Below are 72,089 nucleotides of genomic sequence, written 5' to 3' on the forward strand. Positions count from 1 at the left end.
TATTGGGTATCTATTATTCATGTTTACAAGTACTTTCATTTAGTTGTTCGGAGATTTTAATTTGCACTATAATTTATCATTACATCATTCATTGATTAATACAACTATAAATTTATATACATTTAAATTCAAAAGAAATCTTTTAATCATTATACTCATATATTCACAATTTTTGGTAGATGTCAAACTCTTTAAACTAAATCTACTTTGAGAGATCCAATAATAAACAATGAATCTTGGCAGAAGACCTAGCGTGGCCCGCAGTCTTTATCAGGGAAGGTTTACCGTGGGATGGCTGGTAAGGAAGCAGCTTTTTAAATCTATTAAAACAGTGAAAAGACAGCCATGAATAATTTTGAGTGAATCTCTTGATCATCTATTTTATATACTAAAGTCAGGGTTATGTGACAACATGTATACAGGTTACCTAGACACAAGTCAGCCTTATTTCATTTTTTTGTTATCTATGGGACAAAATGCTCTGACTCGCTGTTGTTTTCATTTGTATACAAGTAAATCTGCTTTGGTTTTTGCTTTATCAGATAATGTCAAGGAAGAGAATCGTTTCTCATTTTTCCCCCGAACAAAAGTTGACCTTGAAAAGAAATAGCATGTATCCTGTATTAGTCATGATAACAATCAGCTTCTGGGTTTGGATTACATAAAATTATTAGGAACTGGATGCCTAATGATGAAAATCCTTTCTGAGCCACTGTGACTCATTTAGTACAATTTGGTATGTTTTCTCCTGCCCCCGGTTAGTCTACAGGGTCCTTTCCTTCTCTCATGCTCAATATACTTTGGAAATTTGACGCTTCCTTGGAAACTTGTCAGAGTGACATTCGTGTGCCTTCTTGAATAAAGGGCAGGTTCACATCGTGATCAAGCCATTGGGTGTTTGTCGAAGGTACCCCGTCACACTGATGAGAGCGTCTGCTTTGGGGTTCCCTGTCTCGTCTGCATTCCCATAACCTCGTCCTAGAAACCTTTCACTTTTCCAAATGCTTTTCATTTTGTCCGAGTAAAAAGTCTTTCTCTCAGTCCCTGAAACTCAGTGTTTGTAGTCTAATCAGGTGCTACAGTGTTTCTAGTCAAATTCAAATCACATCTCAATACCCTGACTAAATTTAAAATTCTCCGTGGCAGATACCAAGACTTTCATACATTTGTGTGTCCCCCAGTGTTTTACGGACAATGAGTGCCCAATCCATATTTTGTTGTGTGGATGAGTAAACAAAGTTTTACTTTTCTCCCTAAAACTTTCTTCGACAAACACCAGTCTCTTCAGTATCGGGCACTGTGCTGGCGCCTAGGGAATTACGTGAAATACAGAACCCTAACTTGGGTGAACACATTCTAATGGTGGATTTAGGCATATAAAGACAGTTACCATAGCAGATCTATGAGGCCACTATCTCTACCTATGCTAGAGATAAACAGCATGTCATGGGAGCATGGAGGGTGAGCAACTAAACCAACTGATGAGAAGGGCAGAGGAGTCTCAGGGAGAACTTTCTGGAGAAAACACTTGAAGTGAGTTTTGAGGTATAAGGAATTGCATAGGTGAAAGAAGGGGAGAAGCAGTCAAAGGTATCGAGGTGAAGGCAGTACAAGCACAGTGTGCTCAAAGAACTGTCAGTGACTATAATGAGGGGGGAGTCATGTAGCCTGTGCTGGAAAGGCGAGTATGTAATACAGGATAGAGAGATGGGGTGATGTGGCACAGGCTGGAGAAAGGATGACATACGGTTCAGATGAGAGAGAGGGGACTGTGTAACTAAGGATAGAAAGAGGGCATCGAGCCAAGGGTGACATGTAGCCCTGGCTGGAGGTGGAAGCAGAGGAGAGACCTTGGAAGGCTTCCTACGTCATGACAGGACCTTTGCATTTATCTTGTTGCCGATTAGAGGCAGTAAACTATTTAACAAAAATTTTAGAAAACCACATTGGCAAAAGGGAGTAGAATAGTTTGGAGGGCGAAAAGGACTGGAAGCAGGGAAATCAGTTTGGAGGCTATTGCAATCATCCAGATGAGATTGGAAGAAGGCATAAATTAAGAAAGATGGGTAAGGAGAGGGAGGGACTGCATTAGAAAGGACAGGGTTTGGAGGAACAGGGGCATGGTGTTGTGATCCCCTGTACTCCTTTGCTATGGCTGCTGTAACAAATTGCCACAAACTTGGTAGCTAAAAACAACAAACATTTAGTATCTTACAGGTCTGGAAGCTGAAAGTCTAAAATCAGTTTCATTGGGCTAAAATCATGGTGTTGGCAGGGCTTGCGTTCCTTCTGGAGACTCTAGGAGAGAATCTATTTCCTTGCCTTTTTCAGCTTTTAGAGGCTGTCTGAATTCCTGGGCTCCCGGCTCCTTCTTTATTTTCAAAGCCAGCCATGTAGCATCTTCTCTCCTCCCTGACCTATGCTCCATGTCACATTTCCTTTTCCTCACAGTCTGACTCTTCTTATAAGGCCGTTGTGATTCCATTGGCCTCTCCCCGCAAATAATCCAGGACACTCTCCCCATTCTGGGATGTTTTAGTCTGCTAGGGCTGCCATAATGAAAACCACAGACTGGGTGGCTTAAACAACAACAGTTTATTTTCTCACAGTTCTGGAGGCTGTACGTCTGAGATCAAAGTGTCCACAGGTTTGGTTTCTTTGGAGGTGTCTCTCCTTAGCTTGTAGGTAGGTGGCTGTCTTCTCTCCCGTCTTCCTATGGCCCTCTCTGTGTGTGTGCCCATGTCCAGGGTCTGGTCTCTCTCTTCAGTGTCCTGATCTCTTACTGTAAGGATTAGCATCCACCTTAAGTTAATTTAACTTAATTTAAAGACACCCATCTTCAAATACAGTCATAGTCTAAGGTTCTAAAAATAGGAGGGCTTCCATTCTGAGCAGACTCCAATGAGTCCATCACCGAATCCTTCACTTAATCACATCTGCAAAGTCTCCTTTGCCAGGTAGGGTAACATAGTAGCAGGTGGAGGAGAATAGGGGGTGGACATATTTGGGGAAGGGCCATTATTCAACCTACCACGCCCCCCACAACATCAAGTATGGGAGGAAAACCAAGTTGAAGGGTTAGGGGAAGTTGGACCACACTGTACCTGCTGAAGCGGGGCTGTCAGTGAGGCGATCCAATGAAGACTCTTCCAGGTGGGGGCATTGCCTTGTCTCCTGGGGAAGGCGTTCTCCACTCCACAGGACAAATCGCCCCAGCAAGTCTCATTCTCTTCATTTGTAAAAGAAGCAATACTAAGGGTCCTTACTTTGTGACATGGTTTTGAGGATTAAGTGACATAGTGTAGTAAAGTGCTTGGTCACTTTGACAGTGTTCGATAAAGGATAGTTCTTGCTACTATTATGATGAATGGGGCAGGAGTGACAGCTTAGGATATCGACCTTCCCCTCCAGCAGAGGAAACAAGGACCCTCCCTTCAGGGTGACTGTATCTCTGAGTTCGCCAGCACTTTCTTCTCAAGTGTATACTTTCACTTCAATAAACTCTGCGTTTGCCTACCTTTGTCTCGCTCTTGAATTTTCTTGTGCAAAGACAAGAACCTGGTTTGGGCTCAGGCTGAGTCTGCTTTGGGACATCCCTGAGAGCTGCCGGCATCATGCACATTACTCATCTCACCTCCACAGTGCTTGGTGCAGTGCCAGGCATGGGTAGGTGCTCCCCGTGTACCAGGAAAGATTAAAGACAAGTATCCGTAAGTGCACGGTGGCAAGGTTGCGAACTGAATTGTCTGACCTCCCGTCTATCATAACTCTTTCATGAAGAGTTTTATGAATTGTCTCAGAGAAAAGAATTTGCCCTGGGTAGTAAAAAAAAAAAACTAAGATGACTATACATCTATTCAATCAGAATGTTGTTGGGTGCTTGATTTCAGTCAAGGAATTCATCGTTAAGATAACAGAAGAATTTATTCTCCCAAATGACCTAGTATATGACTGTATTTAACAGGACACTTCTTCCCTCCCATTATCAAAGTTTCTTGCATGGAAGACACAACAGAAAGAGAAAGTTGCCTGGCTGAGGTAACACATATAATGGATTACACAGGGCAGATTACTTCCTTTTTATATATGTTTTTAAAATTTCCATTCCTTCTCATGTTACCAGTTTTAGGAGATAATGAACAAGAACATGCACCTTTGTGAATGTTCATTCAGTCTTGGATACAGATCAAATCTTTGATCTTAGGGCCACCGATGATGTATCCGGCAAAGCACAAAGCAGAAGTGCCATTGACTTAGATACATACAGGAGAGGAACTCTCTTTATGGCATGATGCAGAATAGTCTGGGACTTACCTACAAACCTGAAGAGTCTGGATCCCTGAGTTCAAATCCTGCTGTGTGAATTTAGACATAGCCACCAAGTCCTTCCATTCATCAGTTTCTTCATGTGTAATATAATGGGGATAATATTAGTACCCTCTCATAGAGTTGTCTCAGAACAATGCTCAATAAATGGTAGTTATTATTAGATTAGCCCTTCCTTCATATTTAGGCTTTAACAACTTAGCAAGTGTTTATTAAGCGCCTACCATTTGCTGAGCACATTTCTGTAAACATCTTAATATTCACATCAGTCAAGTGAGATGATATTACACTTTTCTTTTTCTAAAACAGGAGAATGAATACAGAGAACTGAAATAGATGACTGAGGTCCTTTAAGTGGTGAATAGGGCGCCATCCGAAGTCTAGTGCTCTTTTCACCACAATACAGGAGTTGGATATAATCAATGAATTTTTCAAATAACCCTAAGTCTGAATTTCCTTGCTAGCATAACACTTGGATTCGTATCCATTTTCAGTGTTTGGGTTTATGCCTTTCAGGTCTTTTATTTATAGACAGATCCTATCAATAGGTGAGAATCAGAGAAAACTTATAAATACATTCAAGCAGAAATAATATGTGAGTAAAAACAGTTATTTATCACAGCATGCTTCATATTAAAATATCTGATAGACAGCTCATCATTTTCTCGGCAAACTGCTAATACTCCAGAAAAGGATTAGAAAGTCCCTTTTCACAATGCCATTTGTCTGAAATATTAATTGTCAGCATGTTCAGAAACCTCATGTGCTTGCCAGAGATTTTCTTCTTTTTTTTCCTTCTTTTAAATTTTTATAATCAGAAAAAAATATTGTAATGTGCAAGTCTGAATGCAAATTACTGCGTATTTAATTACATTACGGGTGTAAATTACACCCAATGCCAAATATTTCTGCCCCAGATACCAGAACTCTGTTGCAATTACATCTCCCGGTGCGTCTTGAAATTTTACAGTAGCGACAAATGTATAATAGCAATAATTATGAAAGCTACTTGTAATGTGCAGCTTAATTTAAAATGTAGTTTCATGATTCTATATTTGAAATGTAATATTCAACCCTGTCAAACTTTCAACAACACCTAGATCTAAGCAGCTCTTCTGTTCACAACCTCAGGAATAAGAAGTGACAAAGTTGTCACATGCAAAGACTAAGGCTCTGGGATTCAGTGACAGGATAACATTGACAGGTCAGGTGACTTTGAATTTCCCTTGGCTTCAGTTTGCTCATCTGTCAAATGGGGATACTTGAAAGAGACTACTTTTTCAAGGGCAAATTAGACCTTGTATAAGTTAGGTGAAAAGTCTAAGCTGATGTACCAAGAGATCCAATGTGAGAGTGACTAAAGGAATGAAGAAGCTTATTCCTCTTTTCTATACCAATCCTGGAGAGCAGGTAGCCTGCTCTGCTTCACATAGGCATGTTAGAGAGTTCTAGGTTCCTTGTAACTTGTTTCTTTGTTGCTTGCTAAGACAGTGTTCTCATCTGCATGGTCAGAGTTGGGTTTCAGGCAAATTCATATTCTAACTCACAGGAAGAGGAAAAAGTGACTGGTGTTTTCAAGCCCAGGCCTAGAAGAGACACACATCACTTCTGCTTATATGCCAGTGGCAGGAACAAAGTCACAAAGGACAAGGATTGCCAGGTATGCTGGCAAGTGCAGATCTCTGTCTAGGCAGCCACAGGCCCAGTTACAAACCTATTACCATAGAAGAATGAGAGGATAGATTTTGGTGGATAAATAACAATCTCTCCTACAGATATGACTGTGAATGTGCTCCTAAGTTGAAAGTAAACTAATGTTATTTGAACTTCTTCCATGAGCAAGCTCCGTACACACCTTATTTTAGCTCAATAGACATACAAGGTAGATATCATTATCCCACATAAGAAAACAGAGCTTCAAAGATGTTTTGACATTTAGCCAAGCTCAAGGGGTTCATAATGGCAGAGCTGGGATTGGAAATACTGAGCTGATGCCAAAGCAAGGTGTTCTCCCCATACCCGGGTTCCAAAAGTGAGATTTTAATGAATGGGGGGGGCAGAGGGCACTATGCTTAGACTCTTCATATGAAGGCATTGTATTCTTCCCGAGTGCTTCATTCCTGACTCAGCTCCTATCCAAATTCTGTCCACTGGACCACAGCTCAATGTCTACCTCATCATGAAGAATTTGCTTCCTTTTCTCTCCTCGTTTATAAGTCCCTCCAGCACAACAGTGGGTACCACAGGATTTGGTGATTATCTTGGCTCCTAGTGTTTTATATCACACATGTGAACAAACCTAGTTCCTGCAGTGGAACCTAGTTTCTGACTCATGAAAGGGAAAGACCTCTCCTTAACTCTGTTTTGTCCTCCGCACTCCCTCCCTCACCCTTGCCAGTGCAGAGAACGATCGCAAGTAACAGTAAGCGCTGATAAATAGACATGCCGAATTACACAAAATCGTAGGGAGTGATTTCACAGGGAGTGTCAAGAGTGAGGATTTCACAGACTCAGAAAAAACAGGATTTTGACCTTTGTCTTCTCTTTGTCTTTTGATGGGCAACTTGGTTAGATTTGCTTGAATTTAGATTTTGGCTGCGTAATCTTTCAACCATTCCCTTGGGAACCCACTCCTAACGACAATTGTACCGGTCAAACAAAGTCAAAACCAAGTTGGCAAAACCCAGGAGTGTGGGCCGTTTCAGGCATCTGCTTCGCACTAATGAAAACTGGCGGCCATGGAGCTCCTGGCTTCTCCTCGTATTTGTTCCCATCTCCCGTATTTATGAAGATGTTATACAGCCACTCCCCTTTATAAAGTAAACTGGAACAATGAGAGGGATGATTATGCATTTCAGCATTTTATATGCATAATCTATGGATAATTAATGTTTGGTGATCAGGTGGTAAACTGGAAAGAGAGGGGAGAAAAAAATGAGATCCTCCCCCCCCCCCATTGATCTCTTCTAATCAATATGTAGAAAACAGTTGATTTTGACCTTTTAGATCCCAAAGGAACATCTTTACCTTGAGGTGCTATATATACCACATGCTGGGTACCACAGGCATCATCAATTTCATCGATTGCCCCTTTGATTTTTGCTTCTGCTGAGCTTCCATCAAAGTCATGCATTGTGTTAGGTTGGTGCAAAAGTAATTGCAACTTGAAAAGTTCAAACCAATTGCAAAAACCGCAATGACTTTTGCACCAACCTAATATCTACTTTAACCAGATTTGCACAGAAGGGGAGAAAAGCCCTTTGGTAACTGTTGATGATGCTTGTTGGGGGTGGTTGCTGGGAGCAGGAACCTCTGTTTTCAGAGGAGGTCTACGAGGGGAGGGCTTACAAACTAATGTTTTGTGTTGTTTTTTCCAAGGAATCTGCTCCATTTCCGGGTGGCAAGGACAATTGTGATGGCTCCTAATATGCATGGCCTTTGAAATCAAAGTGCAGCATTTAGTATCTTGGCGTGGATTCCCTCTTGGCTTCTAACTCAGTTATTTTTAAAAAATTGTGTGTGGGTTCTTGTAGTAAAAATAGCAACTGTGTCACATGTCATTCTTTTAAACATTTATATCACTTTTTATATTTCCAAAGTGATTTGGGAGCACTCAGATTTCTTGTCAGCGACAATGCTTTTGTGAGCCTTGCTTGTGAAAGTATTTAACTCTATCTTGGGAGAGTGAGGTAGGGACTGATTAAACAGGATTTCAAAGTGTTGGGGGCAGGGGTTGGAATCTATGCCTGGGCCCTCTCTTTTGTTAGCCCCTGATTTGGAGGGATTGATCCCCGTGATGGAACAAAATGGTAAAGACTGAACTCGAATGGCTCTTTGATTGATTCATTGAATCTGGGCACAACGGCAACAAAATAGTTTTAGGCAGATGGAAGTTAGCTTGCTCTAAAAAACCTGAACAAGAGGACAGTCCACATTGGAGCAAAAATGAAGTATTTTCTTAAGTGCGTGAATAAAAGGCTACCAAAAATGCAGGAGTTTCTCTTGGGGTTATGCTAAATACCTCATTAAAAATTGCAATGTAGACACGTCATGCCCAGAAATACTGATATCTTTGTCTTTGGAATCTAATGAAAGGTCCAGAAACACTTGTGAGTTATTTTTTATTTATCCCATTCTTTCCCACCCAGTTTATAATAACAATTCTCTTATAAGAGCAGCATTTCCTTTAGTGTACTGTTCGTCCTCTCATTCCACTTTTGATAATTGTCCGCCATATTCTGAGATAACCTGTAGTTTTCACAATTAAAAATTTTCTCACTTCTTCCGGTACTCCAGACTCTTACTTTACCTGGTACTGATGAGGTCACAAAAATAAAGAAAAATTATTTCTTTAATCCATGGTTATTGGTAGTTTGAGCCCCATTATTGCTCAAATCGTTTCTTAAATGATTGGTTAAAAATCAATTTCATCTTCATAAACTGCCTCACAGAGATGTGTTTGTTCATTCATTCATTCATTCCACTAGTCAGTTATCATTCATTGGGGGTCCTATAATGATTAGACTATTGGGCCAGGAGCTGTGAGTTTTTCTGATAAGCCTCAGGGCGTAGAGCTAGACATGTGTCCAGCGTAGTTCTGAATATTGTCTGACAGGCTTCTGATGATAAATGAAGGCTTACCTCAGAGTGTAAAAGTGACTAAGTTTGGAGCACTCCTACAGTTTAAAGCAACTGATATGCCAGAAACTGTGGTTTTCCTTGGAATCTCAGTAACAAATAAGGCCAGGTCTGTTTTGTGGAGAAACCACAGTGGAGATGGACATTGGGATAATGGCAGGTGGAGTGCTCTATAGCTGGCAGCAACCATACAGGCAGGTCGATTATATTATGTACATTATGTAAATTAGCTTTCATCCTCCAAATGACACTATAAAGTTAGTACTGTTCCCATTATATAGATTAGAAAACTGAGGTTCCAAGAAGTACGTCGCAGCTAGTAAACCAAAAAGCTGGAATTGGAACATGTGTTCTTTCCAGAACACACTGTTGTTCATGCTGATTCCTCAGCTCACACCATTCTAGATGGTACTATAGAATTAGTACCACAGAAATAAAAGCAAGGTGGTTTTATCCGGGCACATTCCTGTATGGCTGGAGCCTCAGCCCCCTTTCCCTCTAAGTCCTTCTATCTGGATCAAATGACATCATCAGATGTGGGGGTGTGTGTGATTGGGGAAGGGTGGGTGTGAGGGTGGGCTGGGAAGAAGTGTGTGGGGATTTCACTTGGTTTATGAACAGTGACCTTCACTTGCTCATTTTACAGAGAATGTCCTTTCCTTTTTTGATAAGGTAATTTTCCCTTTTCACTTCTATCATTTCTCTGCTGAGGTAGGTGGGTAAAAGTACCCTACGCCCGCTAGGGTGAGAAGCTCAAGTGTGATTTGGCCACAAACCCACGTTGCTTTGTACCCTCAGTTTTGTTCTGAAAATCTGGTGGTGCAATCTTTAATTTGCTACTTGTCTTGTTCTAGGATTATGCCGTTAGCCTAACGGTCATCAGGCTGGAAGGTCATCTGAGAATTCCCAAAGCATGATAAGTCTGACAATCATTTGATTTGATGAATGCCCAGTACTACAAGACTTGTGAACCCCAACTTTTCCTTTTCTAGGTGATCCTTTTCTAGGGGTTAAGGAGGTGAGGAGGAGAATGAGTGAACCAAAGTAGGAAAAAAGTGTGGTTATACCTCGATATTTATACGTGGATTTATAGAGGACACATAGCTTGGTTTACATACTGGAACCTCCTTTTGTTAGTTTAAAAGCTACTTTTATTGGCTTAAGACTGTGAGTACAAACTACTAAATTTACTACAGTTACTAAATGAGTTTTTACAGTTTTATAGATACATAAAAAGACCCTCAATACTTAACCTTGACCTTCAACTGCATAAGACCCCTCCAGGATGATTGGCTGGCCTGTAACACTTAAATATCTGGAGCCAAATACTCCTTTATTTGTTAATGTCACCATCATTTCCCCAATCACATCGCTTAAAATCAGAGTGTCGTATTTGATGCTTCACTTCCTATTTTCCCTAATATTAAGTCTGTAGTCTAATCCTGTCTTAATATAGACAAAATTTCTTCCTGGCCCTTGCTAGAGGCACATCTGTCAGGTACTAAAAACTTCCTCAGCATCAGAGCAGATTCGGGACCAGCACACTGTGTACAAGACAGTCCAACCAGCAGCACCTATGGCAACAAGGACAGAGAGTGACATGCCACCTTCTAGTCTCCTCACACAAAACAGAGCCTGAGTAATTGACTTCTTGACTTTTTTTTTTACATTTGCCCAGCTTGTGTATTGGAAAAACAAAAACAAAAACCCCAAACTCTTCTTAGTGTGAGCATGGCTTCTTCCATTTATGTCATTGAAATTTTATTTTTATTTTTCAATTACAGTTGACATACCACATTATATTAGTTTCAGGTGTGCAGGAGAGTAGTTAGACATTTATATAACTTATGAAGTGATCATCCCAATACGACTAGTACCCATCAGACACTATACACTGTTATTACAGTACTATTGCCAGTTATAAAAATAGTCACGGGGATGTAAAGTATAGCCTTTATGTTTTGATCTTCACAGAATGCTAGCTGCTAAATGTAAAACTGTTGAACAAAAAGAAAGTTGTGGATAACTTTACGTTGCCTGTTTCCAAAATCATAGGTTCTTGGCACTAGGAAAACAAAAGATTCAAGGTCATGTGATCTGAGTTTATCCACGAGAAAACGGAAAAGTTAAATGACTTGCTGAAGGTTACTTGTTTAGAAAACAGTTGATTTAGGCATCCGAATATCTGTCTTTTAATTCCAGAGATGAGACTTTGTTTCTTTCACACACCACTTCTGTCTCTCTTGTAAGTGGCAGTGTGGGGAGCACACAGTGTGACTACAGAGGGCTTACCTGAATGCGGTGGGGTAAAAGACAGAAAGAAGACACTAAGTGGATGGAATTACACTCACCTACTGTTCATTTATGGAACATGTAAGTACAGCCTCCAATATTCAATTTGCTCAATTGTGAAAAAAAGGGGAGTCAGGCTTTCTCAGTTTTCTTTTATCCATAAATACCAGATACATAGTAACCCCTTCAACCATCAAATATGTCTTGGATCAGCTCAGCGCCAGGCACTATGGTAAGAGCTGGAGACTCAAACTTGAGTGAAACTGAGTCTCAGCCAGGGAGTTCAAAGTCTATTCCACATTCTCCTAAGTCAGACTCATTAAGGAAAGACAAATCTGAATTTGTACAAAGCCTGATTTATTGAACAGAATAATGAAAACTGAGAGCTGGAAGAGGTTTTCATATATACTATTTAGACCAACCATGTAAATCTAGAGATAAGGAAATGGGGAATAGCAAAGTTCTGCCTTTTCAAAAGTCACTTTGCCTCTTAGTATTTGAGCCCATATGGAACCCAGATCTGCTACGTCTCAGCCACTATGACTATGCTTCCACTGCATTCCGTTTGCCTTAAAGTTGCTGAGAAAGTGGCTGAAGAGTTGTTCTCAGAAACTGAGAATCACATGGGAAACTTAAAAATGTACCTATGCCTGGGCCCTGTAGGCAGAGTTGGGTGTAGGCACAGCTGCAGTTTTTATCTTATTTAAAAACAATTCGAATGCGTAGCCTATATGAAGAACAATTATCCTCGGAGCTATAAAGGATATAAGGATGAATAAGACATCTCCTGACTTCTAGTGGCTCCGTTCTCATTGGAAGAGGAAGACGCCCTTGACACAGACGATTGCCTACACATGGCTCTAAATAAAACGTGTCTTAATGTAAAAGACGGCCACTTGCATTTTAATCTTGCCAGTTTATTCAGTGGAGTTGATATTTTTCATTTTATTGCCCATTGTGTCTTGAAATTGAGTTGATTCTTATTTATATGCCTATTATGTCTCAATGTTAATAGTAGACTCTCAGTTAGCTTTCAAGGATAGTTTATTCTGTTTTCCAAATGGATTTACTTTTTTCAATTTATTTATAACGTTGAAAATTTGGATGGCTCTGGTTGAATATATTCTTCCAACTAAGCAAGCAAGCAAGCAAGCCAACAAACAAACAAAAACCAGTACGTCTAAACTACAAGGAGACCAAACCCTAAACATAATTGATAACAAACACCTGTCAACCTTATATGCTTGGCCCATCTCAACATCGATCACTCTTTAACCATTCATTGATTCTTTCTTCCTTATAGATAGAGCATGAGGTGGGGTTTTAGGGGTTGAGATGAGGGCTACTTCCTCCATTGTAGAACTATGTCAAACGTGTAAGAACTGGCCTCCTCTCGACCATCATCAACAACTTAACTCATTCCATTCACACTAACCTTTTCCTTTACTTCCCATATTTCAGACTATAACCTGCTGCCTTCTGTCTTTTCATTGCGCGATGGGGTTGACATAATTTTGTGATTCCTGCCACTAAGGAAAGCCAGGGTCCAAAAGTTGCAATTTAGAAATAAAAACCTGCATGACATATATAAGCATTTGCAGTGCTGGGTTCTTAATTTCTAGATTAATTGTACCTCTTAACATGAAATCTAGATAACTTGTTTAAGACAAAGCCAGCCTGTGGGCTCAGTGGTAAGTCTGTGCTATTCAGAGTTCTGTAAGCTGGCCATTCTGCGTGTGGTTTGCTATCCCCAAAGGGTGTGGTTTGTGAAGTCAAGAGCAGCTATCCTTACTCAGAAACAGCTCTCTGACTGGCTCGTCAGTGTTGTCTGAAATTGTACCAGAAAAGATTCTTTACTTTGAGTCTTTAAAAGCCTGTTATTAGAACCAAGAGCTTCAGTTAGCTTTAACACCTTATTAATAGAAAATATTAAAGGGAGATAAGTTCATGCTGATGCAAAATAACTGAATGAAACGGTGGTGAGAGGTACTCTGTTTTCTCAGTGATACAATAGGGGCTGCTGTAATGGAGTTGTGGGTAAGAAAGAGATTAGAGAAGACTTTGAGAGCCTGGCAATAGGTTTGGAGCACTTAAAAATAGAAATATTTTGACAGATGCCATGACAAATATTGAGTCAATTTCAAGACTAAACTAATTTTAAAAATTACTTTAACATTATTTAAAAATATTTATCTGGTCAGTCCCCACAATAGTGCTTTCCAACTGCTTATGATTTACAATTTACAAATAATTGTTCTCTCATTCATTTGGTCCTTTTGCCATTTCTGTGATGTAAGTATTTCTGATTCATAGATAAGGATTCTGAGCCTCGGAGTCCTTCAGTGACCTATCAAATGATCAATCTAGAACCACTCTCTCCGAGACGGGAGCCAGGCTTTTCTCACTGGTCTGCACTCTGGGCCACTTCAGGTGTAGTGATTATACACTAATCTCTTTGTACTCCACGTTAGGTTGGAAAGTACCATGGACAGGGGCTATGTTGACACTTCAGTGTGGCTTCTTCAAATGTCTATAGCAGCAGATCTCAGTCTTGGCTACCATGAGATCTCTGACACCCAAGTCTCATTCTGAGAGATGCTCATTTAATTTGTCTGAAGTTTGACCTGGGCATCAAATTAATTAAAAAAAAAAAAATCTCCCTGGGTGATTTTGATGTGCTTCCAAGAGGATGGGGTAGGGTGTGTGCTAGTGAACGTGTGGTTGTGTGTGTGTGTGTGTGTGTGTGTGTGTGTGTGTGTGTGTGTGTGTGTGTACCCATGCCTAGCAGAATCACCTGCAGAACTTTTAAATATTCTAAACAAGCCTCACTTCCCTGTGTGTATTGGAGAGATCTTTTGTTTGTTAGGATGTGGGGTGGGGGGAGACGGAGAAGAGTGTGGGATAGAGACGTGTATTAAAAAAACACATTTCTAGATGGTTTTGTTAAATGTGTGTCTTCTCTATTATATACATAACTTCTCAGGTTATAGGAACATGATGTGACTTCAATGGCTGATCAATAAGCTGACTTTGTTCACACGGCCCTACCACTCAGAGCAGGCAGAGGTGTCCAACATAAAACCTGAGGAAATGAGACTGCAGAGTGAAAAGTTACCCTTTTGTCAGGCTCAGTGGGGGCAGTAGAGTGAATCCTGTGGGAAGACGTGGCTTCAGGGACAAACCGTTAGGAACTAAAGAAGTCAAGTCATTCTGGTGACCAAAGCCTTTCGGGAAGATTGTCTGGGTCAACCAGACAATATTTATTACAGAGTAATATTTATTACATGTCCAGTATGTGCCAGGCACCTAACTAGACACTGAGGATGAAAGAGCAAGCAAAATAGATGAATGTTATTCCAGAAAGCTCGAGTGTCTGATGGCGAGAATGCTGCAGAGGGCACTTGAGTGCTTGCAGATGGCTTACAGAGCACCTCAGCGGCTAGTTAATGACTAGCTAAGAAAACATTTCTATGGCTAGCTTGGTCAATTTGCTTTAGCTCAGCACCAAGGAGAGGAAGGCTTAAACATGCAGAGGGTTCCCTCTACTGGGCAGATTCCATTATTGCATACTAAGAGCCTGGAGCAACCTTCCCAGGAGGAAAGGGGGAAAACATTATTCTCTTAACATTTAGTGCAGTCTGCACATACGTGGTGCTAAATGAATGTGCTGATAGAAATTTATGGACAAAGATGTTTACTGCAGCATTTTTAGAATGTCTTTAGAAATGCAAATGGCAAACATGTTCAAACACAGAGGAATAGGTAAGTAAATAATGTTACCTCCATGCTACAGCCAATTAGATAGTCCAAAAAAAAAAAAAAAATGCTTTCAAGGATTTTCAAATTCACTGTGAAATATTTATCATATTATGGTAAATTTAAGAAAGGAAGCTGTTTAAACTTTAATTTAATCTGTGCAAAATAGGCACAGGAAAGTGTATTGGAAGGAAATACTGAAATGTTAACAGAGGATACGTAATTTCCTGTAGGTCTAATTCTTTCTTTATGATGAGAATATATTACTTCTACAGTCAGAAAAATAGCTAACTAAATTCCATGGTATAATCATTCCATTTCCATTTTTTCAAGGCCTTTAGAATTCCCTGTTGCATATAGAATGAACAATACATTGCTTTGTTTTGCAAATTAGTCCAAGCTAAGCTTCATTCTTCTTTCGTCTTCTCTTTTCCCACACCCCACATTCCAGCCACATTAAGTGTCTGAATACAGCTTGTCTTTAAAATTTTTTAAATTAAAAAAACACACACTCAATTGTAGAAAATTTGAAAAACTCTGCAAAACATAAACAACAAAAGTGGCTGTCAGATAGCCACTCTCAATAATTGCTCATTTCTTTGCTACTTATATATATGAAAATGAACTTGTTTGTTTATTTACAGTCACACATATTTTATATACAACATAATTGGCCACATAGAGTATATACCATTGTGAATATTTTTTCTTTCACTCAACAAGTATGGTTTCTGATGGCACTAAAAGTTGTTGAAAAAATATTATGCTGATATCGAATTATTATACTCTCTCCTTAACAATCTTGTTGACTCCTTTGAATTTAATTACTTATTTCTAACCCAGTCTTCTCTTCTCTGCTTAATACCTCAATATCAAGTGTCAATTGGACGTCTGTACTCATTGGTTTTCCATACGTAACATGCCGTAACATGCCCCACAATGGATCCAAACCTGCTTCTCTTTCATTCTTCCCAGTTTAGTTAGCTGAATACCTCCATTGACGAAATTTCTCTTGATAGAAACTTGGAAGTTATACTTGACAGTTTCACTTCCTAGAGTGGGTTGCACTGTGTCCCCCAAAAGATAGGTTCAGGTCTTGACCTCGACTACTGGTGAATGTGACGTTTTTTGCTGAGGTAACCACGTTAAGATGTCATAACGGGTTAGGGCGGCCCCAAAGACAACCACTAGTGAATTTTATAAGGAAAAAGAGAGAGAGACTCAGACACAGAGACATAGAGGAAGTACATAGGAAAGAAGGCCACGTGAGGATGGAGACAGAGAACGGAGTGTGCATCCACAGATCACGGCACGCCTAGGATTGCAGGAGCCATCCCATCAGCAGCGCAGGAGAAGAAAGATCCTGCTCTAGAATTTGTGGAGGGAGCATAGCCTTACTGATATCTCGATCTTGCCCTTTTAGCCTCCAGAACTGTGAAATTCTACATTTCTGCTGCTGTAAGCCACCACGTTTGTGGTGATTTGTTACGGCAGTCCAAGGAAACTAAACTGCTTCCTTCCTTCATGGGACCAAATAAAGTAAGTTTAGATGGCTCCATTTCCACACATCCCCAAGTCCAAACTGCCATCTCGTAGGTCTCTTTTACACCACGGCAATAGCCTCTTAACAACCCTTGGCTTTTGTCCCACAACTTATAACAACAGCCCCTGCGAGCTTTGAACCATATACACAGTAACAATGGCTTTTCGGCACCAGGACTTTTCAATGTCTTCCAATGTCACCAGGGAGGTTAACAAGAATCCCCTTAGACTCCAAATGATCCTCCTGCTGCTTTCTCCCCAGTCACACGGAGTGCCTCTTTCCTCCCCGCTTGCTCATGATGTCAGCTCCGTGGACCTTCTTTCAAGTTCTTGAAATGCCTCAACCCCCTGTCCTCCTCAGGGCCTTTGCACATGCCGTTCCCTTCCTCCTACCCTTCCTAGTTAACTCCTAACTCCTGCTCACCGTTCAGTTCTTGGAGAGGCCTCTCTGGCCCCCTCCTATCAATCGTACTCCTGTTAACAGTCCCTCACCGCAGTCAATGCTTGTCCTCCATAGCCTTACCCCAGTATGCGTTATACCTTTATTTTTGTGACCATTGTTTTATTGTGCATCTCCCCACTGCCTTAGTGTTCTTGTTATTTCCATTGCACATGCCACAGCACAGTTCCTGACACAGAGCAGATGCTTTATAATTAAATACTGAATGAAGTATGTTCCCTCTGTCTGTGTCTCAAGTTTACGGAGAGGGCTCACTGACAGACAAGGCTTCAACTCACCCACAGGTCTCAAGGATCCGAAGAACGCCTGTAGTTGGATGAACTTGACTGTGGGCAAAAAGTCAAGTAGGACCCCTCAGGAGGTCAGTGACTTAGAGTGAGGGTTTGGAAACATTGTGTTTGGATTTGAATCCCAGCTCTGCTGTGCCTAAGTGCACGGCCAAGGGCAAATTATACCCCTCACCACTACACTGTAAGTATTTTCGTAGCACTTCCCTCCAAGAGTTGTAAGGAGTAAATGAGGGAACAAGTGCTCGATAGAATGTGCTGCTTTTACTCTCTTCATCTTTGTCATCAATACCTCCATGAACAGGATGGTGCTTTCACCTCTGAAAATTTGCGAAGGTCCCGGAGAATCCAATGGGTACGGGTGGGCTGTGCCAGTCTCAGCTGCTTCTGATTATGCCACACCTTTGGACACAGTACGTTGTCCTATCCACCTGTCCCATGCAGACAGTCTCTGTAGGTGAGGTTTTCCCCACTCTTCTGGCCTCACCTGCCAGTCTCACCCTGATAGCTTTCATGCTTTAGCTTACACATCTGAGAACAGAAACCTTAGGGAGAAACTGGTGACAGGGAAAAAGTGGGCTTACGGGAAGAGGTGGAAAGCAGAGGGTGGGGGTGGCACCCAGACAAAAAGGAATTAAATCCAGTATTTGACTTTACAAAAATTTCCTGCAGGAGGAGGAGCCATTCAAAGAAAGGTTCCCAGAATGACACCTGGGCTAATTGCCTGGAGAAATAAACTCTAGGCAATGAATAAAAGCCAGCTCCCAGGCAGGCAGGAGTCTGCGTATCACATCCTTCCTTTTCACATTTCATCTTTGTATTTAAAGCTCCCATTCCAAAGACCCATAAAACAGCAGTCCCCACCAGTAATGATTTCCTGCACGTCCCCTGGAAAGCATTAGAACAATGTTTCCCTGTAATAGGCTATTCGGGGAAGGCAAGATCAATAATTTCTAGGCAGACATTTTGCAGATGTGAATTTATATTGTCCACGTACTCTTGGTTACTACCCCATCTCCTTTTAAAAAATGGCCACATGGTACGGTCGCCTTTTGTAAAGGCAGATAGTGGGTTGCACTTCTCAATGTGCATACAATGAAAGAAAGAAATGCTTATGGTAATAGATATCTTGCAAAAGCTTTTGATATGGTGTCAGTTCCATCTAGCTGCCTTTGGCTATTACAAGTAAATTCGATCATGTGATTTACAAATGGAATAGCTAATTGAATTATTTTCTTTTTAAGACCGTGACCAATTAAACCAGTACTGAGTATGACTAGCTCTAGATCTAATTGAGGTTTGACTAATGGGTCTGCAATAAAGATACACTATATTTCAAGGACCTGAAGATTGAGATATAATTAGAAGACAGGTTTTCTAAGAATGCTGCTCTTCCATCAAGTTATGATTTGCTTTGAATAATTAAATTCATTAGTAACCAGCCATTGTTTCACAACCTGCAGACATGGGTTCCTCTTTTCTCCATCTTTGAATGTATTACTCTAATGATGCTCCATCTGCTCTTTCTCCTGAGACATGGATTGAACTTCAGAGGATGCAAATTAGAGATGAACGTAAAGCAAAGGTGCCTCTCATTTTGTAACACCCGTCTCCCCATCCACATTTCTCCCTTAATCCTGACCATACTGTGCATCATAAGCCGTCTTTTCCCTCAGCTTGGAGGAGACGTTACATGTTAATAAGTGGAAATGTTTACTGTAGGCTGAGGAATGGGCATTCTGCTGAAGCAATCGGGGCAAGTGAAAAGAGCATTGCATTGCGAATGAAGCGTTCTGACATTTCATCCTTACTTTGTTGCTATCTGTGGGTAACAGTGGGCAAGTCACTTATCCTCCACAGGCCCCTTGTATTTGTTATCTATGGCTGCATGACAAATTGTCACAAACTTAGAGGCTTAAAACACAAACGTTTATCATCTCGCATCATTTCTGAGGGTCAGGGATCTAGAAGCAGTTTTGCTGGCTGATCTTGGCTCAGGCCCTCTCACTGCTTTTTCTACCAGCCTGCTGACAATTCAAGTCACTAGCCATTATTTTTAAGGAAGGCACTGAAGGCCACTGGGAAGTGAAAATACCTTTGGAAGAGGTATTTAGAAAAGGAAGAGATAACACAATCTGCCATTGTCAGTTACTTGCACTCCCTTCCAGACCAACTTAACATGAATTGACGTCTCCTGTGTGGCAAACACTTTGTAAATGGGAAGTGCCTGGGATTTAGAGTCACACAGTTTGCTTTTAAAATTCTGACTCCTCCACTTACCTTGAGAGCTCGACCAAGTTACCTAACTTCTCTGAGCCTCAGTTCCTTACCCATTAAATGGGAGAAATGCCATTTACTTCACGGGGTTGTGAGAATTAAATGAGATAATTCTTGTGAAGTCCATGGTGTTCTATCTTCTCTAGTAGATGCTTGGTCTTTGTTAGCCTTCTTCTCTCCCTCTCTTGGAAACAGAGTCCAGAGGAAATTTACTAATAATTGGGAAATCAAAGAAGTATGCTAGCCACTGAGATGCTATGAACGATGGCACTAAATGCCCTGTTTGTGTGATTTTGTATGTTGTGGCATCATCAAATCTTCACACATCAGAGCGGGGAGGCAACTTACCTAGCCCATTTTACAGATGTTAGACTGGTACCCCAAATGCCCTCTTAGGGTGGGTCAACATCCTCTTCCTTTTCTCCAAGGACACAGAATGAATACCGTAGACCTTGTCATGGAGAAGAAACCTCTCCTAGCTTTCCCATAACATCTCAGGTGCTCGGCACCTTCAACCAGGTTTTCTCAGTACTAAGAGTCAGTGTGTTGTTAGGACGAGCACTCGGTTTGGGATCAGAAGGTCTACGTGAGTATCTTGTCCCTGCCACAGAGTTGATGCATGTTTTGGTTAAGTCACTGTACCTCTCTGAACAGTGTTTTATCCTCTGTAAAATAAGTGTGCTAAGAACATTGCCTGAATACTTACCTCCAAGGAGAAGATATCAGCTTTTACCAAATAGGGTCTGGGATGGTGGGATGTTAGGCATTTTATCGTCCACTTGGTGTGATCTAGGGCTGATGGGGTTCTTGGCACCTTTTCACATTGATATTACTGATATAATCACATCATGTAGGCAGTTATTTGCTCAATTAGAAGGGTGACATTATATTCAGAACACTGTTCGCTCTGTTACTAATTCAAGCATGTCAGTGATTATAGCTACCACTTATTGGGCCTCTGTAATGAGAGAGACATGGCGCCCAGCACTTGACACATTATTTCATAGCCAGGGCTGTTTTGTGAACAATTCCAGGTCCATGTGAGTTGTGTCCTCTGGATTTGTGCAGTGCACAAACTGCTTAGCTGCCCATGGAAGCCCTGGCCACAAAATCTCTATGAGGTTTATTTGCATGGACTTTTTGAGTAATCTCAGTTATCCTAATTTATGGATGAAAACAGTGTGAGATTTGGAGAAATGGAGTGATACTTTCAAGGTAGCAAAACTAACGAGGAGTAAAGTCAAAATTGTAAAATTTATGCTTTTATCACTATACTATGTCTTATTTCAGGAGTTTAATGGAATTGGTAATGTCCTCCAGCACTTTTGCTAAATGCATACTTGTAGTTGAACAATTTGGGATGTTTGCTATTTTGTGGCTTGGATAATATTCATGTATTGTCTGGATTCTGGCATGACTGCGGAGTGGTCTTGTTTGTATCTTGACCCTTCATGTTCCCGGAATGGTCTTGTGATGCTTGATGGTCTGAGAGATTGTTGGTGTCCAACAGGAGAACATCGAGGCCTCTTTGTGAGTGCCAGGCCAGCTCCCAGTGATTTTTTTCTTCCTTGGGGAAAAGGTTTGGAGAGTGCTGGTGTCTATACCATTTAGTAAGTGCTTTATGCCTTCACTGTGTAGCTCAAAATCAAAGTTGAACATTTTATGATGAAAGAAGTGGAAGAAAATAGCATAATGAGAGGCCAGACAGCCATCACATTTTTAACCTTACTAAGTGAACGATTGCTGTTTCTGTGTATTTTAAAAATAGCTTTGCATAGTTTACTATAACCAATATGTTTTTTCAAAGTATGATTGCCTAGTCCAGATGGCAATTCCTATAAGATGCTATTTCAATTCTCTTGAATGATTCAAGGAGGCTTGGTGGGAAAAGCTAGCATGATACGGAGGGAAAAGCATGTATGCTGGTTAGGCAGACATAGGGTTGAGGGTCGCTCATGGCCTAAGGGGATTTGGCTGGATCAAGGGAATATGTGGGAGTGCTGCAACCAACTTGATTTTAGAAAGTTAAGCGTCTATGACACATCCTTACAGAGAGATCGACAAAACAAGAACTTTTGAACAGAGAAGCACATTCTAGTGATATAGAAGAGTAGGCACAATGGTTTCTAATGTATGATCATCATGAAAGATAAAATGTACTCATATTCGAAAGAAATGTGAGCCATCTGAGTAAGGGTATGTATGCCCAGTTGTGTTAGAGGTCGTAGAAGAGACAGTGAGAAATTTTTAAAGATGAGGTGGCTGATAAACTTTGGGCTTATTTTATTTGTGGTTTCAAAATAGTTTGTCTTAGGGAAATGAAAGCAGACAAAATTCAAGCATAAAATAAATTGAATTAAGCAAAGTCCCAAAATGTTTCTAAAATGTGGCAGTCAGACAGCAATATATTTAGCCAGGACCACACTCTAAGGTCGTTCTAATCTGTCCACTGTGGAAACCAAATCCTTACCATAATTGTCAGGATTCACCTTGCTGTATAATATAATTATGATTTTTTTCGTTGTTTTTTTTAAATTCAGAACTTTTGAAAGATGACTGGTGACACCACAGAAGAAGTTAACAGGCAGGTGCCACACTTGGAGAAAATGGTCACAATGTTTAATACTGACAAGGTGTTAATATCAAGAATATAAAGGAACTCTAGACAAATCAGTAAGAAAAAGACAGAAATTCCTAAAAAAAAAAAAGGGTGGTTCAAAGAAGACCAGGCAATTCAAGGAAGAACAAATATGAGTTGGTTAACAAGCATAGGAAGAAAAGATCAGCTTCATTAATATTCAGGTCACTGCAAACTGAAATGATGAGATACTCCCCAACATACATAAGTTAGGCAAAAAAAATGGAGAAATTGCTCAATACAAAGAGTTGATAAGAATGCAGGGAAAAAAGAAGCACTTCTAGTGGGAGAGCAAAGTGATACACCCATTTAGAATGTGCTCTGGTAGAATTCACTGACATCAGGTAGGCGTATACCAGAAGATTCAAAGTCCCACTCCTGGGTATTTGCTCCAAAACATCTCACAGGTTCATAGGACACCTGTATGAGAATGTTTGTGGAAGTAGGGCAATCTAATTGTCCATCACTAGAGGGATGGATAAGTGGAAAGAGAATGCCTTCTGTGGAATACTATGCAGCACTCAGAGGCAGTGAAACAATGATATATACAACTACACAGAAAAATCTTAAAAACACAGTGCTGAGTAAAAAACAAAACAAAACAAAACGGAAACAGTAAGTAGCAGAACAAGATGTGAAGTGTAATGCCATTTCCAAATTAAACATACATACAGACAGAACTACATTTTTGTAATATGTACATATTTAAGAAGATATATCAAATTCTTTAGAGTGGGTACTTATGGGAGGGAAGGAGGAAGGACCATGAGAGCAGTGGTGTGAAAGAAAGAGAAAAATGAAATACAATAAGACAGTATGGACCAGTGGTTACGTCAACTGTCTGTACTTGAGGTCCCTCACTCCCCAATTAAAGATGGCAGAAATTGTTCATTGAGAATGCATACTTACTTGCATAGTAAGAAAAATTGCCTAATTACCATATCCTATTCTGCTATCACCTTTAGTGTAAGTACATATACAATAGCCATCATAAATGGGTATATAAGAAGCAAAAGAATTTATCTTTAAGTAATTAGTCAATACACTTAGGGCTTCATTGGACAACATTTCTTCTCCTTCATTGTCTATGTTCTATTGATTCCTTGTCTGTGTTCCCATTTCTCTTGTGTAACTTTTGTCCTGGGCTTAGAATGGTTACAGAGAATACTGAGTGTCTGGTCTGAAATTGCTGAGTTCAATATTTATATAATGTTTGCACCTACCTCATTTTAAAAGAGGCTTAGTTCTCAGACAGAAAAAGTCGAGAACCATATGACTTCATTGATTTGTGGGATATAAAACTGAAAGCAACAAAGGAACAAGACAAACAAATAAGGAAACAAAAACTCAGAGACACAGACAATAGCTTAGTGGTTACCAGAGGTAGTGGGGGGGGGAGGGAGATAATAGAAAAGGGTAAAGGGGATCAAATATATGGTGATGGAAGGAGAACTGACTCTGAGAGGTGAACACACAATGTGATATACAGATAATGTATTACAGAATTGTACACTTGAAATCTATGTAATGTTACTAACCATTGTCACCCCAATAAATTAAAAAAAAAAGAGGCTAAATTCTTCCAATATGCCCTGTGAAAGGTCTGCCATCAGTAACTTACCACTTAAACAAGAAAGGTATCTATGTATGTCCAATATTATGGGTCTTCTCTGCTGACAGCGAATTACTGAACCTATGGGAAGGTTTAGTGACTGTTTTTTTTTTTTTTTTTTCTGGAAGAGTGTCTTTTAAACGGGGCCTGAATTAATAGCTCCCCGCTTGTGTAGACTTTCGTAGACTCTATCCTAATCTCTGTGATTACAGTAGTCCTCCCTTACTCCCGGTTTCGCTTTTCCAAGGTTTCAGTTACCTACGGTTAAGCACAGTCTGAAAATATTAAATGAAAAATTCCAGAACTAAACAATTCATGTTTTAAATTGCACGCCATTCTGAGTAGGGTGATGAAATCTCGCGAGGCCCACTCTGACCCGCCCACAACGTGGTCATCCCTTTGTCCAGCGTCTTCATGTCTCCATGCCATAGATGCTCCCCGGCTAGTTAGTCACACAGTAGCCCTCTCGGTGAGCAGATCAACTGCCGAGGTATCACAGCTTGTGTTCCAGTAACCCTTATTTTACTTAAGAATGGCGCCAAAGTGCAAGAACGATGATGTTGACAATCCGGATATGCCAAAGAGAAGCCCGGAAGTGCCTCCTTTAAGTGAAAAAGTGAGTAACGTACTATAAGATATTTTGAGAGAGACCACATTCATGTAACTTTTAGTACAGCGTATTGTTATGATTGTTCTGTTTTATTGTTAGTTGTTGTTAATCTTCTACTGTGCCTAATTATAAATTAAACTTTATCATAGCTATGTATGTATGTATGTATGTATGTATGGGGAAAAAACAGTAAATTTAGGGGTTCTTACTATCTGAAGTTTCAGGCATCCAGTGGGGGTCTTGAGTCATATCCCCTGCAGATAAGAAGAGACTGTTGTATTCTCAGCTACTGTCATGGGATTACACTGTTGAACATGTTATTCTCTTTATCCCTTAAGTTATTTCTTCATATTCTACCTCTTGTAAAATGTAAAACATTCCTGCTTTCTAGGTCCTCTGACCTGCAGAGAATCAGATTACTCATAAAGTCCTGGGCTTCCTTGGGTTAGAGTTGGAGTTTACCTAATTAACCTTTTGAGCATAGGTCTCAGAAAGGGTAGGCAGTTAGTTTAGAGGGAAGAGCACTAAGTAATCATGTGATTTCAAGTGAGTTACTTACTCTCCCAAAGTGTAAGCTACTTATGAATAAAATTGGAAAGTGTATAGCCTACGAAGGACTTGAGTGAGGATTACAGCTGATACATGCACCGCACCTGTTACACAGCAGGCCCTTGGTAAATGATAGCCGGTACTATTATGGGCCCGAACATGCTATGGCTTTCCATAATAGCACTAACTCAGCTCCATCTGCAGAGTGATGCCTTTCTTGACAAAATACAGAAAATGCAATACCTGAGGCATTTTTTTTCTCACCCATTCTGCTGATGAGCTTTTTCTATGACTGTCTTTCTCAGCTCCTAGGGAAAGGCCGGTCATTACTGTGGGAGGTGGTGATTTGTTCCTGCCTGAAGAGACAGCATCACATTTTTCTTTCTTTCCTTTTTTTCCCTTCAAATTGTCAAGTACATCAAACTTCAATGACTTTACCTCTGGGATGAAGATTCTAGTTGTGTTGGAGGAGTTCTCTGCTATTAATCTCTATTGTTTCTTCAAGTCCCAGCATAGTATTGCTTACTTGAAATGACGGGGAGGTTGATGCTTGCTTGTACTTTGAACTGAATCGCAAAAGTCCACTAAAGAGTAAGTCCCCATGATCTAGAATGGAGGGGCAGTAATACAACACAATATTCAAGAAAAAACAGCCACTGGTCTCTGGAGGCATGGCAGTATTTCAATTTCACTTATCCAGGGGCCATTAATTTGACAATCTCCATTCGTGCTTTTTTTTTTTGGTAGATATAAAGGGTATGTAACTTGCACTATGAAAAGAATAATTCATTTCTCCCCTGTTGTATTTTTGTTTACACTGTACTTTTCCCTTTTCCTTATTAAATGTGTAATCTTTGTTACATGTAAGTTTTAGAGATGGGCAGACGGAAGTTTATGATTCACCTTACTGGTCTGCTGTGAGCCACCTCTTTGGGACACGCCCCTCTCTCCAGTGTTGACCCCTCTTTAAAAGTGGACCCCAGCAGCTGACCACAGAGTGTGCCTTAACCTTTACTACAGGTCCCACGTTCACGCTAAAGGACACCTCTGAGATAGGAAATAAGGACTTACTCACAGTGACAGGCCTGTCCTGTCCTCACAAACACACAATGATGCTGATGGCCTGCTTCTTTCTTCAGACTGTTAACGATTCCAGCCTGCATTGCCATAGCACATTGGGATGGGGAATTGTGCAGGGCCCGGAAAGGTGGGGGCAGCTAGTAAGAAATATGGTTAGCGGTGAGTTAAATCACCAAGGAAATTTAAAATTTAAATTCCCAAGACCAAAAAAAACCCAAAATCTAGAACAGACACAACCGACTCTATAAGACATTCATGGGTGATTATTCTGAGGCAGAGTTCTAAGGGTTTATAAGTTCCTTAATAAACCCATCCCCAAGCTTGCTGAGAAGAGATATCCAGCTCCTCAAGCTTGCTGACTGTCGTAAAATACAGAAATATATGCAAGCTGGTTGCCATGCTGTTTTAATGTGCCAATTGTAGTCATGAATTGCTGTTGGAAGAAGATGAGCGTGGCAATTTAGGGAGATACTTGCATCTAACTACCAGCTTAATTAATATGGACGGGCTGCAATGGTAAAAAGATTGATTTCTTCCTCAGTTTGCTAATGTATACTGTTGCTTCTTCTTTGCCTGGGCTTCAAGGCTAAGCAGGTGATCTTGAGCAGGCAGGGGGTAAGGTGGGCGTCACTGTCGCATGAGGTCACTCCACAGTGCCCCCCAGAAACCCCAGGCTGTCCCTCTCTCCTGGAGATCTGCCTCTGTGTCTGCCCCTTTTTGGGTTGTGGGCCTGATGCTTCTCATATGTGTGCTTCCCAACTCGATTTTATCTGTTAGGTTTCTGGATTCACTTGGCTTGTTTCTTGATTCCTATGTATTTCTGCTCTCTATGCATCCACACTGGTGTTGTGACCATCAGTTCCAGACCCCGGCCTGACGTGATGTTCAAAGGGCTTTGAGGTTCCTCCTGGATAGGATATGTCATCACGTGCCTGACACTGAGAACTCGCAAATGATCTTGGCAGAGGAGAGGATGTTCCAGAAGGGCTGGCCTTGAGTCTAGTTGTAAGTAGGTGATGGTCACCACTGTGTTTGACCATGTTCCCTTTCAGTCTCTTCCAACTTTCGGCTTCCCAACTGTGGTTCCCCACCAAGCTTCTAGACCCAGTGTGGTACATTTGTTACAATAGAGGAACCTACATTGACACATCATTATCACCCAGAGTCCATAGTTTCCATTAGAATTTACTCTTGGTGTTGGTCATTCTGTTGGTTTGGACCAATGTGTAATGACATATCCACCATGACAGTGTCATGCAGAATAGTTTCACTGCCCTACCTTCTTCCCTCCCACCCTTCCAGTCTCTGGCAACCACTGATCTTTTTTTACTGTCTCCATAGTTTTGCCTTTCCCAGAATGTCATGTAGTTGGAATCATACAGTATGTAGCCTTTTCAGATGGGCTTCTTTCACTTAGTACTATAGAGTTAAGCTTCTTCCAGGCTTGTCATGGCTTGATAGCTCCTTTTTTAGCAATAAATAATATTCCCTCATGTGAATGTGTGTCAGTTGACTTATGCATTTGCCTACTGAAGGACATCCACGTTCTGGCAATCATGAATAAAACTGCTGTAAAATTTCTGTGTGCAGGTTTTTGTGTGCAGATAAGTTTTAACTCCTTTGGGTAAATACTGAGCAGTGTGATTGCTGAATCATAAGGTAAAAGTATATTTCATTTTATAAGAAACGGCCAAACTGTTTGCAAATTGGCCGTGCCATTTTGCATTCCCACCAGCAACAAATGAGAGTTTCTGTAGCTTCATATCCTCATGAGCATGTGGTGTTGTCAGTGTTCTGGATTTTAGGTGTTCTAATACGTGTGTAGTTGTATCTTGTTGTTTTAATTTGTATTTCCCTGATGATGTATGATGTGGATGTATGATGTATGATGTAATCTTTTCATATACTTATTTGGCATCTGTACATTGAATCATCTTTATCTGTCATGTTTTCTATTTGTCCAGGATCCTATTTAGTAATTGAAAGTCCAAAGCTTTCCCATTCTTCAAGGCTAAGCTTAGGTTTCACTACTTCATTGGAACCTTTTCTGACTGTCGTAGAGCTCAGTGATTTTATCTTTCTATGGTTGTCAAGTCCCTAACCTTTGTAATTTATGTGATCCATGATCTCATTTAACAAATATATATTATATATACTCTCAGTCTATCTGCATAGATAAACACATCGATTCTATATATGTATAAATATAATCTATGTAGCTCAAGTCTCTAATGTTTGCCAGGCACTGTTAGATGCACTGAAATACAGCAGAAGATCAAATGGATGGATTTCCAATCTAGTGACTTTATTGACAGAGAAGAAAGAGACCGTCAATAAATCAGAAATGAGATAATGTCACATAATTACAAATACTATTAAAAATAACAATGAGGATATTACAGAGAGTGACAGAGGGACTCATTTAGAATGGCACTTCTCAGAAGAGATAACATTTGAGCTGAGACCTGAAAGACAAAAAATAAAACAAACCAACCAACAAACAAACTACAGCCATGGGAAGATCTTTGAGCGGACATCACAAGTACAAAGTCCTGAGGTTGGAAGAGCCTGTTGTGTCCAAGCACAGGAAAGAATTCCAGTGTGGTTATGGTTGGAGCTCAGCAAGGGAAGGCAGAGTGGTAATAAGGTGAGGCTAGAGGGATGGGCAGGGACCAGGTTATGGAGTACCTTGTATGCCAGGGCTAGAACATCAGAGGGCTTAAAGCAGTTGGATCAATTGATCCAACTTTTTTTTTTTTTGAGGACCAGTCTGTTTTCTGTGTGAAGAGTGGACTGTAGAGGTAGTGGAAACGGGAGCCCCAGCTGGTCAGCTGCAGTATGAGGTCAAGGTGAGGGATGCTGGTGGCTTGCACTAAGGTATTGTAGATGGAGAGAAGGGGTACATTCTAGGATCTATTTCAGAGATAGGGGTGAGAAGATTTGATGACAAATTAGATGTGGTGAATAAGGGAAGGAAGGTTCAAGGATGACGCTTAGGTATAGAGTTTGGAGGGGCGTGAGGAGATTCAAGACTTCTATTTGGCTACTATGGTGGACATCTGCCATTCTTTTTAGCCACTCAGTACCATCCTTCTTATGTTTGAGGATTTCCTCTGTTTATGAATTCATGTTTCTCTAAGACAGAAGTCAGAAACTTGCTTTACCAGTAGCCCTTGTGGGTGGGGGGCAGCTTGTGCCCCTGGCTCAGTCAGACACACCTGTGAAACTCTGAATTGTCTTACGTTCGGGCCATGGAGTCAGCATCCTCGTCCAGTTTTTCGAGGCAGCAATAGCAGAGATATCAGGCATAGTGTCTGAGCACAGCAATGGTTGCAGCAGTACCTCCCTTGAGTAGTTCCACAGTATGATCTGGGCACTGCCCCTCAAGGGTTATTAGCCCTCAAGTCTGGTTTTCTTATTCTCCCAGGTATTTTGCCAGCTACCGAATACCCTTTCAAATACCACATCTGCCTAAATGATCAGGATAAAAATTTGTTTATTTTCAATAAGAACCTTGAGTGGTGTCGCCATGTTGAGTTAGAGAAACTTATTAGACATGTAAAGGGAGATGTCAAGCTGGCAATTGGAAACACCAGTCCAGTGTTCAGTACAGAGATCAGAGCCACGGTTGTATGTGCGAGGGATGCTGGCATAGCGAGGGTGTTTAATGTCACTAACCGAGAGCAGTGCGAGAGTGATCACCTATAGAGAAAGGACTCATCCCGGAGCACTACCACACAAGAGCTCAAACGCAAGAGCTGGCGCCAATGAAAGATGAGAGGGACCACATGAGACGACTGTCAAGAAGGAGAGTTACCCTGAAAGCCAAGGGGCACTGTCTCAATACAGGGAAAGGTCAATTGTGTTAAGTTCCACGAAGAACCATTGTCTGGTGTTGCTGATTATATTTTTAGACATAGTGTTAACAATTTCTTAGGCAATAAGATAGAATATGGGTTTTGAGTCAGTCAAAACTTGGTGTGAGTCACAGCTCTATGATTTACAAACAGCATGACTTTTTGCAAGTTCTTTAGCCTCTCTAAGACTAAATGTCTACATTTGAAAATAAGAATAACAATACCTATCACAAAAATTCGTGATGAAATGAAAATTGTTATGGGTTTAACTGTGTCCCCTAAAAAAGATGTGTTGAAGTGCTAATCGCAGGTACATGTGAATGTGATATTATTTGAAAACAGGGTTTTTGCAGATTTAATCAAGTTAAGATGAGGTCATTAGGGTGGGCCCTAATATAATTATGACTGGTGTCCCCATAGAAGGTGTAACTTTGAGCACAGATATAGACACAGAGAGAATGCCATGTGAACCACAGACACACAGACACAGGGAGAAGACGGCCATGAGAAGGCCGAGGATACTGTCACAAGCCCAGGAACACCTGAGGCTACTAAAAGGTGGAAGGGGGAAGGAAGAATCCTTTGCTAGAAGTTTCAGAGGGAGCCCTGCTAACACCTTGATTTTGTATTTCTAGCCTCTAAAATTGAGAGAATAAATTCCTGTCCTTTTAAGTCATCCAGTTTGCAGTACTTTATTTAGGCAGCCTGAGGAAACTAATACAAATTACGGTACAAGGTAGTGTGTATTGCTTTAACCTATGCTTAAAAATGTGGAAGCAGCTTTGGATTTGGATAATGGGTATAGGCTGGAAGAATTTTGGGGCACTCCATAGTATTAGGTTGGTGCACAAGTAATTGCGGTTTAAAAGGTTAAAAATAATTGCAAAAACTGCAATTACTTTTGCATCAACCTAATAAAAATCTAGATTACCTTGAAGAGACCATTGGTAGAAATATGGACATTAAGGGCAAGTCTGGCATGAGCTCAGAAAGAAGAGAGGAAAGCTGTAGTGAAAGTTTCTATGGTCTTAGAAATAAAATATCCACATAGTTATGGACAGAATGTTGCTAGAAATATGAACATTAAAGTGCTTCTGATGACGTCTCAGAGGAAATGAGAAACATGTGGAAGCAGCAGAGGAAAGGTGATCCTTGTTATAAATTGGCAGAGAAGTTGTCTATATTATATTCTATTGTTGGGTGGAAAGGAGAACTTGTAAGTGACGATTTTGGATATTTCACTAAGGAGATTTCCAAATGCAATGTGGAAGATGTGGCCTGCTTTGTCCTTGATGCTTAGAGTAAAATCTGAGAAGAAAGAGATAAATCGAAGAAGGAATTATGCCTCAAGACTAACGTAGAAATCCTGCCTGAGTTTCCAGCCTGCTGGTCTGCCCTGCAAACTGTGAACTTGACCATCACAATTATGGAAGCCAGTTTCTTAAAATAAATCTCTTTATTATATGTAAAAAATGTGTGCAATGTATATATGTGTGCAATAAAATATGTGCTACATACACACACACACACACACACACACCAGGGGTGCCAAAAAAATGTATACACATGGCTTGTATTCATCTTTTGTTATCAGTATATATTGAGTATTACAATTTTAATACATTTTTTTCCTTTTTTAAAATGTGTATACACTTTTTTGGATATATATATATATATATATATATATATATATATATATATCATATATCATACATGTTCTATTGGTTCTGTTCTCTGGAAGACCCTGATTGATGAAATGTTAAATGATGCAATGGATACAAAATACTCAGCATTGTTCCTGTACTTACTAAGAGTTCAATAAATGATAGTTTGACTTTGTAAGTTATTCAAAAGCAAAGATTGAGGATTGGCTTCCATCTTTCCAGAAAGGCTATGGACAAATTGAACTGCAACTTGCAGTCCCAGAATAACACAACACAAAACAAAACAAAACATAGCAACAACTCGGCAATATCTCTTAACCATTCTTGTGAAGGTCATACAAAGTTTTCTTCCTTTGGGTCAATGGTGGTAAAAAAGATAAATCTGAAGAGGGATAAGAAGCTTAGCTGCTCTTAGATATTTTATTTTGTTTCTGAGGGAATATCAGAGCCCTTAGGGTAAAAAGACCATTTAGATAGATTAGGCTCCTCTTTTTATTTTTCCTGCAAATAGTTTTGTTAGTTAATGTAGTACTGTACTAACTTAGACTTTCTTATGTATTTCTTATCCTATAATACTCGTAAGATCTAGGTAGTAGGAGACATTCCCAGAGATAATTGCCATCACCACTACATTCATTATTCCCCAAAGTTCTAGCCAGTGCAGAACCCAAGTAACAGAAATGAGAACTATAAAATTTTAGGGGAAGAGATAAAAGTATTATTTGCAGATGAGATAATTTTCCTTCTAGGTCTAATGCAATACCATTAAAACACTAAAGGAAATTTATAAAAAGTTAAAAAACTCTAACGTAGTTCTCAAGGCCATCTAACTGACTAAACAGATGAGCAAATGGGAGTAATGTATGGGAGGTTGTCTATTAGATATTAAAATGCATCATAAAACCATAGTACATTAAAATAATGTGATGCTGGTGCAAGGATAAGCAGACATAGCTTAAACAAAATGGGGTCAGGAAATAGACCTCAGTGCATACAACAAGTATATCATAAAGGTAGAATTATTAATCAGTGGAGAAAAAGTTTCATTCATTCCAATGAACATTTTTGAGCAACTTCCTGTATGACATTGTGCAAAGTTTAGGAGATATAACCATGAATATGAGAAATCCTACAATGTCCAGACACTTATAGTCTTTTATGGGGGCAGACAAGATAAACTGAGAAAGTATGAATCCTATCAGTGGAATAATGGAGGCATCACAAAGAAAAAGAAGGACTCTTTACCCAGCTTTCAGGGTTAAGGAAGTTTTCCTTGTGGAGGTGATAGCTGAGCTGAGCGGGGCCTGAAGCGCAAGCAGGAGGTAACTAGGTGAAAGGATGCTGAAGGGCCTTCCAAAATGAGCCAGTGGCAGGTGCAGAGGCCCAGGACCCAGGGAAGGCATGACACAACAGGAGCCAGAAGCAGGTTGATCTGGCCCCAGCTGATATTGGAGAGAAGGTGGGAGAGTATGGAGAGACAGGCTTGGAGACTTAGGAAGAGCGGCAATTAGGTTGTTTTGCTTGCTAAGGCGATCTTCAAGATGACCTGGAGATCTATTGGATGTAATAAGTAGCACTGGGAAATGGCAGGATAATTTCTAGGATTCTGTCTTGGGTCACAGGGAGAATGTTGACAGGGAGGAAGTTGTTTGGACGGGTAGAAGGAGGTGAGGAATTAACTTGGGTACATGTGGAGTAGTTAACCGATATTTGTGTATTTCATTAGTCAATCAATGCTACTGGTTAACTATTAGAAAGAATTTATCGAACAAATATAAAAATGGGTTACTGATGGATTGGAAACTAAAACTAGAAAAACTAGAAAAGAAAATACAGAACATATATTCAGATGTTAATATTTATTATTTCTGGGTAATAATTTATTAAATGACCTTTGTGTTTTCCCTTACGTATTTGCCAAATTGTCTGGAAAACATGTAGTGCTTATACCATTAGAAAACCAAATAATGAAAAATCTTGTTTTGCAAGATTATTAATAACAACATACCAAACTGGTATCTGAATATAGTGACACAGCTTCCAAGCTGCTCTTAAATTGTCTGCAACTAGAAAAGGACTTAGTTGAATATTGTGAGCTAGAATTCTAGATTTGCAGGGACAGATTCATTTATACATTCTCTGAACATACTTGTGTTCTGGTGATGCAATACAGCAAAACCTCCAAAGTCTCTGCTCTTTTGGGATTACATGCTAGGTCAGAGTCATCTTTTAGTAGCAGGATGGAAAAACGGTTGAATTGATTGGCAAAGATAATATGGAAGCTTAAATCTCAGAGCTGGCAAGGGACTCAAAGTCTGTTTTATTTTATAGATGAGGAAACAAAGACTCAGGTGGAGAGGGCTTCTTTTTCATGCAGTCAGTTGTCACCAAAGGGGAACTAGAATGCCGGTCTCCTGTTTCCTGGTTTAACATTCTTTCAACACAAATACATTTCCTCCTCAAGTCATGCATTGGTATGTCAGTCCATTCAGGCTACTATAACAAAGTACCATAGCCTGGGTGGCTTATTTCTCACAGTTCTGGAGGCTGGAAGTCTGAGATCAGGATGCCAGCACCGTCAGGGTGAGGGCCCTCTTCCAGGTGGCAGATTTCTCATTGTATCCTCCCACGGTGGAAGGGGTGAGGGAGCTCTGCGGGGTCTCTTTCATAAGAACACTAATCCCAATTATCAGGGCTCCACCCTTATGACCTAGTCACCTCCCATAGGGCTCACCTCCTAATATACTACCACCTTGGTCATTAGGTTTTCAACTTATGAATTTTTTTTTTTTTTGGTGGGGGGGAGGGTCATGAACATTGAGACCACAGCAATTAGCATTTTTTAAGAGAGCAAGAAATATTTATCAGGTGAGCTTTGCATGTCTCAGAGAGACCCATGGTCCTGGTTTTCTAGTAAAATGTCGTAAAAGAATGTGGCCTTACTACTGAAAGATGCTATTCATTTTCACTCACTCAAAACAAATATTTATCAAACTTGTGCTATGTCCAAGGCCCTGTATCAATAATACAGTTATAATTAAGAGAGATTGGAATTTTACTTGCTATAAAAAAGAACGAAATCTTACCATTTGTGACTACATGGTGGACGTAGAGGTCATGCTAAGTGAAATAAGTCAGACAGAGAAGGACAAATACTATATGATTTAATTATATGTGGGATACAAAAAAAAATAAACAGATTCATAGATGAGAGAACAAACTGATGGTTGCCAGATGGAAGGAGAGTTGGGGATCTGGGTGAAAAAGGTGAAGGGATGAAGAAGTACAGATTGGCAGTCATGAAACAGTCAAGGGGATGTAAAGTACAGCACAGGGATTATAGTCAATAACATTGTAATAACCATGTATGATGCCAGGTAGGTACTAGACTTACTAGGGGGATCACTTCATAAGTTATATAAATGTCTAACTACTATGCTGTACACCTGAAGCTCATAATAATATTGAATGTAAACTGTAATTGAAAAATTAAAAAAACGTGTTTTTTTTTCAAAGCCAGGTTGTTCCTACACATTTGGAGCTTACATTCTGTAGGGAGAGAGATAATAAAAAATAAATGCCACAGATTCTTGCTTTTAACAGTAGTTCTGTTTGATAAAGTCACTGTGAGCACTGAATTAATGAATGCTGAGTCCTTGCTCCTGGAGGAAATATAGGGTTTGGTTCCTTCCAGCCTCTGGTCAAAACATAGTTTTTGTCAGGAATCAATACATAACCTTGTTTTATATGTGCTTCTGTTTAGAGGTACCTTAGTCACCATATATTGTTGATTCATTAATGCTGAACTCATGGCCAGTAGTGCCAGAACTCATGCCTAAATGAAACTTCTCATACACATTTATTTTCTCTGTAAAGCACATGTGCTTAGGAACGCTAGACAGCACCTTAGCACTCCTGGGCGCATTTTAAACAGCGAAATCACCAACAAAAAGCACAAAAATGTGAAAACCTGGCAGTAAATAGACCTTTATGATTTGAGAGCTGAAACAAGATGGCAGGTGTCACCTTGTTTGACCCCAGCTGGGAAAGTATGTGTCAGGTGACACACACTTTATTCTATGCATGTCTTGGAATGACAGCAAAAGCTCTATGAGCATTGATTTTTCAGGTTACAAATAAATTTTAGTGAGTACAGAATCCAGAGGTAAAGAGGATCAACTGTACACCATTAGCTGTTTAGTTACCATTGCAATTGGAGAGGCAGAGAAACTTCTCTGAGAAAATGACATCAAAGCCGAGATGCAATAGACAAATGATGTATTATAGAACTGTACACTTGAAATCTATGTAATTTTACTAAGCAATGTCACTCCAATAAATTTAATAAAAATTAAAAAAAAACCCCACAAAACTTCAACTAGAAAAAAGATAAAGCCAAGATCTGAAGAATAGTAGGTGTTAGCTAGGCTCAGGAGGAAGAGGAGAGACCATTTCAGGAAGAGAAAAGAGAATATGCAAGGAGCCTGAGATGGGAAGAAGCATTGCATATTTCCAGGACCCGAATGACAGCTCATGTAGCTGGTACTTTTACTGTAGGAGGAAGGGACAAGATCATGCAGGACCTTGTGACTCCATTAAAAGATTTTTTTTGACCTTCATCCTAAAAGCAATGGGAAGTCAAGCTAAGAGGGAATATATATATTTATTTGTGTTTTAAAAAGATCACTTTCTGGATCAGAAAGGGCTAGAAGCGCCTACGAGGCATGTGGGGAGGCCAGTTAGAAGCTTGTTGCAATTGGTGAGGAGAGACAGGACTAGGATTACGGTAAGGGCAGAAGGTGAGGGTGAAGGTGTTGTTAGGACTAACAACTAGTCCTAACTGACTAGTGGGCTGACTAGTGGGCTTCTGGTGTGTGCAGTATGGATGGGGGGTGGGCAGTCTGGATGGGGCTGTTATTTCCAGAGGGCAGACATACTGAAAAAGAAACAGGTTTGGGGAAGACAAGTCCAATTTTTGCTTTGAAGTTAAAATGTCTGAGAGATGGTAGTAGATGAGAAAAATGTGTCACCAAGATTCCTCTTCAAGGAAGGACATGCTTCCAGCTGGGAGGGAGGCAGTCAGCAGAGAGCCACCAGCTTTCGTCAGCTGAGCCATGACAGCTGCCTCACCAGAAGTCGTGCCCTTCCAGGGGCAGCCCACAACAGTGACTGAGTGAAGCAGGACACTCTGATGGGCAAGGCTTGTTCCAGAGCCCCCTGCTGAGGTGACCAAGGGGAACCTGGATGAAGTTCAACTTCTTCCTCAGACCAATCCTCCCTCCTTCTCCTTCCCTTCACAGGGCGTTGAGCTCTCCGAAACATCTTATACCCCAAACTCCAACCTGCAGCAGATAACCAAATGGACATGTCAAGTCACATACACAGGTGTGATCTAGAGAGGCACACACCCAAGTGGTCAAGATATGGATGATGAGTGAAAACATGCGAGGGGCTGATTTTGTGTAGAAGAAAGAACGGAGAAGAGAAGGAGCCTGGGATGGTCTTGACAAAGTCCAACTTTTAAATGTGAGTCAGGGAAGGATAAACTAAAAGCCTGCTCTGAAGTGTTGGAGGATAGATATCCAGGAGAGGGATATATCACAAAAACGAGAACAAAGTTTCAATCTCCATAAAGTGCTGCTGAGAGGCTAGGTAACCTGGGGGGTCCAAAGAATATCTATTAGATGTCATTGGTTCCCTTAGCTCAGTAGTTTGATGGGCTGTTAAGAGCAGAAGCAAGGTTTCAGTGGGTTATGGAATAAGTGAGAAACGAGGAGATTGAGACAGTCAGTGTTGACAATTCTTTTCAGAATGGTGGCTGAAGAAGGAGACAGAGCTGTAATTAAAAGGGGGAAATAGGTTGAAGATTTTTAAAAATAAGATTCAGCATATTTGAATGACCAGGTTTGGCAAATAAGCAGAGATGATAAGTTAGAAGACACAGAAGAGAAAGGATATAGTTGATAAGACATGATTTTTGAGGAAATGGGCTAAGTATATACACAGAGGATTTGACCTGACACAGGAAGACGGAAGCTGGCTTTAAGAGGAATTGAGAAGCAGAGTGGAAGAGATGTGGATAGGTTGTATGTTTGAAAGCAGGTGGTGGCAATTTGAAAGATCCTCTGATGGCTTCCAATTTCTCTGTGAGGCTGTCTGCTGGGATTGAGGGAGCTTTCTGGGGGTGCTGGTTTGGTTGAAGAGGATGTAAAAATCTTAATACAGTCACCATGAGAAGTGGGCAAAAGAGCTGACTGAAGAAATAGAGAGAACAGTAGAACAGTATGGAGAGCCTGTTGAAATTCTGAATGTTAGACTTGTTAGCTCAGTGAGTTATCTTTTGGGAATTTTGTAATTTAGGGGCATGTAGTCTAAAAATATCACCATTTTTTTCTCCTGATTTTCTTAGAGGAACACAGAAAACTGAGGTGAAATTGCTTTGTCACGAAAGAAGTCGATGTTCCTAAACATACAGAAATCTGCATTCAACTCATTCTTTCACCCTAGGATATCTCCTCTTCTTGGACTTCAGATATTTCTTTGATAGATTCTTGTAACAAATACGTAATTTTATTTGTCGAGTAAATTACAGAACAGACATACCTCGAGATATTGCAGGTTCGGTTCCAGACCACTGCAATAAAGCAAATATTTCAATAAGGCAAATCACATGATTTTGGTTTCCTTGTGCATATAAATGCTATATTTACACTATACTTTAAGTACTGTTCAGTGTGTGATAGCATTATGTCTAAAAAAACCCAATGTACACATCTTTTTTTTTTTTTTCTTAAAGATTTTATTGGGGAAGGGGAACAGGACTTCATTGGTGAACAGTTTGTACTTCCAGGACTTTTCCAAGTCAAGTTGTTATCCTTTCAATCTTAGTTGTGGAGGGCGCAGCTCAGCTCCAGGTCCAGTTGCCGTTGCCGTTGCTAGTTGCTAGTTGCAGGGGGCGTAGCCCACCATCCCTTGTAGGAATCGAACCGGCAACCTTGTAGTTGAGAGCCCATACTCCAACCAACTGAGCCATTCGGGAGCTCAGCGGCAGCTCAGCTCAAGGTGCCATGTTCAATCTTAGTTGCAGGGGGCAGAACGCACCATCCTTGTGGGACTTGAGGAATTTAACTGGCAACCTTGTGGTTGAGAGCCCACTGGCCCATGTGGGAATCGAACCAGCAGCCTTCGGAGTTAGGAGCATGGAGCTCTAACTGCCTGAGCCACCTGGCCGGCCCCAATGTACACATCTTAATTAAAAATACTTTATTGCTAAAAAATGCTAACCATCTTATGAGCTTGTTGGAAAATGATACTTACAGACTTGCTCAAGGCAGATTTTGCCACCAGCCTTCAATTTGAAAAAAAAAAAAAAGCAATATTTGCGAAGTGCAATAAAGAAAGCACGATGGAATGAGGTATGCCTGTATATGAAAAATGCTGACATTACCTTTCTCATTTAATCCGATAACATCCCTCTAAGGTGGATAATATTTCCACTTGAGGAAAATGAGTGTTTGCAAGTTATGGGAATGGTCCATCGTCAGACATCAAACCAGGGGGAGGGGCTCCGGCCTTCTCCCTTCAAAGTATGTGACCATTCTCTGGCTCCACATTCCTGGATCTTAGACACAGACTAGATTTGGGCCCATTTTTACGGATGTGTTTAATTAGTCCAAGTTAATGAAATTTCTTTTTGCATTTTGTTTTGTTTCATTTATTTTCTGTTGCCCCCTGAGTTTGAGTTTGTGATCCATTATAATGAATTTTTCTTCCTTGACTTCCCGAGCGATGGCGGGCTTAGGAGAATAAAGGAAGGAATTGCCTTAAAAGAGTTAGTGAATGATAAGCCTTTTGTCCAAGAAGTCATTTCTGTCGGCGTTGCCTGAGTTACGGCGATGGCACTGTGGGAAGTGGCACAACTTCAACAGCCATAACATCTCTTCAATTACAGCTGCCTGAAAACGACTTCATGTTTCCAACGCTTGATGCAGCAGATCAGGCTGTGTGTGGGGGAGGGTGATCAGGCATATGAATGCTTGTCTTTGCAGGTAAGAGGAATTTTCTTGTGCCACTGAAGCTTTGAAAAGAGTTGCAGTCACTGTAAAGGCAACAAAGAACATTAAATAGGATGCCTTGAAACTGATGACTTGGAACGAACCATATATTTCAAAAAGAATTCTTCAAGTCATTCATTTGAAGTCTGTTTCAAATCACAATCAAGCAGTCTTATGAGAATAGTTAGTTTATTTATTTATTCACTGCAGATGTATTAAGTGTGTGTTATATATCAGTTACTGTTCTTGATATTGGAAGTGAAAAGGGACATAAGGTACTATCCCCATTATGAAGGGTAGGGTCTGATAGTGGAACAGACAGGTAATTGTAACATCAGTTATAATTTAACAGCAGTGCAAAGGCAAGATGCAAAAGCCAAGGGGAGTATCTGTCCCTACATGTAGTCTGGAAGAGTATGTATTAAACACAAACACTTAAACATTTTTAAAAAAATTTAAAATTGGTGTCCTCCCGGGAGTTACTGGGGAGACTTTAGGTTTTATTCTATTTCACGGAAATCCTGATTTAAATAATGATATATTTTAATTGTGTCAAGAAGTAGGACAAATACTGTATGATTCCACTTATATGAGATAACTAGATTAGTCAAATTCATAGAGACATAACGGAGAATGGTGGTTGCCAGGGCCTGGGGGAGAGGGAAATGGGGGAATTGTTAATAAGAACAGTTTCAGTTCTGCAAGATGAAAAGAATTCCATGGTTGGATGGTGGTGATGGTAGCCAACAATGTGAATGTACTTAATGTCACTGAACTGTACACTTGAGATGGTAAAAATGCTTGAGATGGTAAATTTTATATTATGTGTATTTCATTACAATTAAAATTAAAGAAACAGAATAACTAATAAAAGAGATACTGTATTCCTTCCACTGAATATAAATAGACATACATCTATTTTGTCATATACCTTTTAGATTTCTCTCTTCTGAAAGAAGTAAAACATTGAAATACACCTAAAGCGTCCCTTCTCTCTGCCTCAGCCCTTCCCCCTTTCTACCTCTTTAGACGTAAGACCTATCCTAAAGTTTGGGTACGTTACTCCTATGTAGTTTAAAAATACTGTTGCTATGGCCTATGCCCTCCTTCCAAAGACCACGAGAAACACACCTGGAGTTGAATGCACACCAGGGAGAACCACGGGTGTCTCAGTAGGGTGGTCACAGAAAGGACTCCGCATAGGACTGAGGTCTGTGTTGGATGATCCCGAGAAGCGTTGAAATAAACAGGCTTTGCTCTGGGTTGGATGACAGCAAGAACTGGGATAATTCTATGAGGAGTAAATTCTATGATTTTAGTAAATCTCATGGAGAAGGAGGGAGGCCTAGAACAATATTAAGGTTGTAATTGCTTAAGAAGCCACAGCACGTATACCAGCCAGGATAGGGGGTCGTATGGTCGCCTTTGTGGTTTGGACGGTGTTTCTGCTTCTCTTAGTGTTCAGATATAATTATGGAGTAGTCGTGTTTTCGTTTTAATCTACCGTAGTCAGAGTGGCCTTGTCTGAGGTTGGTGCTCTGTAAAATTGTTTACGGTCAATAGGAGAACACCATGGCCTAGCTGGGAGTGCCAGATCAGCTCCTGGATATCAGGAGCTGTTGTCTCTCTGTCATTGCAACGTATGTGTTCATAAACAAATTATACTATTATTTTGTAGGTCTTAAATAGTTGAATGAATAATAATATACTGTATATTTCATTGCACAACTAGCTTTTTTTGTTTTATACTCAACTTTATAGTGTGAGATTAGCCTAGGTTGATACTAGTAAATCTAGTTCATGCATTTTATATGTTGGTTTGTATTCAACTGAAAGATAGTTAAGTTGCTTCTATGTTTTCTTGTTCAAAATAGTACTGATACACTAAGTGCACAGATCTAAGTTTCTAAATACTATTCTCCAGTGAGAGCAACCAGGTCTCAAAGAACGATGGGTCATATTGAGAGACATAGAAGCTAGCTCAAATCTGGGGCAATTTGAGCAATAAACTAAATAATGATAATAATTGGTTATAATGCACTGAATTAAAAAATATCCATGAGCTCATACTGCTGTAAATAATACTCAAACTTTTACCCAGTCTGTGGCTTGCCTTTTCACTTTGCTTGTGGTGCTTGCAATTGTGCCTTTCATTCTAGTTTTAATGTAGCCATTCAAATTAAACTTTTCTTTTACAGCTTTTGTGTGTGTGTGTGTGTGTGTGAGACATAGCAATGAAATCATTCCTTATCCAAAGAACATAAGAATATTTTCCTACAGATGTTTTAAAGTTTGGTTCTTCACATTTAGGTCTCTAATAAATCTATAATATCTTTTGTGTATGGTGTGAGGGAGTGTCATTATATCTTTTCCATATGGATAATCACCTGTCCCAACATCATATAATGCCACTATTTATTAAACATTTTAGTTTCTAGACTCTTTAATTTATTGATATATGTCTCTCCATCAATTACTATAACTTTTTATTAAGACCTGATATCTAGTTAGTCAAGTCCCATCAACATAATTCTTCTCCAATATTGTCTTGGCTCTTTTTAGCCCATTAACTTTTGTCATATGAATTTAAGTTTCCTGTTAAATTCTATGAAAAATCTTATTGGGATTTTGATTGGAATTGCATTGAATTTAAGATTTCAATGATCATAATATCAAGTCTTTTTCACCCATAATCTTGGAATAGCTCTCCATTCATTTAGGTCTTATTATATTTTATAAATCTATAATTTACCCCATAAATATTTCATACATATTTTGTTAGATAGTTACAGTTTAGTATGTAAGAAACTTGTTAATCTGTGCCAACAAGTAAAAAGCTAAACAAACTGAAAAATCAACAACTCTTCTTGGATCCATAACAGAAGTGAAGTCAGAGGGCAAACTGCTGTCCCCCAAATTAGAGAGACTGACAGCAGATTCCAGAAAATCACAACCTACCTGTGCAGAAGCCCTCAGGCATCAACTTTCACAGGAATTAGTGTCAGGTTAGGAAACCTGAAATCTAATTGACAAATTGCTGGAGGCTCAGTGTGGACAAGTCTGAGAGATAAAAACTCCAGAGGACCCAGTCATTGTGGGGGAGGGTATGCTTTTGTGAGTTTTACCTTCTGGAGCTCTACCAGGTTCTCACAGTAAATATCAGAGAACAATCCTCTCCTGTTGCTAATGGTGGAGGTGGGGAGGAGCCATTTTGAAATACGAGTGTGCTGGAGCATTCTGTTCTTAACAAGGTTTGCCCTCAGGAGAAACTATTTAACCAGAGCCCAAGTGACCTGGAGGAAGGGAAATACTCAACACCAACCTCCTCTAGTCTTCCCCATAGGAGAAGGGGAATAATCAACTCCAGCCCACTCTAGCCATCCTGTCCCACCTAAGGGCAGAGGGGCTGAGCAGCACCTGTGAAGTTCACAGGTGAGAGATACAGGGTGTCACTATTCCTTGGTGTCTATACTAGTTGGAAATTTTCTAGCTGCCTGAAGAGACCCTGCTCCAGTGTCATATGGGCTCAACCTCTTAAATAAAAAAAGCCCAAATGTATGTAGTTGTTCTTGTTTTAATGACTCAGTGTCAAGGTTGAGGTTTTGCAATTCTCTCTTCTTTTCTTCCATGGGCACAAAATGATTTCTGGAGCTTCACCTCAAGTGCCTGATTCCATGTAATGGGAAGGAAGAAGTACAGAAAGATAAAAAGGGATTTCCTGCCTAACATTTTTTGCTCGCATATAATTGGCAACCTCTAGATTCAAGGGAAATTGGAAAATGGAGTTTTTAAGCTGGCTATATTTTCACCCTGAATAAAATCAAAGTTCTCTTACTGAGGAAGAAAAGAAAAAACAAAATGGATGGGGTGCAACTAGCAGTGCTGTTCCAGGGTCTTTGAATTTCTGATGTTATTTCAAATATCTTTCAAAAATGGCAAATCCCAGTTGTTTTTGGTATTCATAGAAACATTTTCATTTTTAATATTATAGTTGATATGCAGAAAAATTTACTTTCTTAAGTGTATATTTCTGCAAGTTTTGATAAATGCGTGTCTTTTTTTTTTTTTTTTTTGAGGAAAACATCAAACAGTGAGAAACAGAAGTTTATGAGATTTGGTCAGAGAAGCAGGCAAGACCACCCTCTTAAAGGGCATTTGATGGATGATAAGGAGTCTGGATTTTTATCTAAGTGCAGTAGGAAGCCATTGGAGAGTTTTAAGCAGGGGAGTGACGTGATCCAATTTATGTTGGAAAACTCACTCCCTATTCTCTCTAGAGAATGGATTGTAAGGAACATACAAGGAAGAATGGTGTCCTATTAGGAGGCGATGGCATAGTCTCGGTAAATGTCCACGGCCACTTACCGGGATGGGGTAGTAGCAATGTAGATGGAGTTAAGACAGATTCAGTATATATGCTGGAGTCGACCTGATTTGCTCTTGGATGTTCATCGTCAACGATTTCTATTACTTGGATGTGATTCCCTTTGGAATCAGATGTTCAGAATAATCACTGTAATTTGCGAATTTCTTTGCATACATACACTGCTAATTTGGCAAAGCTGTTATTTTTATTTTGTTTCATCCCCCATTCATGCGTGCAAGTGTGGTTCACAAGCTGCATGAAGTAATTACTTTTCTGGATTAGAGAAAAGAATGAAGAAATATTCTACTTCATGAAAGAATTTTAAACATGCTCATATGATCTGGTGTTTACATTAAGATTTAGAAGCAAGTTAAGGGAACTGAATGGAGATCTTACCTCAGGAGTTTTGAGAAGGTCTTGACTTCATGCATCTCTTCCATGGATCGCTTAACTTTCATTAACAATGTTCTTAAAAATTTTTGTTTGTGTGTGTGTGTGTGTGCACGCGTGCTCGCCTTCCTGAGAGGAGTGGTATATTAAATCCCCAACATATAATACACAATGTATAAATGTATTATACATTTCTTTATTAATTTACTTTCCTTCTTAGTCACTCTTGATCACAAATAGGAGAAATGGGTATTTGCAACAATCAGTTTCAATAACTTAAAGTCCTTAATAGGTGAGTAGGGATTGAATCTATTTTATGGAAAAAAGAGATGAATGAACAGAATGAATGCAATGAATAGACTGAAAGAAGAGTCCTGGGGATCTCTGGCCACTTGGTCTATGGCAGAGGTGCAGGCAGAATACATGCCATACAACAGTGGTAGACGATGCAAAGAAATAAGGAAACAGTATTAGGAAAATACGAATAAAAATGGAAAGCCATGACGACATTAAAAAAAAAAAAGGACCATAAGTTTGAACCATGAATGGCAGCCTAGGTACAATATTTGGGCTGTAAATTTGGGTTTGGACTCCCAGAAACCAACAGAAAATAAGAGTTGCGATCAGTTGCTGAATTCCTGTTATCGGAATAGCAGGATGCCCAGCAGGTTAGGTCTCATTTTTGGGGAAACACGGTAATAAATATTTTGAAACACTGTGTTAAACATATTTAAATAGGATCCTTTCTAGCATTTGAGTCTTCTTCCGAGGGGCATGTAAACAGGTTTAAGGTAAATCTAATGGCTGTTACTCTTAAGTGCTTATGCAGTAAAGCCTTAAAAAGTCCACATTTCCCCCAAATAATTCTGGGTGAACCCCGAAGGTGTCGGAACAATTCTAGAGAGGTTTCTTGTGACTTCTGCTGGGCACAGAGGTAAATTCTCTTAACTCTCACTGCCCCTGGGGTATGCCCCTGCCTGGTGTGGTTCCCGTATACCCCCTGGCTCAAAAACACCTTGCCAGGAAATGTGGTCTCACATCAGGCTACATATTACCGTTACCCTTGTCAGGCATTGCAGTACATTCTAGAACCTCATTGGATACTGCTTCTACTTCTGTGCTTTCCTACTGGACACAAGATCCTTTTTTTAGGAGCAGCTCTTCCTTCCACTGGCTCCTTTTGGGCACTGCCACCATGCTGGGCATTGCCACTAATGCAATGGAAATTTTAGTTTGCTAAGCTATTTATCAGTGATGAAGTGGGGACAAATGCCAACCAAGTGTCTTCCTTAAGTACTTCAATATCTTACGGTCTTTTTAGTGCAGCAGCCACATATTACGGGTGGGAGAAGAGGTTATTGGACCTTAAAGGCTTGTGTTTTGGCTCCATTTCAAGAACCAAAGAAGTCAGAGCCAAGGCTTGGTGGCTCAGGACAGGCTCGTGGTATTTATCCACGGGCTGGTTGGGTAAGCGGACTCAGTTTGCTATTTGGCTATTTTAGATGAAGAAGTAGAAAGTGAGGCCACATGCTTCAGAACAGCTTATCAGGAAAACTCTGCATTTCGTGGGGCGGGATGCAGATGGCTTGCCTAGCTATTGTTTTCCATTTGTCTATTGTCCAGCCCTTATAGGAAACTCATGAAATCAGAACCCCACTTCAAATTATGAGTATCTAGTATTAATACTAATTATCCTTAGTGTATAATAAAGGGAAAAATGCAAACCATTGGGGAAGGAATATATTTTTCAAAGTGTGTGATTGGAAAACTGACTCTGCAACAAAATCTACCTACTTACATGAAACAACACCAGTGTAAAGAGATCAATGTAAAATGTGAAACCATAAAAAAATATTATAAGAATATAGAGATGAATATTTATTTTTTATTGGGATGGAAAAGAATGTTTTTTCTTTAAAGACAATAAAGGAAATAATAAAAATCAATAGATCTGACCACATGTAAATATAAAACTCTTGTTAAGTCAAAATATACCAGAACCAAAATTTCAATGTTACTAAAAGGGAGGTTGAATAGTAATTAAAATCATAGACTCTGCATACTCTCAGAATGTGGTTTTGGAAATAAGCATTGATAAAATCAATGAACGGTCATGTAGCAATGTCTATCAAAATATAAAATGTACAGACTTCTCCACCCATTAATTACATTGTTATAAATTTATTGTACATATATGTTTATAAATGGCATGGCAAGGATGTTAACTGCTGTATTGTATAACAGCAAAAACTGGAAACAACCTAATTTTCTATCAGTAGTGGCCATGTTTAATATAGATTTTTTGCATCCATACACTGGAATGGAATGCAGTGTATGGCAGGGTGAGAAGAGATGCTGAGTTCAGTTTTGTGCATGGGGTAGTAGTATATCCAGGTGGCACATTTCCCTTTTTTTTTGTTTTTTCTTTTTCTATTACAGTTGACAATCAATGTTACTTTATATTATTTTCAGGCTACTGCTTAGTGGTTCGACATTTATATAATTTGTGAATAGATCCCCCTGATTAGTCTAGTCCCCACCTGTCACCACCCATAGTTATTACAATATTATTGACTATATTTTGCCCACTATGAAAACCAGAGGCATCATCAGAAGAGAAATCATCCTGACACTTTAAACTCTCCATAAATCTACATGTGTTTCTGATAGAAGTTTCCACTCATTTTCTCCTTGTGAGTTCTCTACGTTTGGTGACATTCAGCAGCCACCTACAACCACTGAAGTATTGGCCTTTATTCAACCATTTGGGCATTAAAGTTTTCCTCTTGAGTCTTCTCTCATGGTTATGTGAATGCAGCGTTATGTAGATCTCAGCATACCTACCTGAGAGAAGATCTAAATATTAGTTGTAGCACACAATTTAAGCAAAGTCACTGCGTGACAGAAAAATACCTTTCCCTTTGGGAATGATCCCCAGGAGACTTCAGAGCCAAAGTCCTGTGAGCTCCTCAAAGGCTTCCACTGAGACTAGAAATGCTTCATTCAGGGTATTTCGTGTGGGATACTTTTAGTAGATATTGATTTCCTGTAGAAAGTGCATCATGCTCCCCTGTTCTTTTCATTCATATGCTCTTGAGAGCATTTTTGCTGAGTTTAGAAGGGAAAAAGTACAATAGGAGGAGGCTCAGAAAAAACATGAATATAGAGATCTGTTTGAGTTTTATGGGAATCCCAAAGCATTGTCAAATAAGGTCTGAATTCAGAGCCTGGCCTACTCCTGGAGGGCAGGTGTCATCAGCTGGGAGATGATATTGGGGTGAACTCTTTTTGAACCGGGGGAACCAGAAGGAATGAGCGCAGAGGTCTATAGCTGGCAAGCTGAGGCTAATAAGGAACATTCTAGAACCGAATTAGCCTATATACTAATGGAGGAGTAGGGGAAATCATAATCCATTTAGAGAGGCAAGGGGCGATGTAAAAGACAAAGCAATGCTGGTTGGTGAAAGGCTAAGTGAATGACAAAGGCAGAGCAGGGGAGGCCCCAGAGTCTATTTTATTCATTCATGCATTTACTCATTCATTCATGGAGCAGGTGTCTTTGGAGCTGGGCCTGGGAAAGAGGAAGGCTTTAAAAACTGGCGAGGAGGGGATAGAAATCTTCCGGGGAGGGAGTGATAGGACTGATGACGTAGAAGTAGAAAAGTGAGGATGAAACATAGTTTTCTTACCATGAAATATATTTAGGAGAGAAATTTGCATCAGAGTGGATAGAATCTTGAGTTCTGGGATAAAGGCTCTTTCATGGGTTTTGCAACATGAGTTTTGCAAAGATCAATTCATAGGCATAAGGAAGATATGGTGGAAGTGAGAGAGACTGGAGGCAGTAAGACCAGCTGGGCAAGTTTTGGAGAGTCCACCTGATAGATGCTAAGAGTCTTGAGTTAAGGAAGTGGTCGTAGGCCTGGAAGAGAGAAGAAACATGTAGAAGATATCACAACATTATTGAATGTCCTGGTAGAATAGGACATAACAGTAGATAAGACGTGAACTCTAAGGGAGGAAGGGCTTGAGGTTACACGCCCAGGGGACTGTGAAGTGACGGTGGGACTCTGACCGTCTAGACTAAAAAGGTCCCCAGTTATTTGCCAATACACCCTTGGCAAAGCACTTAGTACTATCCAATATTTTTTTCCTGGTTTTTAAATTTACTTTGTTTTGTCTTTCTTTCCCCACTAGAAAATATGATTCATGCAAGTGAAGAAATTAACTGTCTTCACCAATATCTCTGCCTCCTAGATCTGTGCCTGTCAAATAATAGGTGCTCAATAAATATTTGTTCAATGCATGCAGAAGAGTTTCTTTTATAGAAAAAGGAAAAAAAATGACAGGAATAATAAGTAGTCTAAGAGACAATAATTTCAGAAGTTACAATCAATTATCTAGCCTAGATTTGTCACTAACCAGCCATGTGAACTTAGGGGCATGATATTGCCCCCTTGTCTCACCTTTCTAATATACAAAATAGGGGTAATTGTTACTTTTCCTCTATTCTATGGTTTGGGACTTAAAATCATAGAATGGGTATGAGAGCACTTTGGAAAATTAAAAGTAACAATTCAAATATGTGGCCTTGTTAGGAGAGAAGGCAGTGTTACTGTTTTTAATATCTTCTCTAAGAGAGAATAAAATTGTTTTAAACTGAATTAACTGAGGAAATTATAAAAGACACTAACTTCTTCTTTTCTCTCTCTTTTTTCTCCTTTGATATGATAGTGTGACTAAGAGCATTCGTTGGAATGTAGCTATGATGTTTGAGTCTAAAGAGGAACCCAGCTGGCTTTTCCCCAGTTAATTTTCCTTTAGATAAGCCATGATAATTTTTAAAGGAGCAAACAATCACAATAAAAGGTATGGTGTCTTGGAAAATGAATGTAACTTTTGTCAGGGAGAAAATTGAGTAGTAATACGTCTCAGGATTTTCACAGCGAGAGATGGGGTTACCACACAGTGCAAACTAAATGCATTATGGTATTTTAGAAGTCACAGGGTGGTTATCTCCTAGCGTGTCGTTCATCAGTGTTGAAGGATTTTTGACCAAGAGGAAACATCCGTGTTCTCCTGGGAACTTTGCATTGTTTTTTCACTAAGAATTTCCTTTGGAAAAGCTGCCATCCTTTCTGCATTTTGTGAAAGCTGCCTCTCTGTTCTGGCTGTTGGTTTGTGAATCAGAGTTGAGTGGTCACACTGGAATGGTCAACCAGGAAAGGATTTGGAGTAAGAATTGCAAGTGGATAGGCCTTGACAAGACAGGGTATAGAGGGAAAGAGGAGGGGATGTCCCAGGTCCTGGATGCTGAGGGTCTCCCCTAGAGGGAGGACATGGTTAAGCTACTCCAGACTCCAAATGGCAGGGGAAAGAGCAGGGGGTGACCGCAGTATCTGCACTACCCAACATACAATAGAAAGACCCAGCAACAAAGTGAAAACAATGCCTGTGCAAAATAATTGTTTAGCTAAAATTTTTTTTTTGTTAATTCGCACCCATCCTTGAGTGCAATTGTCCTTCTGTGGTTGTCCTTCTGTGAACTTGCCCAGGATGGCTGTTTCTTTTCTTCTGATATGGTGGAAATGACCTGGGCTTTGGAGACAGACAGACTTGTGTCCAAATCCTGGCATTGCCGCCTCCCAGCTGTGTGACCTTGGACACATTACCTAACCCCCAGGCACAATGTTTTCTTCATCTGTTAGATGGGGAACAGCATCTTCCTTAAGGATTGGTGGAAGGACTAAGATTATCCAGCATAGCATGTGGCTCAGGCCTTGTACTCGGTATCTAATAGTTATTACTCTCCCCACCTCTGCTGCTTCTTTGACTATTGATTCTGTTTCATTGATCATGCCAATATTTGATGATTACTTGTTCATGTCGTTCAGCTCTATGAAGTATTGAAAGAGAAGAATAGAGTTGGAGAGCTTCACTGTGGGAAGTATCTTAAATCCAGCATCTCTTCTCTGTAAGATTTAGTTTATTTACTTCTTGAAACCATGAAAAGGGGGGTCAGCAACTACCCACATGCTTGAGAATAAATGAGACCATCCCTATTCTTATTAGGCTATGGATTTTCCAACCAAGAAGGTAGCAGGGGGCTTTTCTGTTATTTTCTTTAGCTCATCAGCTGTTAAAGAAAGATTTCTCAATCACATTACATTCTAGCCACATGATTTATATTACCTGTACAACTTGACAGTGCCTTTTTCCTCTAGAGATGACATCACAAAATAGCCATTGGCCACCAGAGAGTACTGATGTTTTATGTATAGGTTCTTTGCAGATTAGCTCACGTAATTCTCACAACAAGCACATGATATAATATTTTCTTTGTAAGTGAGGAAATGGAATTTTAGAGACGTCAAGTCTCTTAGCTCATGGATACACAGTGAACAGTTAGCGCTTATACCAATTTGACTCTATAATCCACGCTTTGTTTAATAAAAGAGTTAAATAAGTCTAATCAAAGTAGAGCTGCTTTCTTTGAGACATTTTGTTTGTCTAGTTCAGTGATAGCTGGACAGTTCGCTTACACAAAGCTGCTTGTCTCTCAGTGAGACTGGATAAATTGAGCTTTTGCTGTGCTCTGCTATTCTCCTGTCCTCTTTTCATTAGGCTGCACTGACTTTCACCTTTTTACTTTTGATGGCACTGACCTGGCAAACAAACCTAGGGCATGGTGTCCCATTTTCCGAGGCCAGAACAAAGGCTGCTTTATTTAAAAATCTTGCTATGTCTGGAGTTTGGCTAGGGAGCTTCATACACTCATGGAAGGCAACTACAGGGAATTTCAAACTATACTTTAGGCAAAGATATTTACCAAGTAAATGCTTTAAAGACTCCATAGGATTGAAAGCCATCTTTTCTCCAGCAAGAGATAGAACAAAAGGCATAGGTGACTAAGTCAATAGAAAAGCCTTAGACTTCCCTCTCTCAGTTCGCCCTAGTCTTATTCTGAACTCAGTCTGCTCACACCATCTCTCTTACTATCATCCTAGTTCAAACTACCATGTGATCTGGCCCCTGACTCAGTCTCCAGATTCCTGGGAACCAATATGATCTACTATGTTTCCCTGAAAATAAGACCTAGCCGGATAATCAGCTCTAATGCGTCTTTTGAGCAAAAATTAATATAAGACCTGGTATTATATTATATTATATTATATTATATTATATTATATTATAAAAACCCGGTCTTATATTATAGTAAAATAAGACCAAGTCTTATATTAATATTTGTTCCAAAATACGCATTAGAGCTGATTGTCTGGCTAGGTCATATTTCGGGAAAACACGGTAGTACACTGTGATCTTTGAGTTATTTGACTAGAGTACATTTACTTTTCTTGCTTTAAGATGTGAACACAAGCAATTTCTTCTGCTCCTCCCCTGACCACTATATGGACAGCTTCTTAGGTCTTAATTTAGCTTAATTTTATTTCTTCAGAGTGCCTTACCTTACTGTCCCCTCTAAAGTAGCCATCAAGTCACTTTCTACCTCATCTGTCGCTTCTACTCCCCCCACAATACTGTTTCCCCGAAAATAATACCTAACTGGAAAATAAGCCCCAGCATGATTTTTTAGGATTACATCATCTGAACATAGGCCCTAATGAGTCTTTTGGAGCACAGTTTAACATAAGACCCGGTCTTATTTTTGGGGAAACACAGTATTTATTGTAACCAATTATTTTATTGTTTACAGATTGGTTTTTTATTTCTTGATTTTTCTCTGTGAGAGAAGCAAACTTTCAACTTGTCTCCTCAGCATATTCAGCACCATGAACAATGCCATACACCAGAAGAGAGTCATGAAATATTTGTTGAGTTAATTACAGAGATCTTCTCATTTACATTAAATAGGGAATGTTACACGGAAAGGCGAGAAAAAAGAATCAGAAGTATCTGTTTATGAAAAAGACAGAAGTGTGTGTGTGTGTGTGTGTGTGTGTGTGTGTAATATATATGGTATCTATCATCTATCTATCTATCTATCTATCTATCTATCTATCATCTATCTATCTGTAATTGAATAATCAGATTGGCTCTTTTTAAAAACATAATCCAGATTATATCACTCTTATTCTAAAAATCTTTCAAGCCTTAAAATGGCCTTACATAATTTGCTCTCTTCACATTTTAGGTATTATCTCCTATTATTTTCTGTCCTATTCACTCTCTTAGAGCCTTTCTGGCCTCCGTACTGTTTCTCAAACATGGCAGGTACATTACTGTTTTAGGATATTTGCAATATCTCTGCATTCTGCCTGTAATGCTCTTCCCTTAGATCGATTCCTTTCCTTCTTCAAGTCTTATCTTTACAAGAGATAGTGCTAATTTCCTTATTTGCAATTTCAATCCATGCCACTGCAGATCTTTCATATTCCCGGTTTTCTGTATTCTGCCCATTATTCTCCACAGCACTTATCAACTTCTAATATTTACTGATATATTTATATTTTTTATGTATTTACTTATATTTAAATTGTATTTATTGTTTATTTTCTGTATCTTTCTACTAGAATATAAACTTGGGAACGGGGAGAGCAGGCATTTTTAACTGTTTTTATTTCACTCTTATAGCCCAAGTTCCTCATATAGTTCCTGGAATGTGATAGATTTTTTAACAAGTATTCTTTGTTTAAATTAACAAATAAATGTTACCAAATTGAATGCTTTATGTTCTGAGAAACTTAAAGTCTGATGGATTCTGTGGCTGGTGATATTTGGTTTTTAAATCTGTTTACTATAACCTCAAATCTGGATTGCAACCTACATGTAGCCCTATCTTAGTGAAATTTCAAATCACCAAGGTTAAAAAGATGTCCTAAACCTCTTTAAAAAATAAAGGAAAATATGTTTACCTACCTGCAAATGAAATCAAATTTCATTGGTTGTAAAAATTTAAGGAAAAATCTTTAAGATTGAAAAAAAAATAATTTTGGTAGAATTCTATACATTTCTAAGTTATACATTTTTGAATCACTTCACTATAAGAACAAATTAGAGATTCTTTTTCAGAATGCAACAATTTAAAAGATTTAACTTCTACAGTTTCTAAAATATTGCTTGAGATTGTACTCCAGAGAAATGAAAAAGGAATCTAAGAAAAGTGAAGCTATGGTGTCTAAGAAACAGTGGGCCTGAATGAGTAGTGCAATTAAAAATAAAATCGTATGTTGACAGGTGTGCAGCAAGCTTGAAATGCAATTGAAGGAAATTAGAAAAGAAAGTTCTGTGATGAACTCATTCGACAGTAAAACAAGTGCCATTATAATTCATATAATGAAGAATATGGGCATTCTTAAGGATATGATGAAGGCATGCGTTTTCTGTCTTCAAGAGAAAGAAAAGGCAATGAGAAATGCATCAAAAAACAAAAAGGTGTACAAGAAAGTCATGGTCCAAATTTGACAAAAAATGAATTGACACATGGTTTAGAATAATCAGTGCTGTGAAAAAAAGAGAAACCACATTATTTTAACTTTTTTTGTTATTTTATTAAGGCAAAATTTACTTACGATGAAAAGTATAGATCTTAAGTGGATAAGTGCACATACGTGTGTTACTTACATTCCATCATTCCAGAGATTTTCTTTATTCCCCTTTCCCCAAATCCCTGCTACCCTCCAAACTCACAGGCTAGCAGGGTTCTGTTTCTTTTACTATAGATTATTTTTTCTCTAGTTCTAGACTTTATTTAAATGAAATAAGACAGCATTCTTTTGTGTCTACTTTTTGGATCAGCAATATTTTTTTTTTTGAGATTTAAACATCTTGCTGCTAGTATTCATGCTTCGTGTTCATTGTTTGATAACATTTTATTGTAGACATGTATCACAATTTCTTCTTTCTCCTGTTGCTGGACATGTTGACTATGTCTCATTGTGAGTTACTTTGTATGAAGCTGCTATGAATATTCTAATATGGATATTTTTGCAAACATTGTATTTATGTTCTTTGGGTAGATATGCAGGACTGGAATTGCTGAGTCATAGCATACATACATGTTCAACTTTATGAGAAACTAACAGTTTTGTAAAGTACCATTTTACATCCCTGACAGTAGTGTACATTTGAAAGTTTAGGTTGTTCCACATCCCTGTCAAGATTTAACCAACTACTTATGCTTAACCAGCATCTAACATTTAACCAACATTCAGACCAACCAGTGTTAGTTTTTAAAATTTTAGTCATTCTAATGAGTTTGTAGTGATAATTTCATCATGGTTTTAGTTTGAGTTTCACTTATGATTAACGATGAGCCCTTTTTCATATGCTTATTGGCAATTTTCTTTTTCTTTCAGAAGTGTCCATGTTGTTTTTTCCCATTTAAAAAATTAGGTTGTCTTTCTAATATTAAGTATAGAGATTCTTAATATATTTTGAAAAAAATCCTTTATTAGATATACATATGGGGAAAATTGTCCTTTTGTCTGTGATTTACCTATTCTTCCTCTGATAGTTTTTTGATGAGCTGAAGTGTTTAATTTTGATGAACTTGTATTTATCAATATATTTTTATGATTAATACTTGCTGTGTCCTGCCTAAGAAATCTTTGTTTATCCCAAGGTAATGAAGGTATTCTTCCATTTTTTCTTATAGAAGCTTTACAGTTTTTGCTTTTTCATTGGTCTATGATTCTTCTGAAATTAATTTTTGACTATGGTGTGAGATAAGGGTTTGAGGTTCAATTATATAAATATCTAGTTATTTCAGTCCCGGTTGTTGAAAAAACTTTTCTTTTCCCAGTGAATTTCTCTGGTGCCTTTTTAAGTGGGTGCATTTCTGTACTCTCTTCTCTGTTCCCTTGATCCATTTGTCAGCAGATGGGGGAACCAGTTGATTTTTCTTCATTTGGTGACATTGGATTACATATCCTTTTCTTCGTGTGGGTCTAATAATAGTATAATATAAAAATTATTTATTGCTTCTATGTTTTAGGAAAATATTTAGTAAAATACTATTTAGGAAAATATTTAGAAAAAGCATTTTAATTTTCTTTAATTTTAAATAATTTAAGTTTTAAAGAGTAATTATCTTTAATTTTCAATTAAAGAATACTTTATCAAATAGCAGATCTTCTTGCAGGAAGTAGTGGAAATATTCTTGTTGAACTTCATGAGGCCCAGAAACCTTATCTGATACAATGGAGAGGAGCTGAATTTGCCTTGACAACTATAGTGAAGCATTTTGGTGGTGAAATGGCAGTGAGGTTGCCACATCTCCCGGATGCTGTGGTTGGTCCATTGAGGAATACAATCGACATAAATAATTGGAAATATAATACATATAATACATATCCGACATAAATGATGGAAAGTCTCTTCTGGAAAAGGGCGATGGTCCTGCCTAAGAATTTGTGAATTCTTTGCCAATTTTTGAAACAGAAACAGGATTCTGAGCTTCACCCTTGTACCCAGCTCTGCAGTGAGGCACATGGCTGCTCGTTGTATAGGCGTCATGAGTAAAATCGCTACCATGGAAACAATGAATATTTTTTTGGAGAATATACTTCCATGGCTGGGAGCAATTGATGATATAATAATATCAAACAAGAGGGTGCAATTGAAGCCCTTGTCTGTGTAATGGAACAATTGGATGTCGGTATTGTTCCATATGTGATTCTTTTAGCTGTGCCTGTGTTGGGAAGAATAAGCAATCAGGCAGACAGTGTAAGATTCATGGCTTTGCAACACTAATTAGACTCATGCCACTTGAGGCAGGCATTACAGACCCTCCAAATATGTCAGAATTAGTCCAATTGAAAGCCAAGGAGCGACACTTTTTGGAGCAATTGTTAGATGGGAAGAAATTAGAAAATTACAAAATTCCACTGCCAATCAATACTGAACGCAGAAAATATCAGCAGGATGGTGTGAATTGGTTAGTATTTCTTAATAAGCATAAACTTAATGGAATTCTATGTGATGACATGGGTTTAGGAAAAACTTTATAGTCCATCTGCATTCTAGAAGGAAATCATTGTCACGGGGCCCAGGAATATGCAAGATCAAAATTGGAAGAATGTATGTCACTTCCTTCCTAGATAGTTAGTCCATCAATGGTAACAGGTCATTGGGTGGATGAAGTAGGTAAATTTTCCTCCAGAGAATATCTCAATCCATTGCACAATATTGGACCTGCTACTGAAAGAATAAGGTTATAACATCAAGTAAAAAGGCACAATCTGATAGTAGCTTCATATGATATTGTGAGGAATGACATAGATTTGTTTAGAAATATTAAATTTAACGACTGCTTTCTTGATGAAGGCTATGTCATCAAAAATGGAAAAACAAAATTGTCAAAAGCAGTAAAACAGCTGACTAATTATAGGATTATTCTTTCTGAGACACCAATACAGAACAACATTTTGGAACTGTGGTCATTATTTGATTTCCTCGTGCCAGGACTTTTGGGGACTGAGCATAGCAAACTTGCTGGATATGGAAAACCTATATTAGCAAGTAGGGATGCTCAGAGCTCCAGTCGAGATCAAGAAGCAGGTGATCTCGTGATGGATGCACTGCCCTGCCAAGTCCTGCCATTTCTTTTGAGAAGAATGAAAGAATATGTTTATAGGATCTTTCACTCAAAATTATTCAAGACTATTACTGTACTCTTAGTCCTCTCCAAGGTCAGCTCTATGAGGATTTTGCTAAGCTGCACTTTTTGAAGAAATTGAAAAAACCAAAGCTTAAAGCGACAGGCCATGTATTCCAGGCATTACAGTATTTACGTAAACTGTGCAATCACCCAGCGTTAGTCTGAACACCTCAACATCCAGAGTTCATGAGTACTACTGACAAATGGGCAGATCAGAATTCTTCTCTTCATGGTATTCAACAGGTCCCTAAACTCTCAGCTTTGAAACAATTGCTGTTGGACTGTGGTTTGGGAAATGGCAGCACTTCCGAGAGGGGCACAGAGTGTGTGGTGGCCCAGCACAGGATACTGATGTTCTGTCAGCTTAAAAGCAAGCTGGATATAGTAGAACACGATCTTTTCCAACCTCACTTCCCCACCATCACTTCTTTGAGGTGAGATGGTAGCATATCTCCCGGCCAGAGGCATTCCCTCGGGGCACGGTTTAACAATGATTTATCCATAGATATTCTCTTACTTACAAGTCACTTTGGTGGCCTGGGGCTTAACTTAACAGGTGCTGACACAGTGGTATTTATGGAGCATGCCTAGAATCCTACGTGTGATTTACAAGCCATGGACCAGGCCCATCACATTGGGCAGAATCGTGTGGTTAACATGTACTGATTGATAACCAGAGGAGCGCTGGAAGAGAAAGTGATGGCTTTGAAAAAATTCCAGATGAACACGGTGGATACAGTTATTAGCCAAAGAAATTCTAGTTTGCAGAGTATGGGGACAGAGCCACTTCTCAATCTGTTTACTCTTGATAAGGATGACAAAGCAGAAAAAGCTGACATCTCTGCTCCTGGAAAAGCAAATATGAAATCAGTTCTTAAAAACCTGAGTGATCTTTGGAATCAAGAGCAATGAGACTGAGGGTACAGCCTGGAAAATTTTATGCATTCTCTCAAGTAACTATCACGTATTATAAATGCAGTTGCAGCTAGCTTGGTTACATTTCTGCTGATATTCAGCAAATTTCAAAGTTTACGGGTTTATAGTGAACTTTTAGCTCAATGTGTAAATAGATATGAAGAATATTCAGCATAACACTGGTTCTTGTCTCACCAGGAGGAGCAAGTTATTCTCAAATATTTGCACTGTAGTAAATTTAAATGTTAATGTGAAGTGGTTTAAATTTTACATGCTGCATAGCTGCAGAGCAGAGGAACCAAATCAGGTTTCCATGATGTACCGGGAGGTGTTCCTACTGGGAGCGAGCCTCCAATCTTTACGTAGTCACATTGTACAGGATAAATATCTATGAGCACTTTGGTGTTCGTTTACATTTTTTCCTTTTACATAGAACTTGTTTGCCTAAGTGCTTAAAAATAGGGCTATTTGAATAAAAGTCTTAATGAGCCACAATTTTAAGAATAATGATGGATACTGGTCACTCTTAGAACATGAAAATCCTCGACAATGAATTAAACCAGGTCCTTTATATATTTCATACAGATGCACAGTGTTTTTCAAATCCTAAACATCATTTTGTCAACTTTTACAATATATCAACTATTCTAAATATAGGTAATGGTCTATTTAAAGCTATCATAATAACATCCTATTAAGAGATTATTTTTAAAATTTATCAAATGGCTAGGATATAGCCAGATTCAGAGAACATATGTACGCAATAGGTTTCAATCATATATATTTCAACCATATATATGATTGAAACCTATTTCATATATCATATATATACAAAGGGTGCCAAAAATGTATACACATTTTAAGAAAGGAAAAAACTGTATTAAAATTGTAATACTCAACATATACCGATAACAAAAGATGAATACGAGTCATGTGTATACATTTTTTTGGCACTCCCAGTATATATATATATATATATGTATATATATATATATATAAAATATATCTTTTCAACATATACAGTTGATAACATATATAGTTTTCCAGAAGTAGATTTTACACTGTTTAGAGTTCCAAAACCTATGGTGAAAAGACTATTTATTGAATACATGACTGAAGCATAAAAGGGAGGAATAATTTTTTATACATATACAGACATACATAAATACACATATCTCTAGGCACAGATAGACTTACCCTGCCACTGAAAAGGTGCTTGCTATTGGCATTAAAATCACATAGTTATCCTGGGCAGCAATAGTAATTGGGCCTGAAGCTGATTAACTAGTGTTAGAAAAATGAGCTCCAGGGTGAGGGCGGGTATATGTATGTAGATGTGCATGCATGCGTATGTACATAATTTTATAAATTTCACGTATAAGTTAATACATGCCTGTGTGCATATGTATGTAGGGGAGATATTTGCATGTACATGTATAGGTAATAAACATCCCCAAGTTATATGGCTGGCCATATACGCAGGCTTCGGCTTAAAAACCATCAGATCTCAGCTGTAAAATAACATTTTTGTTGTTTAAAATCATTAGTTATACTGTTCTGCAGCATTTAGACATGACATTTGTCACATTTCAGTAGCTTTGACAACCACACTGTAACATGAAGCCTGCCATTCCACAAGAGGATAAAAAATAAGCTTGAAATTTGAAGAAAAAAAAATCTTTAATTCTCTGGAAAAAAAACAAATTTCTTCAGCTGAAGAACAAATGGTTAGATGACATGATTTCTAAGAGCTCAGTGATTTTTCATTTCTCAAATTGTTAGCCTTTTGTCCACTAATTCAGATTAATATGCATATTTGAGCAAATTTTCAATCTGTGCTTTCTTCAGTGGGAAGCAGAGAATCTGGTGTCACCCATGTTTTCTGTGTGTAATCAGATTTATGTGGGTCCATGAAAATAGGGATACGTGAGTTCTCACTGGCAGCCTCATATTGATGCAAATCCGCTTTCACCTGACTTAATGGTTTCTCTAAGTGAGCCACCTAGTGCCTAAATGATAGTTTTACTCTGTTGAGAGCATCTTACGATCTCAGTGGCATTTGTGGCTTCCTGAATAATTAAGCTGGGACTAGGATAAAATTTCTTACTGTAACCCATAAGTCCTCTGCGTTACCACTCTGTGGCCATGAAATAGGTTATACTTCCTTTTTGTACCCTTTTTCCAGCATGAACCCCCCACCAACTTGCTGGAAATTAGCCTCTCCCTGAACCTGGTGATTTCTGCAACTCAGTATGCACCCTGGAACAAGTCTGTCAAATATCTCTTTCTGGTCTCTTCAGTTTGTCAACGTGCTACTTCTGAAGCTTGTAATATGGCTGATCTTCTGGGTTTTTTTCTCTCTGTCTCTTTCTCAGTCTCTGTTCTTGCTCTCATTCTCTCTTGGCCATGAAGAAGGAATAATGCTATTCTTAATTTTACTGAATATAACTGAGACCATGACTATGACTTCCAACAAGGCTTTGCTGAAGGCTTTGGGCCATATAAATGTGATTCAGAGGTATCAATAAGTGGATACTAGGGCCAGAGGTGCAAATCTGACAAAGGTTCCTTAGCAGGTCAGCCTCCTATTTAGCCCCAGGCCTGCTTTCACTTGGGAGGGGCACATTTAACTCCATACTTGGGAATGTTCCAAACATTAACATCCTTCTTTTCCAGGGCCGCATTATTTTTATACAAGATTAACCTACTCCCAGCGTTACTTTTTGGTTCAGATTATTATTTATGTCTTTGTTATGCATCAACAATTATTTAGGCTTAACTATGGCTTTCACTTGTTTATTTGCTATGATTTTTTCTCAAGCCCCAAGTATCCTCTTTTTAAATGACTCTTTTTTTTGTTTCTGCTGGAATATATCCTAGGTAATTCTTTTAGGTATGGTCTATGCATGGTCAACTTTCTAAGTATAAGGAGATCTGAAATTGTTATTCCTTCCCACCTGCATGTTAGCTTGACTGAGACCAAAATTCAGTGTGTGTTTCTTGCCGTTGAGTTGGCTCTGACTCCCAGCATCCCGATGAAGGAGTGATGTCCGTACTGTTCTGTCCCATAGAAGACCCAAGCCAGCGACTTCTCCTGTTCTTTTCCTGGGCCGAGAGAAGAGAAACAGCCCTGCTTCACCCTCCTGTTGTAGCTCAGCTTTGGCTGCAAGTCTCCCATGAGTAATGGCCTGTACAGGACACATATTCATCTTTTAAGAACAAAACCCAATTTTCATAGGCAATGTAAACCAGGTTTATAGACAAGACCATACCAAATAGGGTCTAATCAGCAGGGGAAACCACTAATGCAATCAATTTACTTTATTGAAGAGAATACTTTATGTGTCAATATGAAATTTCAACATTGAGACAATTTTCCTGCATTCAGGAAATCTTCCTTGAAACAATGGGTTAGCATTTTTCTTGTATCTTCTTGCCTAAATCACATCCTCATGGTAGTTACTTCCTGTTCCAGGGCAGAGCATGTCCCATGGAAAAACTGCAGTCTTAATCCTAAGAGGCAGAAACTATTTACAAACCTTCCGAGTGGCAGTTGTTCTTGTTAAACAAAAAAAAGAGTGGGAATGAAAATTCTTAAAATGTGTAGCTTATTAGGCACTCCATTAAGTTAGGTAAAAATATTTATTGGTAAATTATTGTCTATTTAGTTGCTTCTATAGCACATCTTTCCAGTTTTTCAAACCCAAATAGCTATGAAGGCATGACTGGCAGTGGAAATACACAGTAATCAAAATAAATGTAATAAATTAACTCCACAAAATACAAGGCTGATGGAACTCGATTAAACAACAACTTGGGATCCACAGCATGAGACGGAGAGAGTCTAAGCTAATGCAATTATGCTTCCCACCCCCCACTATCCCTTGGTTCAGTCTTAGGGGCATGTGCCAGAGTGAACAGTAATTATTGTATTGTTCCTGGGTTCTTACCCAGTCTCAGACAATGGGAATAGACAATGCTAGCTCAGTTTATCAAAGGTGCACCGAGTAAGGGCCTACCAGAAACCAGAAACTTGACTTAGCGTGAAACACATCCACTTGCTCTCCAGTGATAATTTGATGAAGGTACTCAACAATTGGTGAATTAAGGAGCAATAAAAACAATGCCAATTCAAATAGTTCTCTGTGGTCAGCAGTCAATTGAAATAGATTTTCCTCTAGTTGAGGGAGAGAATGAAGAAAAAGATCCCAACAACTTTAATATCTATTAAAAAAATATTTCAAATAGGTATTTATAGCGCCAAGAAAAGGAAGAACATCCCTTTTAAAATAATTTGCTATCCGATTTTTTAAAATACGCAAAAATGATCTTTCTCAATAGAGTATAGTTTGGAATGGTCTCTCTCAGCGAGGAAAAGTACATTGATCTCATATGTGACTTCCCGCCCTACTACCATGACCTCTTGGTTCATAAGTACTGAGGGCTGGGATAAGAAGATGGCTAACATCCACAACACCTTGTTGGTAAAGCCTTGTTGGTAAATCATTCCTCCTGGTTCTGCTTTTTCATAATTATTTTGGCCGTTCTTACACATTTACTTTTCTATATTAATTTTAGAATTAGCATGTCAAATTCTATTAAAAATGTGTTTGAGAGTTTTATTAGAATTGAATTAACTTTATGGATTAATTTAAAAACTTACATTTCTTTGCAATATTGTCTTCCTACCTGATAGCATACAATATCTCTATATTTATTCTAGACTCCTTTTATGCCCTTCAGTAAAGTTTTATAGTATTTTCCATAAAGGTTTTGCATATGTTTCATAAAGTTTATTCCTAGAAACTTTATAGTGTTTACTTCTTTTATGGTAAATAATATATTGCTCTTGTACCTGGTTTCTTTGCTGAAATCTTTCTTATTAGTTTAATAATTAAAGTTTATATAATTCTTAGATGAGAAGAGCCTTCTATAAGACAGTAAAGCAGAAACTATACATGACATTTTTTGTTAGTTTTGTCTGTATATAAAGCAATAACTAAGATTATAAAACACCATACACATAATTAAAAAATAACAATCTAAGACAATATTTGAAATACATAAGAGAAAACTATTACATTACTTGTATGCAAAGAACTTTATAATAAGCAAAGGATAAGATGATCACCATAATATACAAATAGGCAAAAGTCATGAATAAACAATTTGCACAAACTAAAAGAAATATGCATCTTCAGTAAATGTGGAATGAAGGTCAAGTTCATGAATAAACAGGAAATGCCAATTAAAATGTTATAATTTGCCACCTATCAAACAGAGAAAGGCAAATGAATGATAATCCTCATTGCTGTCATTAATTTGGAGAAAGAGACTATCTTTTAGGCTGTAGACCCTTTTTAGAAGAGTCTTCAGTAATAGATATCATGAGTTTAAAACGGTCCTATACTTTGACCCAGTAATTTCACTTTTAGGATTCTAAGATATGTATTTCTGAGGCATATTCATAAATTACATTAATTTGAAGGGTTTTCTGTGGTTTAGCAATTTGGCAAAATGTTGGCTTAAACAAAGCTTTTAAAACAAGAGAATTTCTCAGAATTTTCAATGTGCAAATGTATATTGTGAACTTCTAAACTTATTTGACCATAGAACTATTTGTTGGCCTAGGTACTTCAAGGAATTAGACCCCCACCCAATATGGATTGAGAGATATTGGCTTGATGACGTTATTATGGAAGCCTATGAAACTGAGCTGTAAGAAAGTTCATAATAAGTGTTTCCTGGAAAATAAGACCGGCTCTTATATTAAGTTTTGCTCCAAAAGACACATTAGGGTTTATGTTCAGGGGATGTCATCCTAAGAAATCATGCTAGGGCTTATTTTCCGGTTAGGTCTTATTTTCGGGGAAACATGGTAACAACAGATATAATGGCAAAAATAGTTAATACTCAATATATGTTTAAAAATAGGTACTGTTTAAATAAAGCATGCTACATCTATTTAATCGAATACTGTAGTCATAAAATGTGCTCTAGAAGAATAATTAATGCTGAAAATGTTTATAATATTTTATAATGTAGAAAAAATCAGGCTATAAAACATTAAGTGTATATGTAAGATACTGTGGGTACATGTATGCACAGAAATATGTATGGAAGCAGATTTATCAAAACGTAAATAGGTGTAGTTACTGTCTGATGTGATTATCTGTGACTCTAATTTCCTTCTTTATTTGTTTTTCTCATAGTGAACATAAATTACCTCTAGTCTAAGAAAAAAGTTACCTTTCCATGTTATTGCGAAAGACTTGTCTTTTATCTCTCCATAAATTAATGTTGATGTACCTCCTTCCCACCCCTCCATTACTTTTCTTATTTTTGGTCTCTACTGAATTCTGTGCACACTGCAAGTTGTTCTTACTCGGGACTGCATTTAATAGTATGTGCAGCTGCTCTTACACTTTAAAGATGACATTTAATACATGGATTTTTAAGTCAGACTTTATTTCTGGTGCAGGAAATAATACCCTCTTAAAGCATCTGTTGCATTTTAAAATGTGTATTCAGATAATATCTTTCCCATTAATTATTAACCTCATAACTGAATAGCTCGCATGAAATCTGAACACTTCCTAGTTCTGAGGACATTGTGTCATATGAACCGCAGACCCACAGGGCTTCTTCGACTCTCGAGCAAAATACGTATTTTGTAGTTCTTTCTGTTTTCCCATGCTGTTCACAGAGATGTGGACACTGCTGTGTAACTCTGAAGAAATCACGGTCGCCTCATTTTCTCTTTGAAATGAGGAGTTTTTGCACTTCTGATCACATTCGTTGCTTTCACTTTTATTGTCCTCATGTCTTCATCTGTAGCAATTCGTGTTTCAAACCTTTCCGACCACACTCCTCCACACGCAATCCTCTCCTTCCTCTCATTATCACGAAGCATTTCTCTCAGTTCTCCAACTGTTTGGAAATATATGTGTCAACTTATAAATTTAAAATTATATAAAGTTATAAATGTTTCCAAATTCTATTATTTAGGACCAGGAATTATATCATCCTTACCTTCTCTTTATGAATCCTTATGGTTTCTCCCCTATCTTGATTTGAGGACAGATGGGTATGTGTTAAAGACTCCCTCTGCTCTGGCACTGTTTTTGCTTCACCTTGTTTTTGCTTTATGTATTTTCATATTGTTATTCAACTTGCAATATTTCAAGAGTTTTAGCTTTCATCCAACAGAAACAGAAAGACAAATCATAAAAAATAGTTTCTTCCTTGCTTCCTCCTCATTAGCAGTTCTGCATCCTGAATTCTGAAGACAAGCCACGTTGAACTATTTCTTTTGGTTTTGTTTATTGTTTCTTAAACCAGTCTTCTAATTTACAAATGCCTCAAGCTCCCCCTTGCTCCAAATCTCTGTGTTTCTTATCACTTTACCTCACATCTTCCCTTGGCTGTCTCCTCATGATTCCGATGTCAGGTCATTTCTTTAAAGATGCCACTCGCTCTGAAACAGCCCCTGCCTTCCTACTTCCTTTTTCGTTTTACCTTGGTTTGTTTTCCTTGTAGAACACACCACGATCTAGAGTCACCTTGTTTATCTCCTTGAGTACTTGGCTGTTCGGTCTATCCCATTAGCATGTAAGCTTCCTGAGAGCTTGTACTTGGTCTTTTATCATAACATCCTGGACCCTCAGACTTAGAAGAATAATAGGCATATCAGTGGTGTTCCATAAATAAATAGATTTCATGCAAGCTTTTCAGTTATGAGATTAATAATTAACGGGAAAGATATTATCTATTGAATAAATGAAACGTTGTCCTGCACTTACCTGTCTAATATGCAAATGTTGAATGATCGTTTTTAGGTTGCATGCTCTATTATTCTTCAGGTGTGTTCCTCTTATTGAACATTTGCATTGACTTCTCCTGCTCCTTGGAATACTTTCGCACTAGATATCCACAAGCCTCACCACTTCATCTTTTTCAAGTCTTTCTTAAATAAAGAGACATTCCTGAGCACCTCTGTTTAAAACTGCAGGTCCTTTTTTATCTCCTACTGTGTCTGATTTTTCCTACCACATTTGCTTTTCCCTCAAAGCATGTGTTATCTCCAAACAACTTAGACAATGTCCTTACATATTATGTCGCACTGGATAGCTTCCGTTTGTCCATCCAGATCTAGTCTGCACCCCACACCTCTCTGAACTGTACCCTGAAGGCTGACTTGCAAGGACCCGAGCTCTGGGCAGCACCCTCACTCGCTGGCCAAGTGCCTTGGCCCAGGTTTACTGCTCCTGTAAGCTCTCTCGTCCCTCTCTCGTCTCCCACTTTCTGTAATGGCTCCCTTCCTCACTGTCAATCTATTGTTTATGTCTGTTTCTGTTCTCTCTCATGACAGCTCCATGAGGGCAAGCAGTCTGTTGTTTACTGTTGGATCTCATGTGTCCGGATGAGTGCTCGATGCATAATCGATTTCAATAAATATTTGATGAATATTTAATGATTTTTGACTCTAGGTTCAGAAAAAAGATTGAGCCCATCCATGTTATCCCTTACCTCGCCTTTTTCCCTAGACCTCCCCCGCAACATTTTGGTAATTATATTATTATTTTAATTATTCTCTGGATGCCTTTATAACTTTAAATAATACGCTTAAAGCTTTGTTTCTCTTCTGTAAACTTTAGATGGTGCCCTTTGATTTCCTACTGTCTAAAATGTGAGGATGCGAACAGCTATCAGCCCCTCCACCCCTCCTTTCATGTGTTTCACCGCTTGAGTTTATAATACAAAGTTCAGTGATATCTCCCTCTGTTTTATGTTCTGTATTAGTTTGCTAGGGCTGCCATAAAACTACCAGAGACTGAGGGGCTTGAGCAATGTAAATGTATTTTCCCACAGTTCTGGAGGTTAGATATCCAAGATCAAGGTGTCACCAGGTTTGGTTTCTCCTGAAGCCCCTCCTAGTAGGCTTACAGTCTACTGTCTTTTCACTGTGCCCTCAGCCCTGGTGTTTCCAAATCTCCTCTCCTTATAAGGACACCCATCAGATTGGATTAAGGCCACCGTAATGGCCTCATTTTAACTTACTCATCCCTTTAAAGGCCCATCTCCAAATACAGTCACAGTCTGAGGTACTGGGGGTTAGGGCTTCATGTGAACTTTGGGGGGACACACAGTTCAACCCATAATAAGCCTCAATTAATTTTTCTGTCTTTTGTCTACAGCTTAGTTCTAAATTTTAAGGCCAACACACATTGGATTGGATTATAGATTATATGTTGAATATTTAAATCTATTCAAGGCATTGTGAAGTTGCGTGTTAGAATTGCATTGCCTTCACACGACCTCTGTATGAATGGAAGGGGGGGATGTTCCTAGAGTTAAGGTAAAAATGGACTGTTGCCTCACATTTCCAAAATCATGACACATTGTAGTTTGCTTCGTATTTGAAATGACTTTCCCATTCAGTGTTGTGAGTTGTGTGGCATACAGAATACATTAAATTCAAAATGATTTTCCTTCAGCACCTGATGAAACTGCTCATTGTTTTCTAGTATCCAGTACTTAAATTTAGATGGATTTGCCTTGCTGTATAGTTTAAACTGTACTTCTCTAGAGATATGAATAATAAAATTCCTGTTATCACAAAAGTCAATTAGTAAACTTTTACTATCTCTAGTTTTTCTTCCCCATTTTTTTTTATGCCTGAAAATTTGGAAATTTTAGTGTATTACTATTACTTTAAAATATTTTTGCACTATTTAACACAAAGTTAAATATTTTTTTCAATAAATATTTATGATCTGCACCATGAAACATGATTATATGAGGTTTTTGGGTTTAAGTCTTTATTTTACCATTTTCTTTGCTCACTGCTAGTCCTTGTACCAGTATATATCCTGGTTGCTAGTTATTTATGTTGAGTTTTTCCTGTTACTTTGAGAATGATTCTTTTTTTTTTCTGAGAAAAATTGTATAGAGGTTATTTGCTGAGTACTTGTGTATATGAGTACATTTCTGGTGCTTTCACATGTAAATAATAAGGTGGGTGGCTTTGGAATTCATGGTCATGGTATTTTTCACTTACAACTCTAAAGACATTAGTGCTTTGTCCTTTGGCAATCAGAGTTGCTAAAGAGAGTTGGGAGTCCAGTTCTCCCAATTTTTTTCTTTGTACCTGCTTGGATGTCTGTACCATTATTTCTTCATCCTTGAAGTTAAAAAAAAAATCACTGGGATAAATCTACATGTTAGTGTCTTTTATGAACATTCTTTTCTTAATGATATGTCCTATTCATTTTCCTTTATGCAGTTGATTACTGCCTTTGTAATATTGATTCTGATCTCACTAAAATGCTGACCATCCATATTTTAAAACATGTGTTATTCTTTGTACTCTGATTTCTTTTTTCTGATTGCTTTCATAGCATATTTTTCCTCTGCATTTTAGAAGAATTTTTCAAGTTGGTGTTTTAATTCATGGGGGGCTGTTTTAACAAAATGGGTGAGTTGGGTGGCTTATGAACAATAGAGATTCATTTCTTGTATTTCTGAAGGCTGGGAAATCTAAGCTGATGGTACTGGCAGATTGGGTGTCTGATGAGAGCCTGTTGTAACCCACCATAGTAGAAGGAGGGATGAGCTCGCTCTCTGGAGTCGCTTTTATAAAGGCGCTAATTCCAATCATGAGAGCTCTCTTCTGTCCTCATGACCTAATTACCTCCCAAAGCCCCCACCGCCTCATACCATCACCTTGGAGGGTGGGATCTCAACAAAAGAATTTGGGGAGGGACACAAACATTCAGACCATATCAATGAATTGGTAATCTACAACCTAATATAGATTCTGTTCTTTATTGCTTCCAATGCCACCTTAAGTCTTATTATATCATAGTTTCCCGATGTTCTTTCCTTACAATGACTTCTCAATTTTCATTTCACTCTTAATTTTTCACATCATCTTTTGCTTTATGTTTGCTTATTCTTTACTTGAGTGTATAAAACAGATGTTTGCTGGAGTATATCCTTTAAAAATATATATCCTTTCTCTGCCTTGTGTGCTGGGTGTATCGTTCTCTTTTATGCTGCTCCTTTTATTTTTCAGGATTCATTGTTATTTCTGTGTATCTTTCAATGAGAAAGATCTATTCTTTTCTGCTATTTGTTCTAGTCTGAGTGATTTCTCTTTGGGTTCCGGAAGTAGTCGAATAGAAATTGTTGCTATTCTCCTATAGTATCCTACACTGAAAAGCTGTGACTCATCTTCCGTAGGGTGTAGGTTTTGTGAAGGACCTGGGCTGTGGGCAGTCTCAGCAGGGAACTCCATCTTTGCAAGTTTTTTTCTCCTCCAAGGTGTTGAAATTGCTCTACTAGTGCTTTCCATAAATCCTGGAGGCAGTTGATTCTGCAAGTTTATGAAGCAAATTATGAAGCTTCCTCTCCATCACGCTTCAGTCTAGGACATATAGAAGGGGATCTTATTTTTTCCCCTTCTGGCTGCTTTCTGGACACTGCAAATGTTTCTCAGGAAGAGGGATTGGAAATCCCCCCTTGGCAATGTCTGTGACGTTTGTTGCAAGTAGACGAGAGCCGTCCCTTTCTTCCCCCACCAACACTCCATTCTTTGTTTCTGGGACTGATGCCTATTTTCCTTATGGCCATGTTTGTTACATATTTGAAAATGGAGAAGTTTCCAAACTCCTATGAGTCTCAATATAAATTAATCAGGAAAATCTCCTCCTCTTGAAGTGTGATTGGTTTCAGGGATGGGCTACAACCCAGCAGAAATGTACAATTTATTTATAAATTGGGAAAATAACAGTATGTGCCTCAAAGACTTGTGAGAATCAGGCGAGATGATTCCAGTGCTGCACCTAGTACACTCTCAGGAAATTCCAACTCTTGTTATCCACGGTGGGGATTGTTCATGTTTGTATTTGTGATTTTAGTCACCTTTGGTCTGTTCCCATCACCACTGTGCCTGGAAATCCGTATTTAGGATGTCTGTTTGACACGCTGGGGTGTTGCTGATGAACCATCACTAGATTCACATGTCCTCTAAACAAAGCTTCAAAAAGACTGAAAGGTTATTTTGGACAGCACAGACTGCATGAAGGAAGCCAGTGTATTCATTTATCCACAATGGTCCTGTCCTCCTTATCTCACATCAATAACAAATCATTTAAGAGAGCTGATAACTGCAGATTTATTAAATTATATGCAGTCACTCTCAAGGGCACTATCAAAAAATTTGGAATCTAAAATAAGCCTGCTCTCATGAATAATGGCAATGTTCTATCTCAGTCTTTTGTTTGCATTTATTAGCTAAAAACATTTTTATGAATAGATCTTTCTCTTATCCATTATTGTGTTACCCAGTGTTCATATAGAAAAGGCAGGATCAATACATGATTCTTTTCCTTTACCAGTTTTTAAGGTAATGAGTTTGTTCCCAGTCTTCCTCCAAAGGTGACCAATTGATTTTTTTTCCAATCGATGTTTTTTTATATCATTATAAACTCCCAGTCTGAGGTATAATTTTATGGGCTTCAATCCATTGTATTTCTTATTCTTACTGGTGCTCAAATAGGAAGAACATACCATGTACCTGAAAATATAGATCTGGAATGACCAACATCAAGACTTATTTTAGTAAAATTACGGGACTTTAAAAAGAAACAAAAAATCCTTTGGACATCTAAGCAGAAGAGCATGTGATATTTAAGGATTAAAGTTATATTGTCACCAGACTTTTCAATAGCAATCCTTTATGCCAGAAAAAAAATGGAAGTATATATTTAAGATATTCAAAAGAAAATGTGAGCTAAGGATTTTATATCTAGGGAAACTGACTTTTGATTATAAAGGACAGAAACTGTAATTAACATGCAAGAACTAAACAAATACTCTTTCTATGATCTTTTCCTGAGGAATCTACTAAAGAATATTCCAGATAAAAATGACTGCGGAGATATTAGCATTAGAATTATTGATGAGCATAAACCATATAGTTACCCTTAGAAAAAAGACTAAATGAAGTTTAAAAGAGAGAGAGTATAGTTTGTAATGGCTATACGGTCTGATAATGTTGATAAATTACAACTTTAAAAAATGGGTGGGGGATGCGGAAAGCATATGCAAAATTTTTAAATTTGTTTAAGCAATCAGAATTGGTTATGTTAGTATCATCTTTCTGAGAATGTTGTTTGTATAATGTGAGATACAGCAAAGAGGAATTGTGCAATATTCGAATTCTATCATTTTCTGTGCTTTGAGGACCAAAATTCTCATTGTGGAAGAAAGAAAATATATTACATAAGTAATATAGGACGGAATATGGAAACTCTCAGTATTAATTTGAAAAGGAAATATTAGTATGAACTCATAAAGCATCTTATCTTATAAAATCTCTCTCTCTTTCTCTCTGCCTCTCTCTCTTTCTCCACCTATCTCTAGCTTAGCTTTGTCCTCTGAAAAGGCCCATAAAACAATGTTCAGTGAACGCAAATGAATATCCATAGTCTATTTCTGGATTGGAACAAAAAATAAACTTATTTCACATATTTCACAAAAGAAGAGCCCGGAACATCTTATCATAACAAATAACAAAAAAGCTATTGAAGACACTAGGTTCACGTCAAAAGGACTCAGGAACAAAAATTGAGGAGACTCCAACTGGCTAAAATTGCATCATTTTGCATCATTTTATTAGGAAAGGTTTCATACATATAGCAAAATACATACATCCTTCTTCCCACCCCTAAGTGTTAACATTTTACTATACTGGCTTTATTAACATTTATTTAGCTATCCATCCTTTTATCCATCCATTAATCTATCTTATTTTTTGGATGCATTTCAAAGTAAATTGCAGCCATTAGTACCCTTCCTCTTAAATACTGCAGCATGAAAATATCCACATTTAAAATGTAAAACTAGAAATAAAACACAAAGGTGGCCTTGGTGACAGGCTGAGAGCACTGAGGTGGAGCTGGGGAAGCAAAGAAAGAAGAAATCTATAAGATAAATAAGTACTAAGGATGTCATATACAACATGATGGCTCTAGCTCAGGCTACTGTCTGATACATCAGAAAGTTGTTAAGAGAATAAATCCTAAGAGTTCTCATCACAAGGAGAAAAATTTTTCCTTTTTACTCCCTTACCCTGTCTTATATTACTTCTGT

General features: G+C 38.7%; 1 pseudogene; it reads left to right on the forward strand.

Moving 5' to 3' along the window:
• The first annotated feature begins 24,360 nt into the window (after positions 1-24,360).
• LOC117038455 (TATA-binding protein-associated factor 172-like) lies at positions 24,361-57,974 on the forward strand (annotated as a pseudogene).
• The last annotated feature ends 14,115 nt before the right edge of the window (positions 57,975-72,089 follow it).

This window comes from Rhinolophus ferrumequinum, chromosome 18 (assembly GCF_004115265.2).
Source record: "Rhinolophus ferrumequinum isolate MPI-CBG mRhiFer1 chromosome 18, mRhiFer1_v1.p, whole genome shotgun sequence".
NCBI classification, from domain to species: Eukaryota; Metazoa; Chordata; class Mammalia; order Chiroptera; family Rhinolophidae; genus Rhinolophus; species Rhinolophus ferrumequinum.